Source organism: Anoplolepis gracilipes, chromosome 2, assembly GCF_047496725.1.
Source record: "Anoplolepis gracilipes chromosome 2, ASM4749672v1, whole genome shotgun sequence".
NCBI classification, from domain to species: Eukaryota; Metazoa; Arthropoda; class Insecta; order Hymenoptera; family Formicidae; genus Anoplolepis; species Anoplolepis gracilipes.
This window is the reverse complement of record NC_132971.1, coordinates 7,920,464-7,976,190: the sequence shown is the minus strand read 5'-3', so window position 1 is coordinate 7,976,190 and position 55,727 is coordinate 7,920,464. Positions and strand designations below refer to the sequence as shown.

Genomic DNA, 55,727 nt, shown 5'->3' with positions numbered 1-55,727 from the left:
GTTTTAAGTTTTAAATATATATAGATAATATTATAACATTTCATAAGATATTTATTATATACTTATATATATTCTCTAATTTACTTATAATAAGATATTTTTAATCTTTTTTATATGAAACACATCATTAAACATATAGAAACTTCTTCTATTTGATAACAAGATTACATAAAAACCTTGTAATGTTTTAAATAAAGCTGATATAATTATTAACTAAATTATCTAGAAAGTGTTTTATTAACAACTTTTTATTATAAAAATATTATTTAACATTCGTATATAAAAACAATTGCTGCAAATATAAAGAAGGAATATTTTATTGTTGTAGCAATAGATAAATAGGTACATATTCATTGAAATGATTTCAACATAAACGTATATTTTTGAAAAAAATTAATACATTTATATCTTAACAATATATCGGAAATTATATAGTTTGTAATTAAAATAAGAATCAATTTAATCTATCAATATATATATTAATGTTTCTTTTCCCCTGGTTCTCAGAAGCTGTGAATATATCGAGATTCATGGCCAAATTAACTGGCATTAAAAGACATCGCCCATTTGATCACATATATTTTTATGAAATTTCACCAGAAGATATACTTTTATTATTTTGTTAGTATTTATTCTAGTTTTGTTTGATTTACTTTTCATATAACTTATTTTATTATAATAAATATATACAATATAATATTAATATCCAGATTAGTCAGTCATCGAAAAGGAGTAACAAGTATTATCATACTTTTTATCATACTTTAAAGAAGTAAGTCTCGAAAAAACTATCGAGCCTAAAAAACAGGTCAACGACCAGGAAAGTCATTCTTACGCTGTATGTTTTAGACATTCGGTAGTTCTTTTGATAAAGAGATTTAATTTTTATTGCATGGGCTAAAACTAAGTATGATTCCAAATTAGGAAAGCAACACCAGGGTTAATTAATTTTACGATCTGCAGTAACATGAAAAGAAATACAAATATAGCTAATATAATGTATATGTATGTGTTTGTAATTATTATCTCGTGTATTATTACACAAATTTGAAAGTTATAAGTCAGAATAATGAAAATAAGCATATAAATGAGAAAAAGTAAGTGTATATAGATTAAGACAGAATTGTAGATTTTACCGCCCGCACGTACGTTAAATTAAAAATTAAAATTTGAAATTTTATCGTCGAATGCATCTAAATTGAATTAATAAATAATAAAATTTGTCAAGCCCGAGCCACAAGATTCATTCATTTATTCCGATAATTTTGTATACTTTTTAAGCGTGACTTTTTATTCCTAATTCTTTTGATAGTCTACAAATACATAATATAAAAGCTACAATAATTAAATTGTTAGATGGAAAGAATTTGAAATGAAAGGGTGAAAATTTAAGAAAAGGATAGTACGGATCTTAAGCGTGCCTGTGAAGGAGAAAGAGGAGAGATGAGAAATTCTCCTGTGTCTGTGTGTGTGAGCTAACAATAAGCGACTGATAATTCTCAAATAAATGCCAATCAGTTTCAGATCACACTTGCTAAACTTTTGAGGAGAGGTAGGTAATAATAATAAGAAAAGTCACAGCTTTAAGAATGTTAATATAGACAATCTGAATATGCATATGTTAAAACGAGAAACAAAAATAAATGGGTAAAAATAAGTGACAGGAAATAAGAGCGACTGAGAAAAGCAGAAAAATGTAATAAATAATTCCATAAATGAACGAACGGGTTAACGATTTAAAAAAAATGAAACATTCTGCGGAAATCTAAGAATTGTTAAAATTTGAACAAAATGATCGAAGAAAGAAAGAAAATAAAGATTTAATAAATTGAATTCTATTTTGTTGGCAAAATGGGAGCGGAAGAAAAATTGCAATTGCTGGGGATAACCGAATGTTGACTCTATTTTTATCTATTAATTTAAAAAAATTTTTAATTATCCATAAAGAGCTTGTTGATGGACGTCCCTCAGAGAATTGGAAAAAGTTACATTTATAAAACATGAATTAAGTTTAAAATCATTTTTACTGTAAAACACGACTTTTAGAATAATCATATTTATTATTACAAATGGATGACAAAGAAGGATCTTTGAGGTTATATATTTTAAGTTAGACCGAAAAAGACTAGATGCTCAGAAATACAGTGTGATAATTATGATAAGAAATTTTCGATTGACCTATTTGTAATGTCTCAACTGCAAGCGTGTTCACGTGGAATGTTATTCCGTTATTCATTGCGGGTTCCCTCCAGTAGATACATAGCAAAAAGAATTAGCTTTTAATTAATGGAGAGTTCGACATAATCAGAAGAAATTATCATTTTGTTAGGTTATTCTGATGTTTATTTCGCTGGATTTTTATCGTGAACCGATGTTGCATAAAGGTGGTCTGTCAGGCGAACACGTATAGTATCAAATATTGTCGATTTCCTTTGTGATCATTTCTTTATATCCAGATTATTGTTCCGATTCTTAATAAAAATTCGTATTTCTGAAAATGTTACTTTTATTTAAAAATTTTACATCCCAGCCTGTGAATATTTACCTTACATTTTTTCTAAATTCACGAAACATATATGCTAAATATGAACAGTAGATAGTATAATTAAAACGACCTAACTAGCCAGTAAACTCTTTATTTAGTAGTACGACGTTTCGACCATTTGGTTGTGGTCCTTTTCAAGTGTCAAGGTGAGGCGAAGATGTATAACAATGTGTTTTACACATGGAAGTAGTTAGATATTACGCGATTAAAAATACTAATAAGACGAACCAACAAGTGACGAAATCCGTCTTGTCAAAACAAAAGTTCAGTTTCAAGTTTCAAAACTTGAAAAGGAAAGGAAGAAAATAAAGAATTATTTAATTGAATTTACTACTTTGTTGGCAAAATGCGAGCGCAAGTAAAATGGCAACTGCTTGGATCAGCAAATGTTGCTTTTTAATTATCCATGAGAAGCTTAATGATGGACATCTATCAGAGAATTGAAAAAAGTTATATTTACAATACATGAATTTTAAGTTTAAAATCTGTACTATGAGACTCGAATTTTGGAATAACCGTATTTGTTATTACAATTGGACAACGAGGAAGGATTTTCGAAGCTATATATTTTAAGTCAGAGCAAAGAAGACTGGATGCTTAGAAGTTCGCGGTAAGATAATCATAGTAATGAATATTCCACTAACATATTCGTATTATCACAACTCAACTGTAAGCGTATTCTCGCGGAATGCTATTTTACAAGTCGTTAGTCATTGCTGGTTCTCTCCAGTGGATACATAGCAGAAAGAAATATTTTTTAACCAATGGAGAGTTCGCCATAGTGAGAAAAAACTTTCAATTTATTGTATTAGGTTATTTTGCTGTTTTGATGTTTATTTCGCTGGAATTTTATCATGAACGGATGTTGCATGAAGGTGGTCTGGCAGAGACAAACACGTATAGTGTTATTGTTGACTTCTTTTGTGACCATTTTATATCCAGATTATTCTTTTGGTTCATAATAAAAATTCATATTTGTGAAAATGTTATCTTTTATTTAGAAATTTTACATCTCCGGTAACAACCCTTTAAATATTTATTATTATTTATTTATATATTTATTTATTTATTTTATTTTTCGTTATTTCTTAATATTTACTTTCTTAATTTTAGTTTATATTCACCGTTTCTAAGAGTTAAAACAACACAATTAACAAGTAAATCTTACATTAATTCACATTTTTGTGTTAACTTTTTACATATTATTTGTGTTATTTGTTTACATATTTGCTTTCTGTTAAATTAACATTAAAATTAGAATGGATAAATTAGGACACGAGAAATGTGTTAAATTTAACACAAAATTTTCTACTGTGTATAAGTGCAATAATACTTGATAAGATATCTTATCATTTTTAAATTAAGCTTATATAAATGTTAGGTATTTACAGTCTATTTTTATATTTAAGATCATTTTAAGTCGTTTTTTAAGATTCTGTTCAGGTAGCCGAATGAAATTTTAAGACCTTACTTAAGATAATAAAATATAAGAACGGACTATAAACACAGCTTTTTCGATGTTATTGTTTTTCTCAAAATGTGTAATGTGTTGGCGTAATGTGTTGGCAAAAGTTGATCTGATAGCATTATCTGAAATGTTTTTACTTGAAAAAAATTTAGTCAGTTTGTTTTTGCAAATTCATTTAACGTTTGCACGTGGAACTGATCATATTGTAAAAGATGAAGAAAATATATCTTGCTGCTGCAGCAGGTATGTTTTATGGAATAATTAGACAAATAAATAAACTTTTGCATGTAACTGGCTTGATTCTCATTAATATATAATTAAACTTAAAATAAATTAGAAATTATTTTCTTAGAAACATACAATATTATTTAAACTCTCTTTATATTTAATTTGTGAAATGTTTTTTTATATTTCTTTCATGTTTTATTTTTTGGAGCGTACTACTTTTTTTTAGTATTATGTAATCTCTTTAACTTTGTATACTCTTTCTTCGTATACTCAATAGTGTTAAATGCTTATAATACATAAAACAATTATATTTAAATTGCTTTTTAAATTAATTTTAAATGTAGTATATTTTTAGAAGTATCAAATTATAGTAATGCCCTTCTAAAAAATGTGTGAAACCTCGAACTCGAATACATCGAAGTGTTGAGGCCTCTTTTCCACGATGTTAATTGGATATCTTGTTCGTGTGCGTTGCGACTTGTGTCATTCGTGTCGCTTGCGGCTGTCCACTTGTTATGTAAATTTTGACAGTTTGTTTAATTACAATAGTTTACGTAATGTAAAGATAAATTAACGTAGATAAAGAATAGACTAGAAAAAAAGGAGAAAGAAGGAGTATGTTAAACAAAAAAAAGAAGGAAAAAAGAGAGACAAGTAAAGAAAGGTACATATATCATAAATATATATATATTACATACGATGTACCTATATAACACGAATGAAGCAAATCATAGTGCATAACAAAAACAGTTAATTAACATTGGGGAAAAAAGCTTTAACGCTTTAATATGTTCGCGTTCGAAGTTTTATGCCATTTTTTATAAAAAGAAAAATTAGATTAGAAATTATTATATAAATATGTATATATATAAAATTATTATTATTTATATATTTATATAATGATAATTTATAATCTATTGTATGATATATATATATATATATATATATATATATATATATATACAGGATGTTCGGTAATTCATAAAGAATTTCTCGTAACAGTGGGCTGTCTCCTCTCGCTGTACTCATAGCGACCGAATGATAGCAGGCTCTTTTCTTCGCAGAGCGCTAATATATTGGCGCGAATTGGTTAATATTTTTCAATTAATTTCACAATAATAATTCCGAAATTCGCAAAACAATACAGAACTTTTGCTCAATTTAACTCGTTCTATCTGTATACGTGAGATATTTTTTTGAAATTATGAATTTTGACTACTTTGACCGCTCATATCTCTGAAACCAATTGTCGGCTCAACTTAAAAATTAATTGTGATTGATTTCTCATTATAAAGTATCATTTGGCAAACAAGACAATTCCAAATTCGCGGGACTCAAAATAGGCAATTTTTGTGGAAGCTCAATTTTTATTTCTTTGTTTTGGCCGCCATTTCGAGTCTTGCATTTCCGAATTTGCCACACGGCATTTAAAAGTAGAAGGTTTAACGAAAATTTTCAGCACTTGAAAAATTATTTATCTGAAGAAATATATTGTGCAGAGGGGTGGCCTTTCTCACAAAGAACGCCTCATATATATATACAGGGTGTCCCTAAAATACCGGTAAATATTTTAATGGCAGGTTCTTTAGAACATTTTAGGACGAAAAGTTTAATACAAAAATGTCGAGGCTACAATAGTTTTCAAACTGGAAGCAATTATATTTCACGAATGATGGCTGAGATTTCGCGCTCTCAGGTGTCACAAAATAACAAGTGACAAAAGTGCTCCTATAAATAGCACTCTTTTCATGATATTATGAAAATTATGTTAGCACTATATAACTCGCTCTATCTGTATACGAGAGATATTTTACGAATTACCGGACACCCTATATATATATATATATATATATATATATACTTGGTAAACTTGGGTAAGATGGCCATAGCTTTTTAAAATGCAAAAAATATACTTTTGTTTTTGTTAATTTTTAATTATGTTTGACATATTATCTTTACTAAAGATTAAATTACGTAATATTATCGAAATTAAAAAGAAAATACTTTATAGAAATTTTATATTATCAAAAGAGTTCAACATAAGCATTGGCCATCTTACCCAACTAAGGAAAATATTATCATAGTGACGAAAAGATGGCCATAATATTTATAAAAAAAATAGTGAAAACAAAAATAAAAATTATAGGTCATATAACAATTTACATATCTTTATAATAGGTCTAACGTCGACTACGATAGCTTAACTGTGATTTATTCGACGTTATTACAGTTTTTAGTGGACAATAGAAAAACTTTGCAGGTAGTCAAAAGTAAAAATATGATATAAGATTCACAATATCGTTATTTCGAATAATGTATGCATATAAACTACTGCAAATATCGATTATCTTTGATAATGACTCAAAAAGTGCACTATGTAGCGATTATTAAAAAAATTATAGCCTATGGTCATCTTTTCCGTACGGCCATCATATCCTAGTTTACCCTATCTTAGAGCATACATATGGAAGAGGAATACCATTGTTTTCCATGAACTAAAAGTATGTCCAAGATATATGCGAGAAAGACAAACAAATTCCTATTTTTCTCTGTGCGTATGTGTTAAAATTGACAAACGCTAATAGTTTAACAGTTTCTCCAAACTTCAAACTGTTCCTTGACATCTTTCAACATTATTATAATCGTATTATTATTATTTTTATGTGTAACATTATTATAATTTATAAAAAATGTCATAAAATGCAATAAATCAAGTTTATATTTTGCATAAGTTAATATAAATATACATAACGTTTTGCATCTATTTTTGTTATACAGTTTTTATTATATGATTTATTATATTACATTTAAATTATATTTTACATCAAGTTAAAGAAATACATATTTAAAAAAAAATTTTTTTCTTGCAAATTATACATATAAAAAAATAATATATTAAATAATATATTAACCCAAAAAATATCATCTTCATATATTTAAAAATTTTAATTTTAATATAATATTAAAATTATTAAATTATTAAATTGTAATAAAAACTGTTACAAAAATATAAATTTTATGTGACAACTCACAAACCCGATACATATCAGTTCTAAAATTTAATTATTTTACTAGGAAATCTAGGTATGCTAACAATTGGCCAACATTTTGGTTGGGCATCACCATCTTTGCCTGTATTGATACAAGGAAAAAATGAAACATATCCTATGCGTTTGACCCTGGAAGAAGCATCTTGGGTATCATCTTTACTTATAATAGGTCTAATGGCGGGTGCTATTATTTGTACCTTTTTAGTGAATGTTATTGGCAGAAAAAACACCATGTTATTCGCGGCTGTACCTTCAATTGTTGGTTGGTTGATGATTGCCTTTGCAACATCATTTTGGGTAATTAAATAACTTCTATATTTGCTACAATATATTTATATAAAAACAAAATGATGCATCAAATATGTTTAAATTATATTTTGATATTAAGAATTCAAATTCACTCTCTGTTTGTTCATTTTACTTATTATAAATCCAGATTTTCTATCTCAAGAATTTGACTAGAATGTTTGCATTGTATATTTTATGCATATAATCTACTCTTTTGCACTGTTTTCAAAGATTTTCTTTGAAAACAGTGCAATTTAAATTTAAATTTTATGTTACGGAGCAATTTATAAACAAACGTTTAATTTTAAAATAACTTTAAATATCTATTAAAAATAATATGTATATGTTTCTTCTGTGATTTGCATGGAAAGACCACATCAAATACTTACATTTATTTTATAAAAATATTATTATCTAATTGTCATCTAATCATCATCTGACGATTGTTGAAATAATATTTTTTATAAAATCTATTTTTTAAATAGATAGCCTCAATTCAGTTTTATGAACATGAAATATATTAAAAACCAAATCCGTACAAGTTGTTACATATTGTAAAAAACTACAAAATAATAATACTCAAAGAATCTCAATATGTTATGTCAGCTGTATTTTACAATTAAAATGAAAAAAAATATATTTCTCTACATATTTTTTTATTTTTGTTACTGTAATAATAATAATAATCAAAAACAATAAATAAATCTTGTATTATCAGAAGATTTAGCTTTTTCTTTCTAAAATTTTCAATTACTATTAAAAAATATTTTATAAAAAAATTATTAAAATCATATTTCAAAATATTTAAAATATAAATAATTATATAAATAATTATGTAAGCGCTAAATTTCATTAAAACTATATACCATTTCTGAATAATATTATGTTTATCATTAAAGTAATACAAAGATATCAAAGTAAAATAAATTAAAATTAGTTTTTAGAGAGGAGAGGGAAGGGGAATGAAAGCATACATAAGCAATTTTTAACTATATAGAAACTAATATGTTTATGTTTAATAAAAGTGTTACCATTATCTTATTGAATTTTGAAAACATTAAAATGAGCTACAATTTGACACAATACATCTATTAATGTTCTTATTTTTTCTGTGTTTTTCAGGAGTTGTATATATCGAGGTTTTTGAACGGATTATCTATAGGTATCGCTCATACGGCGATAGTAATATATACTGGTGAAATTTCACCAGTGAAAATTCGTGGTATTTTGACATCCATGTTAACAGTCACTTCAAAATTTGGCACTACACTTGAGTACGTGATAGGTCCATTTCTATCAGTTAGAAATCTTGCTTTTGTGTCCTTGGCGGCGCTTTGCTTACTTTTCATTACTTTCATCTGGGTACCGGAATCCCCGTATCAATTGATGCGCCGTAATGCCAGACAGAAGGCCATAACTTCTCTCATTCAGTTGAGAGGCAAAAATGATGTTTATAAAGAAGCAGATGATATTGAACGGTCTGTGCAATTTGACTTGACAAATAATACTGGTTTTCGAGAACTTTTATGTGTCCCTGGAAATCGCAGGTAAGATATCAAATTTTGTTTTGTCATATAATTGAATGAACGACATTCAATATAATCAATATAATCTTCAAAAATATAATAATTTTCAATATTATTTTATTTTCTATATTCAGCTATATGTATATGATATAAACGGAGTATGAATTATATTTTTGTTTTAAAAATTTTGTTAATGAAGTTCTTTACAAATCTTCTTTATAATTATAGTATACGTCAATATTAAAAAAATATTTTTTTATAAATATTAATATAATATTATAAATGTAATATTGGTGGGATTTAATGAATCATATAAATTTAATATGTATATATATTATAATATTTAAAAAAATGTTACAAAATTTATAAATGTATGCATTGTATAAACATAAATATTAGAAAAGTATATTGTAAATAAAATATTTTATATACATGAATCTGCAAAGTAAATATTTATTAAGACATTTTCTTAGCTATGTGTGATACTTATATATAATATATATTTATAAATTTTGTAACACTTCTGTGAATAAATTATAATTCTCTGCATAAAGAATGCAAAGTCATTATAGTTAAAGACCCTCAAGTAAAAGTTTGGCCTTGAACGACTAACGGTTGATTAGTCATGACATACAACGGCAGAATCAATTAGTACTGAACTACGAAAATTTTAGCGTAAAATATAAATTAGATATAAATTATTTTAGTAAAAGTAGATTAAAATTTTATATTTTGTGACGAGTATATAAAATAAATTAGTTACACATATTTAAATTATTTTCTATAAATATTTATAAATAATTTCAAAATTTTATGTTAATATAATTTGTAACATTTATTATAAAAAACAAAATGTAAGAATAAAAAAAATTATTCTACAAAAAATTTAAATTATGAGTTAAAAAAGAAATGTTAAAGTTAATAATGGTTATTATAATAACTATATAATAATAATCATAATAATAATAATAATAATAATAATTATTATTATTATTATTACTATTATTATTATTATTATCATTATTATTATTACTATTATTATTATTATTAGTTATTATTAATTATTATTATTATTAAATTTTAATATAATAATTATATTATAGTTTTTTATATATTATTACTTATTTTTCTTATATGTCATACAAATTATCTTATTTGCCATAATACGTATAGAAAGAAGATACATACATATCTTTCTTTTCTCTAATTACGTGCCTTGTTTTCAAACTTTGCCATCATGTTACGTCATTGTGTCTAGACTCCTACTTGAGGATTTAGACAAATTATAGTAACTTCTGATAACTTTGAAACTATTATCCTATTGTAGAAGTATTGAAAAAGTGTAAATTTAATTTTACAGAGCCTTAATTACAGTCATATCTGTAATAATTATTCACCAAATGAGCGGTATTGCGGCCGTAGAACAATACGTTGAGTTACTTTTTGATCAGACAAATAGTAAGTTAGATGGGAAGTATTTAACCATGATACTGGGAGCGGTACAAATGAGTAGCACAATCATTTGTATGTTTATTATCGATCGCATTGGGAGGAAATTGCTGCTGATCATCTCCACAATCGGCTCTGCCTGTTCAACCGCCATGATCGCGATATATTTCCAATTGCAGCATGATGTGAACACTAGCAATGTAACATGGTTGCCTGCTGTTGGTGTAATCATGTACGTAATCATGTTCTCTGTAGGTCTATCTCCGATACCGATGGTTCTGGAGAGTGAACTATTTCCTACAAACGTAAAAGCTCTCGGTAGTATGGTAAATAATATCACAGTTTGTACCTTTATGTTCGGTGTGACGAAAATGTATCTGGTTGTAGCCGATAATTTCGGCATACAAACCGTTCTGGATATTTACGGCGTGCAGTTTTGCTGGTGCTTTATTCATGTTTTTCTACGTACCTGAAACCAAAGGCAAAACTTTGCAGCAGATACAGAAAGAACTGCATGGCTCATTAAGTGTAAAAAAATGATTTAGAAGGCAATGTTACGTCCAGGCCCGTGGAAAGAATGGGTCAGAGGAAGGCCGTAACAGAAACTGTTCCGATCTCAAATGTTTTACCGACGAGTGACTTGGTCGAGCGAGCTGAAGGTTAGCATAGTAGGCAAACGACGGGGTATCGTTATTACATTGTTTATGCGAACGCTCGCTCGGTGGTCCTTTTTTTGTCAGAGAATCTAATTTCTTTTACACAGGACTGAACCAAGTGTGATCCTTCGCGGAGAGAGAGAAAGAGTTAAATAAATTTGGTAATCATTTAATATTTCAATTACATTTATTTATTTAAATCCTAACATTATACATATGATTCTTTCATATAATTTTTCTAATAGCGACCTTAGATTTAAATATATGTGTGTGTGTGTGTGTGTTTATGTGTATTAATCACAGATGTTACATTAGTACGGAGGTCATCACCCAGAATAATGAGGGGGAGAGTGAGAGTCTAAAATTTTATGTTCTGGGTGGAAAGTTACATCTTTTGCTTGTGTTGTTATAAAAGACTGTGTGCGTGTGTTACGGGTTTGATTTTATCTAATTAAGCTCGACTTACTATTTTGAGCGAAGTCTTGTGTTCGGTAGTCTCGTGGTGTTCCTTCCATTCCTGTGTTGTGCTGCAGCTGAGCGTCGAGGGTTGTGCTCGTGGATCATGCACTAAATTTGCATTAACAAATAGAAGGAGAGCCCGAACGAAAGTCAAGTTTCTACGGGAAGGTACTGATTGAGCGCTACTAACTGACACTACCAACATCGAATTTCTGAGTGATTGACTCTAAGGACTCTAAGAACTTGAAGAGGTTTTAAGAATAATGATCATAAGCGTTCTCGCAACTCTGCCCTTTTATATAATTTTCCTGAGACGTGTTGGGCAGGACCACGTATTGAGATTGGTCCGAAGGTATGTTTTCTCCGCCTTGTTTTGATTGTTGCTGAGCTCGTGAAAATTAGGTAATTTTAGAATTTACTCAGTGTTTATTATTTGGTTACAGAAGAGATTGATAATTTGTCATTGGTCCCTTCTGTACTCGTTTGGAAATCACGTCTAAATATTTAAGTTATGGTGTATATGGCAAGAACGGTTTATTTATCGCGCGACTTTTTTTTATTACTAATTGGGCGATTATCATGTAATCCTACGTAGTGACGAACATCGAACTGTAATGTATTTTTATCATCGAGCCCCTCTGTATTCATTGGGAAATCGTGTTAAAATGTTTAAAATGTTGTGTGACAAGAACGATTCGTTTGTCGAGTGACTTCTCGTTTATCGCTTATCAATTAATCTGCGTGAGAAGAAGAAACGTGGAGTCGACAGAATGTAACACAATATTTTCGCGTTGGTTTTTTTACAACAAATTTATGAATTTTTTCTAATCATAAATCGAGCTTTTATTCAAGCTAAAATTGCAATTATTTTGTTTTAAATAACAAACTTTATATTTTATTACTTTTGTTAAGTAAAAAAAATATAAAGATTGCAAAAGTATTGCAATACAATTAATGCATACAGTTAACATATGTTCTTTACTATAATATTTACGATTAAAAAACACTGCAATACTTAAGTTACTTATATATTTATATAAATATGTATTCTCTCTGTCTCTCTCGCTCTCTCTTTCTCTCTCAATCAATCAATTTAGTCTACCAATGTTTAATCGATTAATGTTTCTTTTTTCCTGCTTCTCAAGAGCTGTGGGTACATATCTAGATACATGGCCAAATTAACTGATATTAAAAGACATCGCTTATTTGATCGTACATATTTGATTGAAATTTTACCAGCAAATATATTTTTATTATTTTATTGTTAATTATATGTTGTTGCTAATTATATTAGTTTAGTTGGGTGTTATTATTGATCGACCAAACTGGTTTAATAAGCTTTATTGAGTGTTTAATAGATTTAACAATCGACGACGTTTCGACCTTTGGTTTAGGTTCTTTTCAAGTCTAAAATTGATTAACAAAAATGATATTACATTATTTTAGTTAGTTACTATGATGTCACCATGGAAGTTTTCTTATATATGTTAACGTTAAATTAAATCTATGTACCTCTCACGACATAACATTTTAAAAAGTTAAAAACACTTTTATGCTACATCACACCTCCACGTAAGCATAAAAACTAAAGTTGTGTATAAAATATCGGAAAACAAATACAAGTATCAGGTCAAATTCGTTGAAATTTTTTAATAATATTATTGTAAATCGGATTCAAATTTTCGGTGTCTTTTTGTAAATTAATTGAATTGTCATACATCTTGATAAAAAACATCTCCGCAATTTCTCTCTTTTTAGTATGTTTTTCGCTATGCAATATTGTGGCTGTTGTCCAATTGAAATCATGTGTAAATTCAGTCCTATGCTTACTAACGACCGAATGGTTGCTAGTATGCATTTTTATATTATTAGTATGTTCTTTAATGCGTGTGTTTAGATGTCTTTTTGTCTGTCCTATGTATGTAGCACAATTCTTGCAGTCAGTTTTATAAACGATCTCTGTTAAATTTGTTAAATTTGTCTTTGCCACATTTAATTAATTTGTTAAGTTTTTTCGGTATCGTATACACAACTCTTAAGCCTTCATCCCTGAATATTTTTCTTATTTTCTCGCTTAGGTTTTCAACATACGGCATTAATACGCACGTAGAGATGTCGTGTCGCCTAGTATTGTTATCTGCGTTAGATTTATTTTTTTGTTATTTAAGACTACAAATTCTTTTATGCACGTATCGGTCAATGATGTGAGTGGGATAACAATGATTCGTTAAAATTTCTTTTACCTTATTAATATTATTTACTTGAAACCGTTTATCCGACAGCAGAATCGCGTGATCAATCAGGCTATTAATTGTGTTCATTTTATATTTAAATGGGTGGCTGGAGTAATAATTAAGTTATCTGCCTGAACAAATCGGTTTTTGAAACCAGTTTGTAATCAGCTTTCCATTGCACCTTATGACTGTAGTATTTAAAAAACTTAGACTATATTAGTTTAGATTTTTTGTTTGATTTACTTTTTATATCACTTATTTTATTATAATAAATATATAAATTACAATGTTAGTATTAAAATCTATAGAAAAATGGTTGTCAAAAAGGAGTAACATATATTAGCATACTCTTTCTCATACCTTTAAGATGTACGTCTCGAATGAACTATCAGGCCGGAAAAAGAGTAAACATCTAGGAAAGTCACTCTTACACGGCGGTATTTTTTTGCCATTCGTCTGGTGGTCCTTTTTGATAAAAGAATTTAATTCTTATTGAAATAGAGGGATAGAGCCAAGTGCGATTTTAGATTAAGGAAGCAACAGCAAAGTTAATTAATTAAACAAATTATTAGATTAAACATTATAATTCATTAAAAATTTAAGATGAAAAGAATGCATAAACTATTATTAAAATATCAAAGATATATAATTAACTTTACGATCGGTAGTAACATAAAAAGAAATACAAATACATTAATGTAATGTATATTGATTTGTGTTTGTAATTAATATCGTGAGTGTTACACAATTTGGAGATTATCAGTTAGAATAATAAAAATTATAACATTAAAATTATCTTAAGTTCTGACTGGTTATTTCAATATATAATTAGTAAAATAAGAAAAATTAAATAAAAACAAAACGTATAAACGAGACTTGGGTGTATAGACTAAAGACGATTGAAAGTAGAGAATTCGCCGCTTGCATGTACATACAATAGGTTAAAAATTAAAATTTGAAAAATGTTATCGCTGAATAATGCGTCTAGATTAAATTAACAAATAGTAAAATTCGTCAAACCTGATTCACAAGATTTAATTATTCCGACAATTTTGTATACTTCGTAAGCATAATTTATTTATTCTTAATTTTTCTGATACTCCACAAGTATATAATAAAAAAGATAAAGTAATGAAATTGTTAATTGGAAAGAACATTAGATGAAAGAGAAACAATTAAAGAAAAGAATACTACGATTCTCAAGCGTGCCTATTAATCCGGGAAGAAAAAGAAAGATAAAAGATTCTCTTGAATCCGAGCTAACAATAAGGGTGACTGGTAACTCATTGTCAGATCAATGAGAATCAGTTTGATATCACACTTGCTAAATCCTTGAGGAGAGGTGGAAAATAGTAACAAGAAAATGTTACAGCTTTATTGGTGTTAATAAATAATCTGAATAGATGTCAGAACGGGGAATAAAAGATAAATGGGTAAAAATAAGTGACAGGAAATAAGAGCGACTGACAATGAAAAAAGACAGAGAAATGTAATGAATAATTCCATAAATAAATGAGCGGCTAAACGATTTTACAAGAATGGAACATTCTGCGAAAATCTATGAATTGTTTAAATTTAAACAAAATGATCAAGGAAAGGAAGGAAATAAAGAATTCTTTAATTGAATTTACTATTTTGTTGGCAAAATGCGAGCGCAAGTAAAATGGCAACTGCTTGGATCAGCAAATGTTGCTTTTTAATTATCCATGAGGAGCTTAATGATGGACATCTATCAGAGAATTGAAAAAAGTTATATTCCCAATACATGAATTTTAAGTTTAAAATCTGTACTATGAGACTCGAATTTTGGAATAACCGTATTTGTTATTACAATTTGACAACGAGGAAGGATTTTCGAAGCTATATATTTTAAGTCAGAGCAAAGAAGACTGGATGCTTAGAAGTTCGCGGTAAGATAATCATAGTAATGAATATTCCACTAACATATTCGTATTATCACAACTCAACTGTAAGCGTATTCCCGCGGAATGCTATTTTATAAGTCGTTAGTCATTGCTGGTTCTCTCTAGTGGATACATAGCAGAAAGAAATATTTTTTAACCAATGGAGAGTTCGCCATAATGAGAAAAAACTTTCAATTTATTGTATTAGGTTCTTTTGCTGTTTTTTCCAATGTTTATTTCGCTGGAATTTTATCATGAACGGATGTTGCATGAAGGTGATCTGTCAGAGACAAACACGTATAGTGTTAAATATTATCGACTTCTTTTGTGACTATTTTATATCCAGATTATTCTTCTGGTTCATAATAAAAATTCATATTTGTGAAAATGTTATCTTTTATTTAGAAATTTTACATCTCCGGTAACAACCCTGTAAATATTTATTATTATTTATTTATATATTTATTTATTTATTTTATTTTTCGTTATTTCTTAATATTTACTTTCTTAATATTAGTTAATATTCACCGTTTCTAAGAGTTAAAACAACACAATTAACAAATAAATCTTACATTAATTCACATTTTTGTGTTAACTTTTTACATATTATTTGTGTTATTTGTTTACATATTTGCTTTCTGTTAAATTAACATTAAAATTAGAGTGGATAAATTAGGACACGAGAAATGTGTTAAATTTAACACAAAATTTTCTACTGTGTATAAGTGCAATAAGTGCAATAATACTTGATAAGATATCTTATTATTTTTAAATTAAGGTTATATAAATGTTAGGTATTTATAGTTCATTTTTATATTTAAGATCATTTTAAGTCGTTTTTTAAGATTCCGTTCAGGTAGCCGAATAAAATTTTAAAACTTACTTAAGATAATAAAATATAAGAACGGACTATAAACACAGCTTTTTCAACATTATTATTTTTTTTTAAATGTGTAATGTGTTGGCGTAATGTGTTGGCAAAAATTGATCTGATAGCATTATCTGAAATGTTTTTACTTGAACAAAATTTAGTCAGTTTGTTTTTGTAAATTCATTTAACGTTTACACGTGAAACTAGTAATCATATTGTAAAGATGAAGAAAATATATCTTGCTGCTGTAGCAGGTATGTTTTATGGAATAATTAGACAAATAAATAAACTATTGCATGTAACTGGCTTGATTCTCATTATTAATATATAATTAAACTTAAAATAAATTAGAAATTATTTTTTTAGAAACGTACAATATTATTTAAACTCTTTTTATATTTAATTTGTGAAATGTTTTTTATATTTTTTTCATCTTTTATTTCTTGGAGCGTACTAATTTTTATTAGTATTATGTTATCACTTTAACTTTGTATACTCTTTCTTCGTATACTCAATAGTGTTAAAAGCTTATAATACATAAAACAATTATATTTATATTGCCTTTTAAATTAATTTTAAATGTATATTTTTAGAAATATCAAATTATAGTAATGCCCTTCTAGAAAGTGTGTGAAACCTCGAACTCGAATACATCAAAGTGTTGAGGCCTTTTTTCCACGATGTTAATTGGATATCTCGTTTGTGTGCGCTGCGACTTGTAACATTCGTGTTGCTTGCGGCTATCAACTTGTTATGTAAATTTTGACGGTTTGTCTAATTACAATAGTTTACGTAATATAAAGATAAATTAACGTAGATGAAGAATAGAAAAAAAGGAGAAAGAAGGAATAGGTTAAACAAAAAAAAGAAGAAAAATAGAGATACAAGTAAAGAAAGGTACATATATCATAAATATATATATATATATATATATATATATATATATATATATATATATTACATATGATGTACTTATATAACACAAATGAAGTAAATCACAGTGCATAACAAAAACAGTTAATTAACATTGGGGAAAAAAGCTTTAACGCTTTAATATATTCGCGTTCAAAGTTTCATGCCATTTTTTATAAAGAGAAAAATTAGATTAGAAATTATTATATAAATATGTATGTAAACAATTATTATATATATATATATATATATATATATATATATATATATATATACAGGATGTCCGGTAAGACGTAAAGAATTTCTTGTAACAGTGGGCTGTCTTCTCTCGCTGTACTCCTAGCGACCGAATGATAGCAGGTTCTTTTCTTCGCTGAGCGCTAATATATTGGCGCGAATTGGTTAATATTTTTAAATTAATTTCTCAATAATTATTCCGAAATTTGCAAAACAATACAGAACTTTTGCTCAGTTTAACCCGTTTTATCTGTATACGAGAGATATGTTATTAAAATTATGAATTTTGACTACTTTGACCGCTCATATCTCTAAAACCAATTGTCGACTCAACTTAAAAATTAATTGTGATTGATTTTTCATTATAAAGTATCATTTGGCAAACAAGACAATTCCAAATTCGCGGGACTCAAAATAGGCAATTTTTGTGGAAGCTCATATATATATATATATACTCAAGTTTACTTTTTATATATATATATAGGGTAAACTTGAGTAAGATGGCCATAGTTTTTTAAAATGCAAAAAACATATTTTTATTTTTGTTAATTTTTATTTATGTTTGACATATTATATCTTCACTGAAGATTAAATTACGTAATATTATCGAAATTAAAAGGAAAATATTTTATAGAAATTTTATATTATCAAAATAGTTCAACATAAGCATTGGCCATCTTACTCAACTAAGGAAAAGATTACCATAGTGACGAAAAGATGGCCATAATATTTATAAAAAAAAATAGTGAAAACGAATATAAAAATTATAGATCATATAACAATTTACATATTTTTATAATAGGTCTAACGTCGATTACGATAGCTTAACTGTGATTTATTCGACGTTATAACAGTTTTTAGTGGACAAATGTAAAACTATGCAGGTAGTCAAAAGTAAAAATGTGATATAAGATTCACAATATCGTTATTTCGAATAATGTATGCATATAAACTACTGTAAATATCGATTATCTTTGATAATGACTCAAAAAGCGCACTATGTTACGGTTATTGAAAAAATTATAGCCTATGGCCATCTTTTCCGTATGGCCATCATATCCTAGTTTACCCTATCTTAGAGCATACATATGGAAGAGGAATACCATTGTTTTCCATGAACTAAAAGTATGTCCAAGATATATGCAAGAAAGACAAACAGATTCCTATTTTTCTCTGTGCGTATGTGTTAAAATTGACAAACGCTAATAGTTTAACAGTTTCTCCAAACTTCAAATTGTTCCTTGACATCTTTCAACATTATTATAATCGTATTATTATTATTTTTATGTGTAACATTATTATAATTTATAAAATATGCAATAAAATGCAATAAATCGAGTTCATATTTTGCATAAGTAAATATAAATATACATAATATTTTTCATCTATTATGTTATACAGTTTTTATTATATGATTTATTATATTATATTTAAATTATATTTTACGTCAAGTTAAAAAAATACATATTTAAAAGAAAATTTTATTCTTGCAAATTATACATATACAAAAATAATATATTGGTATATTATTCAAGCTCTCTATAAATTAATAATACTTAAGAAAAAACAAGGCTATAAGAGCTTATTGACATTATTAACTATACATAAAAAAATAAAAAATAGTAAAAATAGAAGTAAAGGACAAACTGAAAGGACAACAGATTGGTAAAAACAAACATAATTATATTAAATGTAAATCAAGTAACATGTAAAATTAACATGAAAAATTAAGTAACATGATAAATTATAATTAGTGTGCGGACGTTTCGACTCTCTTTTTGAGTCGTCTCCAGCGCAATATTAGCAATAAATAAAATTATAAATAAACAGAAAGTGACACAAGAAGTGACATATGTAACTCGGAAATTAAGGATATTACTTGTTCGGTCGGATCTTAACTTATTTAATCGATGTACGTAGAGTTAATTACAGAAACATATTTTCGAGAACAGCCAAAGAAGCCGGTGGATAGTAAGCGGCGTTGGTAATTTCATAATTCGATTAACAGAATGTTAAACAGTTTTTTAAACTTTGAAGTTAATGGGCTTAAAGCCAAAAACTGTGACTGTTAACTGTCTGTAAAGACAACACGCGAGCAATGTAGGTTCAAAAAAGGTTGTCAAATATTAAAACATGTCAAATATTAAAATTGGTTAAATAAACAAGTATAAAAGCTTACATCGCTAAGCGAGACATCTCCGCATAACAGCCCGTCGCCATCAGATCCACACAGGGAATTGTTGTATATTATTTTATAATTATTTATGTATTGACTATTTTTCACAGCGTTCGGAAAACGAATGACGAAAATAACAGTTGTTGTGTATTATGTTTTTTTGTTTTTTTTCTGTTTTTATCTCCATGCATGACCCTCAAATCGGTGGAAGCTTGTTTATTACTTCAGTATATATATCTGGAAAACATTCTGTATTTTTTTGTAAATTAATGCCGTTTTTTTTGTCGTTTAATGTGTAGCATTTCTGAAATCAATATTTTGTTATAATACGTTTCTCTATCTAATATTCTCACTTCATCCCACTTAAAATCATGATTTTCATTTAACTTATGTTCCGTGATAACCGACTTATTTGCTGTATTTTTATTTATATGTTTTTTGTGTTCATTGATAGTACTTAGTTTCCTACTAGTTTGTCCGACGTAGGATGCATCACAGTCATTGCAATCAATCTTGTACACCACGTTCGTATTAGAATAGGTCGGGATAACATCTTTATGTCTCTTTACAATAGTATTTAATTTGTTGATGCTATAATAAGACAATGTTGTATCTGTATCATTCAGTACATTCACTAATTTGTTTGTTAATGAGAGGATGAACGGTACCTTGAAGTAAGATTTTGGATCATTATTGTTATTCGTGTTATTAACCACTTTTTGGACCATGTAGCAAATATTTAAGCCTATGTGTAACGTTGGTAAATATAAATTTTAAAGGATATCCGTTCATGAGTAAAATATTAACAATCAACATGATGTTATCGCAATGGTAAATAGGGTGTGAAAGTAAAAAGGCTCTATCAACCAAGTTAAAGATTGTAGTCTTTTTTTGGGAGTCTGGATGTTGTGAGAAGTAATGTAAATATCTCCCCGAGTATATCGGTTTATGAAACCAATTAAAACGAAGCTTGTTGTTCTTGGATATAATCGAGACTTCCAAAAAGTTGAGAATGTTATTAGTCTCTACCTCTAATGTGAACTGTAATTTCAGGTGCAATGAGTTAAATTTATTAAGTACGTTCAAAATACAGTTATTCGGTGATGCGGTAATTATATCGTCTACATATCTAAAGTAGAAAGTAGGGGGTGAACTTTAAAATACTTAGAGCTCTTTTTTCATCTAAAGTAGAAAGGGGGGGGGTGAACTTTAAAATACTTAGAGCTCTTTTTTCAATATCCTGCATCACTATATCAGCTATTATTGGTAAGAGGGGTGAACCCATCGGTGTACCATATATTTATTGGAAACACATACCGTTAAAGGTGAAATATGTAGAGTCTAATATGAATTTTACACTGGATAAAAATTCTATTTCTGGAATATCTGTGTGATCTTTGATATAGATCCACCTGTCCGACAAACTCTCCATAGCCAGCTCAGTAGGGATATTTGTGAACAGTGATACCACATCAAGAGATATCAACTTATAATCGTTGGTTAATTGGATATTACCTAATTTTTTGACTAGTTCGAAACTATTCTCCACGAAATTATGCGCTACAGGAAAGCTATTTTTCATTATTTTGTGTAGGAACACTGCTAGGTTATATAGAGGGCTATTTATTGATGAAACAATGAGTCTAAAAGCAATGTTGTTTATGTACCTTTGATAAGCCGTATGCTCGGGGAAGTGAGTCCTCACTAAACGATAGAGAACGATACGTGGCCGGTGTAATGAATCTCTTTTCCACCTAGTAAGTAGTTCCCGTAAACGTGAAATTATTTTGTTTGTTGGATCTCTAGTAACCTTAGTATATGTTCCATCATCATTTAACATTGCATTCATTTTTTTAAAATACTCAGTTTTTTCTAGAGCAACAGTGATGTTCCCCTTATCTGCCCTTGTGATAATGAGGTTATTGTTTTCTGCGAGGAATTTCCTTGTAATGTTGTTAAGTCTAATTAATGCAAGGTGTGTCTTCGTGAGTGAGTATTGGTAGGATGGTAAAGCATGAATAATATTATTAGATCTACTCCTAACGGTAATGCGTTTATCAACCGGCAATTTTTTAAGGCTGTTTTCGTAATTGATTATAAATTCTGTTGTCAATCTGGTAATATTTGTCATTGGTAAGCTGAAATTGCCCCCTAACTGTAGGATGTATTTAATGTTTTTTGGTATGTGTGTTGATGACAAATTCACGAACCATTTTCCATTAATTTCCGAATAGTCAAAAACAAATCTATCAAACAAAGATGGTTTGACGTTAACGATAATATTGTTGGTATTCTGTTTAGATGTGTGTTGGTCAGGTAAAGCGGTATTCCGGATAGGTGGTGTCGTCCTCATATTTAGTTCGAAAGATGATTGGTGTGGGATGAAGTAATGAATTGGTTTTATGTTAAGATTGTTGATTATTTTTTCGACAATAGATTTGAGCTTCCGGTCAAAACGTCTAGTTGTATTGTGGTGGAAAGAGCGTAACGAGTGCTCTTGTTTGTCGAAAAATTTTATACATATGTGTTCTGGAATGCTACTTAAAATTCGTTGTGTGGTACTGTAAATGTGATTGTGATTATATTTTATAGTCCTATATGCGTCATTAATTTCCAATTGTTGGAGTTTTTTTAAAAAATCAATCCTAATGGTTCTAAAGTTATGCATGGAATTACAGTCTTTGAAATTATTCACATGTTTCACTAATAATGTTTCTATATGGGCGGGAAAAACTCGTTGGCCCTGACAATTCCGTAAGAATTTTAACCTCAGTTTGGTGGTAATAATATTTTTGCGAATCTTTATCCATAGCTTAAGTAATTTCACTGATTCGATTCCAAATTGAAATTTAATATACGTGAAAAACGAAGGTTTCCGGTAACGCATCTTTCTCAGCCCAACATGTAATAAATTGGTATATTATTCAAGCTCTCTATAAATTAATTATATCTTCTATTTCTATTCTTCTAATAAATCAATTAAATCTTCTATTTTTACTATTTTTTATTTTTTTATGTATAGTTAATAATGTCGATAAGCTCTCATAGCCTTGTTTTTTCTTAAGTATTATTAAAAATAATATATTAAATATATATTAAATAAAACTTAAAGAAAATTGTCTATATATTTAAAAATTTCAATTTTAATATAATATTAAAATTATTAAATTGTAATAAAAACTGTTACAAAAATATAAATTTTATGTGACAACTCCCAAACCCGATACATATCAGTTCTAAAATTTAATTATTTTACTAGGAAATCTAGGTATGCTAACAATTGGCCAACATTTTGGTTGGGCATCACCATCTTTGCCTGTATTGATACAAGGAAAAAATGAAACATATCCTATGCGTTTGACTCTGGAAGAAGCATCTTGGGTATCATCTTTACTTATAATAGGTGCATTGGTGGGTACTATTATTTGTGCCATTTTAGTGAATGTTATTGGCAGAAAAAACACCATGTTATTTGCGGCTGTACCTTCAATTATTTGTTGGTTGATGATTGCCTTTGCAACATCATCATGGGTAATTATATAACTTCTATATTTATGCTACAATATATTTATGTAAAAACAAAATGATATATCAAATATGTTCAAATCATATTTTAATATTAAGAATTCAAATTTATTCTCTGTTTGTTCATTTTACTTGTCATAAATTCAGAATTTCTATCTCAAGAATTTGACTAGCATGTTTGCATTGTATATTTTATGTATATAATATAGTTTTTTAAAGATTTTCTTTGAAAACAGTGCAATTTAAAATTAAATTTTATGTTACAATTTATAAACAAACTTTTAATTTCCAAATAACTTTTAATATCTACGGAAAATTATATGTATATGTTTTCTCTGTGATTTGCATGCGACGAGAACATGAAATACTTACATTTATTTTATAAAAATATTATTATTTGATTGTCATCTAATTATTATCTGACGATTGTTGAAATAATATTTTTTTTTAAATCTATTTTATAAACAGCCTCAATTCAGTTTTATGAACATGAAATATATTAAAAACAAAATTCGTAAAAGTTGTTACATACTGTAAAAAACTACAAAATAATAATACTCAAAAAATCTCAATATATTTTGTCAACTGTATCTTACAATTAAAATGAAAAAAAAATATTTCTTTACATATTTTTTTTTGTTATTTATGTCACTGTAATAAAAATAATAATCAAAAACAATAAATAAATCTTGGATTATCAGAAGATTTAGCTTTCTCTTTCGAAAATTTTCAATTACTATTAAAAAATATTTCATAAAAAAATTATTAAAATCACATTTCAAAATATTTACAATATGAATAATTACGTAAGCGCTAAATTACATTAAAACTATATAAGATTTCTGAATAATATTATGTTTATCATTAAAACAATTAAAAGATATTAAAGTAAAATAAATTAAAATTAGTTTTTAGAGGGGGGAGGAAAATGAAAGCATAAATAAGCAATTTTTAACTATATAGAAACCAATATGTTTATGTTTAATAAAAGTGTTACCATTATCTTTTTGAATTCTGAAAACATTAAAATGAGCTACAATTTGACACAATACATCTATTAATGTTCTTATTTTTTCTGTGTTTTTCAGGAGTTGTATATATCGAGATTTTTGGGCGGATTATCTGCAGGTATTGCTCATTCGGCGATAATAATATATATTGGTGAAATTTCACCAGCGAATATTCGTGGTATTTTGACAGCCATGTTAACAGTCACTTCAAAATTTGGCACTGCAATTGAGTACGTGATAGGTCCATTTCTATCAGTTAGAAATCTTGCTTTTGTGTCCTTGGCGGCGCCTTGTTTGCTTTTGATTACTTCCATCTGGGTACCGGAATCCCCGTATCAATTGATGCGCCGTAATGCCAGACAGAAGGCTATAACTTCTCTCATTCAGTTGAGAGGCAAAAGTGATGTTTATAAAGAAGCAGATGATATTGAACGGTCTGTACAATTTGATTTGACAAATAATACTGGTTTTCGAGAACTTTTACGTGTGCCTGGAAATCGCAGGTAAAATATCAAATTTTGTTTTGTCATATAATTGAATGAACGACATTTAATTAAATAAATATAATCTTCAAAAATATAATTATTTTCTTTATTATTTTATTTTCTATATTTAGCTATATGTATATGATATAAACGGGGTGTGATTTATAATTTGTTTTAAAAATTTTGTTAATGAAGTTTTTTACAAATGAATTTTTATAATTATAGTATACGTTAATATTAAAAAAATGTTTTCTTTATAAATATTAATATAATATTATAAATGTAATATTGGTGGGATTTAATGAATCATATAAAATTAATATGTATATATATTATAATATTTAAAGAAATGTTGCAAAATTTATAAATGTATGCATTGTATAAACATAAATTTAAGAAAAGTATATTCTAATTAAAATATTTTATATACTTTTATATATTTTATATTATATAAATCTGCAAACTAAATATTTATTAAGACTTTTTCTTAGCTATGTGAAATTTATATATAACATATATTTATAAATTTTGTAACACTTCTGTGAATAAATTATAATTCTTTGCATAAAGAAGGCAAAGAATTATAGTTAAAGACCCTTAAGTAAGAGTCTGGCCTTGAACGACTAACGGTTGATTAGTCATGACATACAATTGCGGAATCAATTAGTATTGAAGTACGAAAATTTTAGCGTAAAATATAAATTAGATATAAATTATTTTAGTAAAAGTAGATTAAAATTTTATATTTTGTGACGAGTATATAAAATAAATTAGTTACACATATTTAAATTAATTTTCTATAAATATTTATAAATAATTTTAAAATTTTATGTTAATATAATTTGTAACATTTACTATAACGACATAATGTAAAAATAAAAAAAATTATTTTTCAAAAAATTTAAATTTTGAGTTAAAAAAGAAAGGTTAAAGTTAATAATGATTATTATAATAACTATATAATAATAATAATTATTATATTATTACTATTATTATTATTACTATTTATTATTATTAATTATTATTGTTATTAAATTATTTTATTATTAAATCAAAATAGAATAATTATATTATAATTTTTTATATATTATTACTTACCTTTCTTATATGTCATACAAATTATCTTATATACCATAGTACGTATAGAAAGAAGATACATACATATCTCTCTTCTCTCTAATTACGTACCTTGTTTTCAAACTTTGTTACCATGTTACGTCACTATGTCTAGACTCTTACTTGAGGATCTCTAATTATAGTAACTTCTGATAACTTTGAAACTATTATCCTATTGTAGAAGTATTTAAAATGTGTAAATTTGATTTTACAGAGCCTTAATAACAGTAATATCTCTAATGATTATTCACCAAATGAGCGGTATTTCGGCCGTGGAACAATACGCTGAGTTAATTTTTGATCAGACAAATAGTAAGTTAGATGGGAAGTATTTAACCATGATACTGGGAGCGGTACAAATGATTAGCACAATTATTTGTATGTTTATTATCGATCGCAACGGCAGGAAATTGCCGCTGATCATCTCCACAATCGGCTCTGCCTGTTCAACCGCCATGATCGCGATATATTTCCAATTACAGCATGATGATGTGAACACTAGCAATGTAACCTGGTTGCCTGCTGTCGGTGTAATCATGTACATAATCATGTTCTCTATAGGTCTATCTCCGTTACCGTTGGTCATGGAAAGTGAACTATTTTCTACAAACGTAAAAGCTCTCGGTAGTATGATAAATCTTATCACAGCTTGTACCATTATATTCGGTGTGACAAAAATGTATCTGGTTGTAGCCGATAATTTTGGCATACAAACACCGTTCTGGATATTTACGGCGTGCACTTTCGCTGGTGCTTTATTCGCGTTTTTCTACGTACCTGAAACCAAAGGCAAGACTTTGCAGCAGATACAGAAAGAACTGCATGACTCGTCAGGTGTGAAAAAAAGATTTAGTAGGCAATATTTCCGCGTCGGTTTTTTTACAACAAATTCATAAACTTTTTTCTAATCGTAATTTTTATTCAAGCTGAAATTGCAATTATTTTGTTTTAAATAACAAACTTTATATTTTATTACTTCTGTTAAGTAAAAAAATATAAAGATTGCAAAAGTATTGCAATACAGTTAATGCATACAGTTAACATATGTTCTTATATTATAATATTTACGATGAAGAACACTGCAATACTTAAGTTACTTATATATATTTATATAAATATGTATTCTCTCTCTCTTTTTCTCTTTCTCTCTCTCGCTCTCTCTTTCTCTCTCTCTCTCTCTCTCTCTTTCTCTTTCTCTTTCTCTTTCTTTCTCATTATAATTCATTAAAAATTTAAGATGAAAAGAATGCATAAACTATTATTAAAATATAAAAGATATATAATTAACTTTACGATTGGTAGTAACATAAAAAGAAATACAAATACATTAATGTAATGTATATTGATTTGTGTTTGTAATTAATATCGTGAGTGTTACACAAATTTGGAGGTTATCAGTTAGAATAATAAAAATTATAACATTAAAATTATCTTAAGTTCTGACTGGTTATTTCAATATATAATTATTAAAATAAGAAAAATTAAATGAAAACAAAACGTATAAACGAGACTTAGGTGTATAGACTAAAGACGATTGAAAGTAGAGAATTCGCCGCCCGCATGTACATACAATAGGTTAAAAATTAAAATTTGAAAAATGTTATCGCTGAATAATGCGTCTAGATTAAATTAACAAATAGTAAAATTCGTCAAATCTGATTCACAAGATTTATTTAATTATTCCGACAATTTTGTATACTTTGTAAGCATAATTTATTTATTCTTAATTTTTCTGATACTCTACAAGTATATAATAAAAAAAATAAAGTAATGAAATTGTTAATCGGAAAGAACTTTAGACGAAAGAGAAACAATTAAAGAAAAGAATACTACAGTTCTCAAGTGTGCCTATTAATATGGGAAGAAAGGGAAAGATAAAAGATTCTCTTGAATCCGAGCTAACAATAAGGGTGACTGGTAACTCAAATAAATGAGAATCAGTTTCATATCATACTTGCTAAACCCTTGAGGAGAGGTGGGAAATAGTAACGAGAAAATGTTACAGCTATATCGGTGTTAATACCTGAATAGATGTTAAAACGGGGAATAAAAAATAAATGGGTAAAAATAACAGGAAATAAGAGCAATGACAGAGGAATGTAATGAATAATTCCATAAATGACGGCTTAACGATTTTACAAGAATGGAACATTCTGCGAAAATCTATGAATTGTTTAAATTTAAACAAAACGATCAAAGAGAAAAAGAAATAAAAATATATTTATTTGAATTTACTACTTTGTTGGCAAATTGCGAGCGCAAGTAAAATGGCAACTGTTTGGATCAGCGAATGTTGCTTTTTAATTATTTATGAGGAGTTTAATAATGGACATCTATCAGAGAATTGAAAGAAGTTATATTCACAGTACATGAATTTTAAATTTAACACCATTTGTACTATGAGACACAAATTTTGGAATAACCGTATTTATTATTACAATTGGACGACGAGGAAGCATTTTGGAAGCTATATATATTAAGTCAGAGCGGAGAAAACTGAGTGCTTAGAAGTTTGCGGTGCGATAATCGTGATAATGAATATTCGACTAACATATTCGTATTATCACAACTCAACTGTAAGTGTATTCTCGCGGAATGCTATTTTACAAGTCGTTAGTCATTGCTGGTTCTCTCCAGTGGATACATAGCAGAAAGAAATATTTTTTAACCAATGGAGAGTTCGCCATAATGAGAAAAAAATTTCAATTTATTGTATTAGGTTCTTTTGCTGTTTTTTCCAATGTTTATTTCGCTGGAATTTTATCATGAACGGATGTTGCATGAAGGTGATCTGTCAGAGACAAACACGTATAGTGTTAAATATTGTCGACTTCTTTTGTGACTATTTTATATCCAGATTATTCTTCTGGTTCTTAATAAAAATTCGTATTTGTGAAAATGTTATCTTTTATTTAGAAATTTTACATCTTCGGTAGCAACCCTGTAAATATTTATTATTATTTATTTATATATTTATTTATTTTATTTCTAATAATATGATTTTTTCACATCTTAAAACCAACAAAAATAAATCAATGTTGTATTCAAATAACAGATGAGAGTATCACCTTTTAAACGGTATAATATGTATGTTTCTTAAACTGTTATTAACGTAAAATAATGTCTGTGTCATTTTTCGTGATAAAATTTTAAGTCATATTGTTGTATATATATCGGTCTAAATTTTATTCGCTGTATACATTTTTGCAGCTGCCTCTTATTTATAAATTTTTCTAGTTGTTAGATGACGATGTTATATGGCAATGTTGACAATATAAAATAAAAAAAAAAAAATTATAATTTTGACTTTATATAGCACCAAACTAACTGTTCACAAAGAAATAAATTAAATATTTTTACATTTAAATTTCTTTTTTAGAAGCAATAAATATACTCTTACAACAATATAATGTTTAGATAGCAGTTTTTAGTATTTTTATTATTTTGCACATCAAAAAAATATAAATAATATAAAAACTATTGCTTGTGTCTTGAACATCACACTGAATTACGCAATCCAGGTTATTAATAAAACCATCGACGAAATAATAATATCTCAACGATGATCTCTCATTTCTAAACGATGAAGAATTATTGTTCAGTGCTTGAGAGAAAAACCCTTATATTCTCACTACACACACGCGCAAACGCGTACACGCGCCACGCACCACGCACACAAACACACACACACACACGCACAAACAAGTCCCTTTTTATAGTATAATCAGTTCAGTATAGAAGGTGTCCAGTCAGATTATGGGTTTCGTTCTTTCAGTGTAATATTTGTGTTATAATAATAAATATTATAATAATGTTATAATAATAATAAATTTAAGTTACTTTAAAATTAAAGTTAAAGTAAATATCATTTTAAATAAGTTCAATTGCTCAGATATTAAATGGTGCATGTTCAAAAAACAAAAGTTTGAAAAATAACTTTTGCATTTGTATTATAATAAGGGTCTATATAAATAATTTAATTATGTAATGTGATTGAACTTGAAAATAGATAACTCAGTGATGTTATAATAGTTGAAAATAGATCGCATTGCTTGTATCGCAAATCTGCTAATAACTCAAAATTGAGTAAACTTTTGGTGGACTTGACATCTGAGGAATATACAGAATGTCCCATTTTAATTACTCCAGTGAAATATCTCGAAAAGTTAGCGTTGCCGGAAAAAAAGTTTCAGACAAAAGTTGTATGATTTCGAAGAGGACATAAGATGGTACCAATGGTTTGACCTTGCACAGTCGTTTGAAGATCACGTAAAGATCATCTTTAATTTCTTAAATGGAACCTACTATTTTTCATTATATATTCTTGTAACTTATCTCCAAAGCTTTCCAAAACACTATAATACAATATTTTTTTATTAAATACTTTTCGACTTATAAGGCTTCAAAGTTGCAATATTTTGACATACAATACAAGATATCTCGTAAAATATTCATTTTTCGATTATCTTACCCTAATACTTTTATGCACAGAATAATGAGACAAATCAATTGGCGTACTTAAAACGCATAATTATGTTAAAGTAAAAATGTGTAACTGCTAGTTACAAATTCAGATTTTTTCTTAAAGATAACTATGTATTTTCTTTACACCAATTGATTCGTCTCATTAATCTGTGCATAAAAGTATTAAGATAAGATAATCGAAAAATGAATATTTTACGAGATATCTTGTATTTTATGTCAAAATATTGCAACTTTGAAGCCTTATAACTCGAAAAGTACTTCACGAAAAAACATTTGATTATAGTGTTTTGGAAAGCTCTCGAGATAAGCTACAAGAATATGTAATAATATATAGGGTATACCATTTAAAAAAATCGACGTGACCTTCACATAACCTTCAAATGAAAATTCAAGATCAAATCAATGATACCATCTTATGGCCCCCTCGAAATCCTAAAACTTTTGTTTCAAACTTTTTTTCCGGCAACGCTTATTTTTCGAGATATTTCACTAGAGTAATTAAAATGGGACACCCTGTATGTTAAAGATTAAATTAGCTTTATTATTTATAGCATTGGTTTTATAGTTTATATTAATTAACACATATAAGTGCAATAAATGCAATAACCCTAGATAAAATATCTTATTATTTTTAAATTAAGATTATATAAATGTTAAGTATTTATAGTCTATTTGTATACATATTTAAAATCGTTTTAAGTTGTTTTTTAAAATTCCGTTCAGGTAACCGAATGGAATTTTAAGATCTTATCTAAGATAATAAAATATAAGAACAGACTATAAATACAACTTTTTCGTTATTATTATGTTTTTTTTAAAATGTGTAAGGTAAATGTCCCAATTATTGACAGTGTCCCAATTTGTGACAATCGTGTTTCTTTTTTTCAATAAGTCAATTAATATAGATTAATGTTTATTCTAAAAAATGTGTTGGTATTCAAAATTATATATATTATTTATTATAACAAATTTTAAATAAAATTAAAGCACTTGCTCACTAATATCTTATGAGGCGACAACTATATCGATGGTTTCTTCCGTCGATTGATTCTAGCTATTATGAAATTAAAAGTAAATAAACAATAAATATTAAAAGTTAAATATATATTAAGGAACATTGTGAGTAAGCTGAAAACGTCACTAAATACATATTTTTTTAAGTATGCATGTGTCACTAATCGGTACTAAAAATATTTGTCTTTATTACTGACAATCGAAATAAATATGATGTAAAACGATAAAAACGTTTCTATTCTTAAAGAAAAAATGTAATTTATAAATATTAATCTTTATTAAATTAAGGAATAGCATCAATATCATAACTTATCTTTCCAAAATTTAGAAAATTAATACAAATACGAGTTCCTAATCTATAAATTCTTATATTTAAGTCAGTAATAGGGTCACTCATGATTCTATACCAATTTGTGACAGTCGATAGACTTCTTAACCTATTAATTGTCACATACAAATGTTTGTCACATGCAAGACACTTGATTCCTTTGTGATTCTTTAATTTGTTATAGAATTAAGTAAACATACAGAATTTAAAAAATTAATTTTAAAAATTAAAATGAAGAATATATATAAAGAAAATATTTATCCTAAATGATAAAAAGAAAAACTGAAAGTATTTATGTATCAGTAAAGAGACGTATCTTATATTTCTACGACGTGTCAGTAATAGGGACATTTATATGCCTATCACCTATCAATAATACAGACGTAACATATGTCATAAATTGGGACAATTTCAAATTCATGTGTCACTAAATGCTACAAAAACAATATTTACAAAAATATAATAGTAAACTTTGAGAAAAGGGGACTTACTTCCTATGACCTTGACCTCGACATATATTGTCAAGGTCATTGTCCTGAGTAACGTTTAAAAGGTTTTAGCCGTTACTCGTTGTTTGTTAGAAAGTTATAAATAAAAACTGTTTTATTTCGAAATGCCATAATTCTTATATGTGTTGCTTTATCTTGATATATATTTTCAATATTTTCATAAAATACACACACACACACACACACATCCACGGAAGGGTGCAAGGGGAGCCTTCGGCCACCCCTTCCTCACCCAACTCGTCCACCTCTCTTCGTATGTACGTTACAAGACAAGGCAAAGTTCACATAGGTTTGCAACTTTCCACGCAAAACGAGGTGGACGGAACAAGGGCGAGAAGGGGCCGAAGACCCTCCTTGCGTGTGTGTATGTGTATGCGTGCGCACGCGCGCGTGTGTGTTTATTTGTCCTGTAGAAGATAGAAGTTCCGAAACTTTATTCCCATTAATTCGGAAACACATTGCACTTGGTTCTATTATTTACAGTGACTGTGACGTGCATACGATAACATCAAAAATGAAAATTATATACAACAAAAAACAAATCATTCTGAAAATTTTGTTGATCCCGAAACTGGAGTTCACACTCAAAATATAGAAAGATTGTGGGGAGAAATGCGCGCCAAAATTCCACGTTTTAGTACAAAAAAAATTCACTACGAACATTATATTTCTGAATTTTTATTTAAAAGACAATATTCTTTTGATAAACAAATTGACGTTTTTTTTTGATATTATGAAACAATTCTATCTAATAAATAATAATTAAGTTTTGTTATATTGTTTATATTATGTTTAAATAAATAAATTTCTATGTATAATTCATAAAATTTTTTTTGTATAACTTTTTAATAAATAAAGATCGACGGTTAAAACTTTTTAAAGGTTACTCAGGGCAGTGACCTTAACAACATATGTCAAGGTCAAGGTCATAGGGTCCCCTTTTCTTAAGGTTTATCAAATTAATTTTATATACTTATTGTGACGCATATGTCGATAATTTATTAGTTTATTTTCATGACGAGGCAACTTTGTCACTAATTGGGACATTTACCTTAATGTGTTAGGGTAATGTATTGGTAAAATGTGTAAAGTTGATCTGATAGCATTACCTGAAATATTTTTACTTGAACAAAATTCAGTCAGTTTGTTTTTGCAAATTCATATAACGTTTGCACGTGAAACTGATCATATTGTACAAGATGAAGAAAATATATCTTGCTGCTGCAGCAGGTATGTTTTTGGAATAATTAAACAAATAAATAAACTTTTGCATGTAAACGGCTTGATTCTCATTATTAATATATAATTCAACTTAAAATAAATTAAAAATTATTTTTTTAGAAACATACAATATTATTTAAATTCTCTTTATATATAATTTAGGAAATGTTTTTTATATTTTTTTCATGTTTTATTTTTTGAAGCGTACTACTTTTTTTTAGTATTATGTAATCTCTTTAACTTTATATACTCTTTCTTCGTATACTCAATAATGTTAATTGTTTATGATACATAAAACAATTATATTTATATTGTCTTTTATATTGTCTCAATTTTATCTTAATTTTGAATGTTAATATATTTTTACAAGTATGAAAATATAGTCCCTTTCTAAAAACTGTGAACCTCAAACTCGAATACATCGAAGTGATAAAGCCTCTTTTTCACGATGTTAATTGAATATCTCGTTCGTGTGCGCTGCGACTTGTGTCATTCGTGTCGTTTGCGGCTGTCAACTTGTTATGCAAATTTTGATAGCTTGTCTAATTACAATAGTTTACGTAATTTAAAGATAATAAATTAAAGGAAATAAAAAATAGAGAAGAAAATAAAAGAAAAAAGGAGTAGGTTAAAGAAAATAAAAAAAAGAAAAAGAGAGATGAGTAAAGAAAAGTACATGTATCATAAATGTATATATTATATGTATATGATGTACCTATATAACACGAATGAAGCAAATCACAGTGCATAACAAAAACATTTAATTATCATTAAGCAAAAAAAGCTTTAACGCTTTAATATATTCGCGTTCAAAGTTTCATGCCATTTTTTATAAGGAGAAAAATTAGATAAGAAATTATTTTATAAATATGTAAATAATTATTATTATTTATATATTTATATAATAATAATTTATAATCTATTTTATGACATATATATATATATATATATATATATATATATATATATATATATATATATACATACAGAATATCCGGTAATTCGTAAAGAATTTCTCGTAATAGTGGGCTGTTTCCTCTCGCTGTGCTCCTAGCGACCGCGTGATAGTAGGCTTTTTTCGCAGAGCGCTAATATATTGACGCGAATTGGTCAATATTTTAAAATTAATTTCTCAATAATTATTCCGCAATTCGCAAAACAATACACAACATTTTTGCTCAGTTTAACTCGCTCTATCTGTATACGAGAAATATTTTACGAATTACCGGACACCCCCTATATATGTATATATATAGGGTAAACTTAGGTAAGATGGCCATAGTTTTTTAAAATGCAAAAAACATACTTTTATTTTTGTTATTTTTTAATAATGTTTGCCATATTATCTTCACTGAAGATTAAATTACGTAATATTATCGAAATTAAAAGGAAAATATTTAATAGAAATTTTATATTATTAAAATAGTACAACATAAGCATTGGCCATCTTACCCAACTTTTAAGGAAAAGATGACCATAGTGACAAAAAGATGGCCATAATATTTATAAAAAAATAGTGAAAACAAAAATAAAAATTATAGGTCATATATAACAATTTACATATCTTTATAATAGGTCTAACGTCGATTACGATAGCTTAACTGTAATTTATTCGAAGTTATAACAGTTTTTAGTGGACAAATGAAAAACTTTGCAGGTAGTCAAAAGTAAAAATATGATTCACAATATTGTTATTTTGAATAATGTATGCACATAAACTACTGTAAATATCGATTATCTTTGATAATGACTCAAAAAGCGCACTATGTTACGGTTATTGAAAAAATTATAGCCTATGGCCATCTTTTCCGTATGGCCGTCATACGGTAGTTTACCATTTCTTAGAGCATACACATAGAAAAGGAATACCATTGTTTTCCATGAACTAAAAATATGTCCAAGATATATGCGAAAAAGAAAAACATAGATTTCTATTTTTCTCTGTACGCATGTGTTAAAATTGACAAACGCTAATAGTTTAACAGCTTCTCCAAATTTCAAACTGTTCCTTGACATCTTTCAAATTATAAATTATTTTACTAGGAAATCTAAATATGCTAACAATTGGCCAACATTTTGGTTGGGCATCACCATCTTTGCCTACATTGATACAAGGAAAAAATGAAACATATCCTATGCGTTTGACCCTGGAAGAAGCATCTTGGGTATCATCTTTACTTATAATAGGTGCATTGATGGGTTGTATTATTAATGCCTTTATAGTGAATGTTATTGGCAGAAAAAACACCATGTTATTTGCGGCTGTACCTTCAATTATTTGTTGGTTGATGATTGCCTTTGCAACATCATCATGGGTAATTATATAACTTCTATATTTATGCTACAATATATTTGTGTAAAAACAAAATGATATATCAAATACGTTCAAATCATATTTTAATATTAAGAATTCAAATTTATTCTCTGTTTGTTCATTTTACTTGTCATAAATTCAGAATTTCTACCTCAAGAATTTTTTTCTAGCATGTTTGCATTGTATATTTTATGTATATAATCTAGTTTCTTAAAGATTTTGTTTGAAAACAGTGCAATTTAAAATTAAATTTTATGTTACAATTTATAAACAAACTTTTAATTTCCAAATAACTTTTAATATCTACGGAAGATTATATGTATATGTTTTTTCTGTGCTTTGCATGCGAAGAACACATCAAATACTTACATTTATTTTATAAAAATATTATTTGATTGTCAATCTGACGATTGTTAAAATAATATTTTTTATAAAATCTATTTTATAAACAGCCTCAATTCAGTTTTATGAACATGAAATATATTAAAAACCAAATTCGTACAAGTTGTCACATACTGTATAAAACTACAAATCATAATACTCAAAGAATCTCAATATATTTTGTCAACTGTATCTTACAATTAAAATGAAAAAAAAAAATTTCTCTACATATTTTTCTTTGTTATATATGTCACTGTAATAAAAATAATAATCAAAAACAATAAATAAATCTTAAATTATCAGAAGATTTAGCTTTCTTTTTCTAAAATTTTTAATAACTATTAAAAAAAATTTTATTAAAAATTATTAAAATCATACGAATTATACGATTCGTTGTTTCTATTTTGTCTATTTCAATTTATGCTGTCTCGTGCCCTTGCTCTCTACAGCAGTTATTGTATCATTTATTAAAATCACATTTCAAAATATTTACAATATGAATAATTACGTAAGCCCTAAATTACATTAAAACTATATAAGATTTCTGAATAATATTATGTTTATTATTAAAATAATATAAAGATATCAAAGTAAAATAAATTAAAATTAGTTTTTAGAGGGGGGAGGAAAATGAAAGCATAAATAAGCAATTTTTAACTATATAGAAACCAATATGTTTATGTCTAATAAAAGTGTTACCATTATCTTTTTGAATTCTGAAAACATTAAAATGAGCTACAATTTGACACATAACATCTATTAATGTTCTTATTTTTTCTGTGTTTTTCAGGAGTTGTATATATCGAGATTTTTGGGCGGATTATCTGTAGGTATTGCTCATTCAGCGATAATAATATATATTGGTGAAATTTCACCAGCGAATATTCGTGGTATTTTGACAGCCATGTTAACAGTCACTTCAAAATTTGGCACTGCACTTGAATACGTGATAGGTCCATTTCTATCAGTTAGACATCTTGCTTTTGTGTCCTTGGCGGCGCCTTGCTTGCTTTTGATCACTTTCATCTGGGTACCGGAATCCCCGTATCAATTGATGCGCCATAATGCCAGACAGAAGGCCATAACTTCTCTCATTCAGTTGAGAGGCAAAAGTGATGTTTATAAAGAAGCAGTTGATATTGAACGGTCTGTGCATTTTGACTTGACAAATAATACTGGTTTTCGAGAACTTTTATGTGTGCCTGGAAATCGCAGGTAAGATATCAAATTTTGTTTTGTCATAATATGAATGACATTCAATATAATCAATATTATTTTTAAAAATATAATTATTTTTTATATTATACTACATATATAATTATTTTTTATATTTAGCTATATGTATATGGCGATATAAACGGAGTGTGATTTATATATATTTTTTTAAATTTTGTTAATGAAATTTTTTACAAATATATTTTTTATAATTATAGCATACGTTAATATTAAAAAATTGTTTTCTTTATAAATATTAATATAATATTATAAATGTAATATTGGTGCGATTTAATGAATCATATAAAATTAATATGTATATATATATATATATATAATATTTAAAGAAATGTTACAAAATTTATAAATGTATGCATTGTATAAACATAAATATTAGAAAAGTATATTTTGAATAAAATATTTTATATACAAGAATCTGCAAACTAAATATTTATGAAGACTTTTTCTTAACTATGTGAAATTTATATATAATATATATTTATAAATTTTGTAACACTTCTGTGAATAAATTATAATTCTCTGCATAAAGAATGCAAAGTCATTATAGTTAAAAACCCTTAAATAAGAGTATGGCCTTGAACGACTAACGGTTGTCATGACATACAACGGCAGAATCAATTAGTACTGAACTACGAAAATTTTAGCGTAAAATATAAATTAGATATAAATTATTTTAGTAAAAGTAGATAAAAATTTTATGTTTTGTGACGAGTATATAAAATAAATTAGTTACACATATTTAAATTAATTTTCTATAAATATTTATAAATAATTTTAAAATTTTATGTTAATATAATTCGTAACATTTACTATAAACACCATAATGTAAAAATAAAAGAAATTATTATACAAAAAATTTAAATTTTGAATTAAAAAAGAAAGGTTAAAGTTAATAATGATTATTATAACTATATAATAATAATAATTATTATTATTATTATTACTATTTATTATTATTAATTATTATTATTATTAAATTATTTTATTATTAAATTAAAATATAATAATTATATTATAATTTTGTATATTACTTACCTTTCTTATATGTCATACAAATTATCTTATATACCATAGTACGTATAGAAAGAAGATACATACATATCTCTCTTCTCTCTAATTACGTACCTTGTTTTCAAACTTTGTTACCATGTTACGTCACTATGTCTAGACTCTTACTTGAAAATCTCTAATTATAGTAACTTCTGATAACTTTGAAACTATTATCCTATTGTAGAAGTATTTAAAATGTGTAAATTTGATTTTACAGAGCCTTAATAACAGTAATATCTCTAATGATTATTCACCAAATGAGCGGTATTTTGGCCGTGGAACAATACGCTGAGTTAATTTTTGATCAGACAAATAGTAAGTTAGATGGGAAGTATTTAACCATGATACTGGGAGCGGTACAAATGATTAGCACAATTATTTGTATGTTTATTATCGATCGCAACGGCAGGAAATTGCCGCTGATCATCTCCACAATCGGCTCTGCCTGTTCAACCGCCATGATCGCGATATATTTCCAATTGCAGCATGATGATGTGAACACTAGCAATGTAACATGGTTGCCTGCTATTGGTGTAATCATGTACATAATCATGTTCTCTGTAGGTCTATCTCCGTTACCGTTGGTCATGGAAAGTGAACTATTTTCTATAAACGTAAAAGCTCTCGGTAGTATGATAAATCTTATCACAGCTTGTACCATTATATTCGGTGTGACAAAAATGTATCTGGTTGTAGCCGAAAATTTCGGCATACAAACACCGTTCTGGATATTTACGGCGTGCACTTTCGCTGGTGCTTTATTCGCGTTTTTCTACGTACCTGAAACCAAAGGCAAGACTTTGCAGCAGATACAGAAAGAACTGCATGACTCGTCAGGTGTGAAAAAAAGATTTAGTAGGCAATATTTCCGCGTTGGTTTTTTTACAACAAATTCATGAACTTTTTTCTAATCGTAATTTTTATTCAAGCTGAAATTGCAACTATTTTGTTTTAAATAACAAACTTTATATTTTATTACTTCTGTTAAGTAAAAAAATATAAAGATTGCAAAAGTATTGCAATACAATTAATGCATACGGTTAACATATGTTCTTATATTATAATATTTACGATAAAGAACACTGCAATACTTAAGTTACTTATATATATTTATATAAATATGTATTCTCTCTCTCTTTTTCTCTTTCTCTCTCTCCCTCTCTTTTTCTCTCTCTCTCTCTCTCTCTCTCTCTCTCTCTCTCTCTCTTTCTCTTTCTTTCTCATTATGATACATTAAAAATTTAAGATGAAAAGAATGCATAAACTATTATTAAAATATAAGAGATATATAATTAACTTTACGATTGGTAGTAACATAAAAAGAAATACAAATACATTAATGTAATGTATATTGATTTGTGTTTGTAATTAATATCGTGAGTGTTACACAAATTTGAAGGTTATCAATCAGAATAATAAAAATTATAACATTAAAATTATCTTATGTTCTGACTAGTTATTTCAATATATAATTAGTAAGATAAGAAAAATAAAATAAAATCAAAACGTATAAAAAAAAAAAATTAGGTCTATAGACTAAAGATGGTTGAAAATAGAGAATTTGCTGCTCGCATGTACATACAATAGATTCAAAATTAAAATTTGAAAAATTTTATTGCTGAATAATGCGTCTAGATTAAAATAATAAATAGTAAAATTCGTCAAATTTAATTCAGAAAATTTATTTAATTACTCCGACAATTTTGTATATTTCGCAAACATGATTTTTTTATTCTTAATTTTTCTGATATTCCACAAATATATAATAAAAAAGATAAAGTAATGAACTTATTAATCGGAAAAAATTTTAGACGAAAGAGAAACAATTAAAGAAAAGAATACTACGGTTCTCAAGCGTGCCTATTAATCCGGGAGGAAAGGGAAAGATAAAAGATTCTCTTGAATCCGAGCTAACAATAAGGGTGACTGGTAACTCAAATAAATGAAAATCAGTTTCATATCATACTTGCTAAACCCTTGAGGAGAGGTGGGAAATAGAAACGAGAAAATGTTACAGCTATTTCGGTGTTAATATCTGAATAGATGTTAGAACGGGGAATAAAAAATAAATGGGTAAAAATAACAGGAAATAAGAGCAATGACAGAGGAATGTAATGAATAATTCCATAAATGAGCGGCTTAACGATTTTACAAGAATGGAACATTCTGCGAAAATCTATGAATTGTTTAAATTTAAACAAAACGATCAAAGAGAAAAAGAAATAAAAATATATTTATTTGAATTTACTACTTTGTTGGCAAATTGCGAGCGCAAGTAAAATGGCAACTGCTTGGATCAGCGAATGTTGCTTTTTAATTATTATGAGGAGTTTGATAATGGACATCTATCAGAGAATTGAAAGAAGTTATATTCACAATACATGAATTTTAAGTTTAACACCATTTGTACTATGAGACACAAATTTTGGAATAACCGTATTTATTATTACAATTGGACGACGAGGAAGCATTTTCGAAGCTATATATATTAAGTCAGAGCGGAGAAAACTGAGTGCTTAGAAGTTTGCGGTGCGATAATCGTGATAATGAATATTCGACTAACATATTCGTATTATCACAACTCAACTATAAGCGTATTCCCGCGGAATGATATTTTATAAGTCGTTAGTCATTGCTGGTTCTCTCCAGTGGATACATAGCAGAAAGAATTATCTTTTAACCAATGGAGAGTTCGCCATAGTGAGAAAAAACCTTTGCTTTATTGTATTAGGTTCTTTTGCTGTTTTTTCCAATGTTTATTTCGCTGGAATTTTATCATGAACGGATGTTGCATGAAGGTGATCTGTCAGAGACAAACACGTATAGTGTTAAATATTGTCGACTTCTTTTGTGACTATTTTATATCCTGATTATTATTTTGGTTCTTAATAAAAATTCATATTTGTGAAAATGTTATCTTTTATTTAGAAATTTTACATCTCCGGTAGCAACCCTGTGAATATTTATTATTATTTATTTATATATTTATTTATTTTATTTTTCGTCATTTCTAATAATATGATTTTTTCACATCTTAAAACCAACAAAAATAAATCAATGTTGTATTTAAATGACAGATGAGAGTATCACCTTTTAAACGGTATAATATGTATGTTTCTTAAACTGTTATTAACGTAAAATGATGTTTGTGTCATTTTTCGTGATAAAATTTTAAGTCATATTGTTGTATATGTATCGGTCTAAATTTTATTCGCAGTATACATTTTTGCAGCTGCCTTTTATTTATAAATTTTTCTAGTTGTTAGATGACGATGTTATATGGCAATGTTGACAATATAAAATGAAAAAAAAAAATTATAATTTTGACTTTATATAGCACCAAACTAACTGTTCACAAAGAAATAAATTAAATATTTTTACATTTAAATTTCTTTTTTAGAAGCAATAAATATACTCTTACAACAATATAATGTTTAGATAGCAGTTTTTAGTATTTTTATTATTTTGCACATCAAAAAAATATAAATAATATAAAAACTATTGCCTGTGTCTTGAACATCACACTGAATTACGCAACCCAGGTTATTAATAAAACCATCGACGAAATAATAATATCTCAACGATGATCTCTCATTTCTAAACGATAAAGAATTATTGTTCAGTGCTTGACAGAAAAAACCTTATATTCTCACTCGCGCCACGCGCCACGCACACAAACACACACACACACACACACACACAAATCCCTTTTTATGGTATAATCAATTCAGTATAAAAGGTGTCCAGTCAGTTTATGGGTTTCGTTCTTTCAGTGTAATATTCGTGTTATAATAATAAATATTATAATAATGTTATAATAATAATAATTAAAATTGAAGTAAATATCATTTTAAATAAGTTCAATTGCTCAGATATTAAATGGTGCATGTTCAAAAAACAAAAGTTTGAAAAATAACTTTTGCATTTGTATTATAATAAGGGTCTATATAAATAATTTAATTATGTAATGTGATTGAACTTGAAAATAGATAACTCAGTGATGTTATAATAGTTGAAAATAGATCGCATTGCTTGTATCGCAAATCTGCTAATAACTCAAAATTGAGTAAACTTTTGGTGGACATGACATCTGAGGAATATACAGGGTGTCCCATTTTAATTTCTCCAGTGAAATAGTCGAAAAGTTAGCGTTGCCGAAAAAAAAGTTTCAGACAAAAGTTGTATGATTTCGAAGAGGACATAAGATGGTACCAATGGTTTGACCTTGCACAGTCGTTTGAAGGTCACGTAAAGGTCATATTTAATTTCTCAAATGGAATCTACTATTTTTCATTATATATTCTTGCAACTTACCTCCAAAGCTTTCCAAAACATTATAATAAAATATTTTTTTATTAAATACTTTTCGACTTATAAGGCTTCAAAGTTGCAATATTTTGACATACAATACAAGATATCTCGTAAAATATTCATTTTTCGATTATCTTACCCTAATATTTTTATGCACAGAATAATGAGACAAATCAATTGACGTACTTAAAACGCATAATTATGTTAAAGTAAAAATGTGTAACTGCTAGTTACAAATTCAGATTTTTTCTTAAAGATAACTATGTATTTTCTTTACACCAATTGATTCGTCTCATTAATCTGTGCATAAAAGTATTAAGATAAGATAATCGAAAAATGAATATTTTACGAGATATCTTGTATTTTATGTCAAAATATTGCAACTTTGAAGCCTTATAACTCGAAAAGTACTTCACGAAATAACATTTGATTTAGTGTTTTGAAAATTTATCGAGATAAGCTACAAGAATATGTAATAATATATAGGGTATTCCATTTAAAAAAATCGACGTGAACATCACATAACCTTCAAATGAAAATTCAAGATCAAATCAATGGTACCATCTTATGGCCCCCTCGAAATACTAAAACTTTTGTCTAAAACTTTTTTCCGGCAATGCTTACTTTTCGAGATATTTCACTAGAGTAATTAAAATGGGACACCCTGTATGTTAAAGATTAAATTAGCTTTATTATTTATAGCATTGGTTTTATAGTTTATATTAAGTAACACATATAAGTGCAATAAATGCAATAACCCTAGGTAAAATATCTTATTATTTTTAAATTAAGATTATATAAATGTTAAGTATTTATAGTCTATTTGTATATTTAAAATCGTTTTAAGTTGTTTTTTAAAATTCCGTTCAAGTAGCTGAATGGAATTTTAAGATTTTACCTAAGATAATAAAATATAAGAACGGACTATAAATACAGCTTTTTCGATATTATTATGTTTTTTTCAAAATGTGTAAGGTAAATGTCCCAATTATTGACAGTGTCCCAATTTGTGACAATCGTGTTTTTTTTTTCAATAAGTCAATTAATATAGATTAATTTTTTATTCTAAAAAATGTGTTGGTATTCAAAATTATATGTATTATTTATTATAACAAATTTTAAATAAAATTAAACATATTTGTAAACGCTAAAATATTATGATTATAAGCATACCGCTAACGATGGCAAATCAAGCACTTGCTCACTAATATCTTATGAGGCGACGACTATACCGATGGTTTCTTCCGTTGATTGATTCTAGCTATTATTAAATAAAAGTAAATAAACAATAAATATTAAAAGTTAAGTATATATTAACATTGTGAGTAAGCTGAAAACGTCATTAAATACATATTTTTTAATTATGCATGTGTCACTAATCGGTACTAAGAATATTTGTTTGTCTTTATTACTGACAATCGAAATAAATATGATGTAAAACGATAAAAACGTTTCTATTCTTAAAGAAAACATGTAATTTATAAATATTAATCTTTATTAAATTAAGGAATAGCATCAATATCATAACTTATCTTTCCAGAATTTAGAAAATTAATACAAATACGAGTTCCTAATCTATAAATTCTTATATTTAAGTCAGTAATAAGGTCACTCATGATTCTATACCAATTTGTGATAATCGATAGACTTCTTAACCTATTAATTGTCACATACAAATGTTTGGCACATGCAAGATACTTGATTCTTTTGTGATTCTTTAATTTATTATAGAATTAAGTATACATACAGAATTTAAAAAATTATTTTAAAAATTAAAATGAAGATTATATATAAAGAACATATTTATCCTAAATGATAAAAAGAAAAACTGAAAGTATTTATGTATAAGTAAAGAGACGTATCTTATATTTCTACGACGTGTCAGTAATAGGGACATTTATATGCCTATCACCTATCAATAATACAGACGTAACATATGTCTTAAATTGGGACAATTTCAAATTCATGTGTCACTAAATGGTACAAAAACAATATTTACAAAAATATAATACTAAGCTTTAAGAAAAGCGGATTTTCTTTCTATGACTTTGACCTTGACATATGTTGTCAAGGTCACTGTCCTGAGTAACCTCCGAAAAGTTTTAACTGTCAGTCCTTGTTTATTAAAAAGTTATTGACAAAAAAATTTGAAAAATGTAATCTAATTTTTCGTTCTTCTTGAAGTTAATTACTTTGACATATATTGTCAAGGTCATTGTCCTGAGTAACGTTTAAAAAGTTTTAGCCGTTGCTCGTTGTTTGTTAGAAAGTTATAAATAAAAACTGTTTTATTTCGAAATGCAATAATTATTGTATGTGTTGCTTTATCTTGATATATATTTTCAATATTTTCATAAAATACACACACACACACACACACCTAACCTAACCCAAGGGCCTTCGGCCCCCCTTTCCTCGACCAACCCGTCCACCTCGCTTCGCATGTACGTTACAAGACAAAATAAAGTTCACATGGGTTTGCAACTTTCCACGCAAAACGAGGTAGACGGAACGAGTGCGGGAGGGGGACCGAAGACCCTCTTTGCGTGTGTGTATGTGTGTGCGTGCGCACGCGCGCGTGTGTGTGCATTTGTCCTGTAGAAGATAGAAGTTCCGAAACTTTATTATCATTAATTCGGAAACACATTGCACTTGGTTCTATTATTTACAGTGACTGTTGACGTGCATACGATAACATCAAAAATGAAAATTATATACAACATAAAATAAATCATTCAGAAAATTTTGTTGATCCCGAAACTAAAGTTCACACTCAAAATATAGAAAGATTGTGGGGAGAAATGCGCGCCAATATTCCACGTTTTGGTACAAAAAAAGATCACTACGAACATTATATTTCTGAATTTTAATTTAAAAGACTATATTCTTTTGATAAATGAATTGATGTATTTTTTGATATTATGAAACAATTCTATCCAATAAATAATAATTAAGTTTTGTTATATTGTTTATATTATGTTTAAATAAATAAATTTCTATGTATAATTCATAGAATTTTTTTGTGTATAACTTTTTAATAAATAAAGATCGACGGTTAAAACTTTTTAAAAGTTTCTCAGAGCAGTGACCTTAACAACATATGTCAAGGTCAAGATCATAGGAGATGGGTCCCCCCTTTTCTCAAGGTTTATCAAATTAATTTTATATACTTATTGTGACGCATATGTTGATAATTTAGTAGTTTATTTTTACGACGAGGCAACTTTGTCACTAATTGAGACATTTACCTTAATGTGTTAGCGTAATGTATTGGTAAAATGTGTAAAGTTGATCTGATAGCATTACCTGAAATATTTTTCCTTGAACAAAATTCAGTCAGTTTGTTTTTGTAATTTCATATAACGTTTGCATGTGAAACTGATCATGTTGTAAAAGATGAAGAAAATATATTTTGCTGCTGCAGCTGGTATGTTTTTGGAATAATCAAACAAATAAATAAACTTTTGCATGTAAACGGCTTGACTCTTATTATTAATATATAATTAAACTTAAAATAAATTAAAAATTATTTTTTTTAGAAACATACAATATTATTTAAATTCTCTTTACATTTAATTTGGGCAATGCTTTTTATATTTTTTTCATATTTTATTTTTTGGAGCGTACTACTATTTTTTTAGTATTATGTAATCTCTTTAACTTTATATATCCTTTTTTCGTATACTCAATAATGTTAAATGTTTATGTTACATAAAACAATTATATTTATATTGTCTTTTATATTGTCTCAATTTTATCTTAATTTTGAATGTAATATATTTTTAGAAGTATAAAAATACAGTTCCTTTCTAAAAACTGTGAAACCTCGGACTCGAATACATCGAAGTGTTAAAGCCTCTTTTCCATGATGTTAATTGGATATCTCGTTCGTGTGCGGTGCGATTTGTGTCATTTGTGTCGCTTGCGGCTGTCAACTTGTTATGCAAATTTTGACAGTTTGTCTAATTACAATAGTTTACGTAATTTAAAGATAAATTAAAGAAGATGAAAAATAGAGAAGAAAATTAAAAAAAAAGGAGTAGGTTAAAGAAAATTAAGAAAAAAGAGAGATGAGTAAAGAAAAGTACATGTATCATAAATGTATATATTATATGTATACGATGTACTTATATAACACGAATGAAGCAAATCACAGTGCATAACAAAAACATTTAATTATCATTAGGCAAAAAAAGCTTTAACGCTTTAATAAATTTGCGTTCAAAGTTTCATGCCATTTCTTATAAAGAGAAAAATTAGATTAGAAATTATTATATAAATATGTAAATAATTATTATTTATATATTTATATAATAATAATTTATAATCTATTTTATGACATATATATAGACATACAGGATATCCGGTAATTCGTAAAGAATCTCTCGTAACAATGGACTGTCTCTTCTCGCTGTGCTCCTAGCGACCGCGTGATAGTAGGCTTCTTTTCACAAAACGCTAATATATTGACGCGAATTGGTCAATATTTTAAAATTAATTTCTCAATAATTATTCCGCAATTCGCAAAACAATACATAACATTTTTGCTTAGTTTAACCCGCTCTATCTGTATACGAGAAATATTTTACGAATTATCGGACACCCTGTATATATGTATATATATAGGGTAAACTTGAGTAAGATGGCCATAGTTTTTTAAAATGCAAAAAACGTACTTTTATTTTTGTTATTTTTTAATAATGTTTGTCATATTATCTTCACTGAAGATTAAATTACGTAATATTATCGAAGTTAAAAGGAAAATATTTAATAGAAATTTTATATTATTAAAATAGTACAACATAAGCATTGGCCATCCTACCCAACTTTTAAGGAAAAGATGACCATAGTAACGAAAAGACGGCTATAATATTTATAAAAAAATAGTGAAAACAAAAATAAAAATTATAGGTCATATATAACAATTTACATATCTTTATAATAGGTCTAACGTCGATTACGATAGCTTAACTGTAATTTATTCGAAGTTATAACAGTTTTTAGTGGACAAATGAAAAACTTTGCAGGTAGTCAAAAGTAAAAATATGATATAAGATTCACAATATTGTTATTTTGAATAATGTATGCACATAAACTACTGTAAATATCGATTATCTTTGATAATGACTCAAAAAGCACTCTATGTTACGGTTATTGAAAAAATTATAGCCTATGGCCATCTTTTCCGTATGGCCATCATATCCTAGTTTACCTTAGAGCATACATATGGAAGAGGAATACCATTGTTTTCCATGAACTAAAAGTATGTCCAAGATATATGCGAGAAAGACAAACAGATTCCTATTTTTCTCTGTGCGTATGTGTTAAAATTGACAAACGCTAATAGTTTAACAGTTTCTCCAAACTTCAAACTGTTTCTTGACATCTTTCAACATTATTATAATCGTATTATTATTATTTTTATGTGTAACATTATTATAATTTATAAAAAATGTCATAAAATGCAATAAATCAAGTTTATATTTTGCATAAGTTAATATAAATATACATAACGTTTTGCATCTATTTTTGTTATACAGTTTTTATTATATGATTTATTATATTACATTTAAATTATATTTTACGTCAAGTTAAAGAAATACATATTTAAAAAAAAATTTTTTTCTTGCAAATTATACATATAAAAAAATAATATATTAAATAATATATTAACCCAAAAATATCATCTTTCTATATTTAAAAATTTGAATTTTAATATAATATTAAAATTATTAAATTATTAAATTGTAATAAAAACTGTTACAAAAATATAAATTTTATGTGACAACTCACAAACCCGATACATATCAGTTCTAAAATTTAATTATTTTACTAGGAAATCTAGGTATGCTAACAATTGGCCAACATTTTGGTTGGGCATCACCATCTTTGCCTGTATTGATACAAGGAAAAAATGAAACATATCCTATGCGTTTGACCCTGGAAGAAGCATCTTGGGTATCATCTTTACTTATAATAGGTGCATTGATGGGTTGTATTATTAATGTCTTTATAGTGAATGTTATTGGCAGAAAAAACACTATGTTATTTGCGGCTGTACCTTCAATTATTTGTTGGTTGATGATTGCCTTTGCAACATCATCATGGGTAATTATATAACTTCTATATTTATGCTACAATATATTTATGTAAAAACAAAATGATACATCAAATACGTTCAAATCATATTTTAATATTAAGAATTCATATTTACTCTCTGTTTGTTCATTTTACTTGTCATAAATTCAGAATTTCTATCTCAAGAATTTGATTAGCATGTTTGCATTGTATATTTTATGCATATAATCTACTTTTTTAAAGATTTTTTTTGAAAACAGTGCAATTTAAATTTAAATTTTATGTTACTGGTTAGGTTAGGGCAATTTATATACAAACTTTTAATTTTAAAATAACATTTAATATCTACAGAAAATTATATGTATATGTTTTTTTTGTGATTTGCATGCGAAGAGCACATTAAATACTTACATTTATTTTATAAAAATATTATTTGATTGTCAATCTGACGATTGTTGAAATGATATTTTTTATAAAATCTATTTTATAAACAGCCTCAATTCAGTTTTATGAACATGAAACATATTAAATATCAAATTCGTACAAGTTATGTTTATCATTAAAGTAATACAAAGATATTAAAGTAAAATAAATTAAAATTAGTTTTTAGAGGGGGGAGGGGAATGAAAGCATACATAACTAATTTTTAACTATATATAGTGTTACGTCCAGACTCGAAAAGAAAAAAAAGAATAGAAAGAGATAATGAAAGGACAGAACTTACCCTTGTCGAAACGCCTAAAACCTTAACGCTCTCGACTCGAACGAACTGTACAAGGCCGGACCTGGTCAAAGACCTCGAGGGTCTCTTTTACTAGGTCAGTAGGCCGTTCGTTCGGTGGTTCCTTTTTGGTAAAGGAAGTTAATCCCTGTTACGCGGGACGGGACCTTGTGCGATCTGGGAGTCAGGGAATGTGTTAAAAAGGATTAATGAATTTGATTAGAATTTTTAATATTTTAAATTTTTAGTCATTTATTAATTAAAAATCAAATATATATATATATATATATATATATATATGTATAAGATTCAAAAAATTGGCATTTTAATTAAATTAATTAATCTTATTAATTACTTAAGTGTGTGTGTGCGTGTGTGTTCGCGGATGTTACATTAGTTCGGAGAGACGTCAGTCAGGTAAATTGGAAATGGAAAAATAAAAGGACTTGTTACCTGACTGGTATTTATACAATAGTATTTAAATTCTAAGGGAAGGGACAGGAAAAGAATTATGCTTCTTTGAAGGTAATCGTGGAAGGAGGGAATTTCTTCCAGAGAGCCTCTATCGGAACGGCGAGGGGATATCTAAGACCTCGGGGAGGAACCATGGGATAAAGGATCCCGACGGGTTGGTTGCAAGGATGGAGTTCAATGTTGTCAAATCAACAGGACCAGGCCCGATTGTATATGAGCCTTTTGGGAGGGGATGTCGGATCTTTGGGAGATTATTTATTAAATATTGGATAGGATCTTGAGACAGAAAACAAAAAGGTTGTTGGTGTTTAGAATTTTCAGCGTGACTCGCGTTTTCTTTCTCGAGGTCTACGACGACCTCGGCAATGTCACGAAGGGCCTCCCAAATTTCATCCGATTCCTCTTGAGAATCAGGTGAATTGCGGGGGGAAGATGGGAGTGAATCACTCAGGACGATGGTAGAGGCTGGTGAGGGTGGACGCGGAGGGGGTTCGGAAGTAGAGCGAGTTTTGTTAGAAGGCCCCGGTAAATCGAGAGACGATGGGGAGGGTTGCTCGTGCGAGGCTGATACTATTAAATGTGAAAGGGGAGGGGGGTCGATGGGGGTGCGAGGAGAAGGGTCAGGTGAGAGGGGTGGTTTTAGCTCTCTTGAATGAGGAAGGGAGGAACTCTGCGTGTGTGTGTGATGACTGTTCGCGGAAAATTTGACCCTTTAATTCTATCTTAAGATTAGAAATATTGTTCTTAAAATTATAATTTGCTGTCGCCTGAGCCAAAACTCTTCGGGCACGTCGGTTCTTACGGTTGCGGAGACGTTTCGCTTTAGCCTTTAAGCGTTTCGGATGAACGGGCTTCACTATGAATCCACACAAATGTTTCAGAAAACTTATCGTTTATTTTCGGCGAGATAGTTCTAATTAGTACAATTTATAATGTTCTTAATATAATTTAAGTCAGGAAATTATATTATTTAAAATACATAATATAGAGAGGAAAGAGGAGGGAGAAGGAGAAAGAAGTGGAGAGAAAAGAAGGAAAGAAAGGAAATAAATAAAATAAAAAAAAAGGAATAGCACAAAAGGAAAGAGGTAATGAATAAATTGTAATAAATAATTAAAGGACCAGAGGAAAAATGGGATTTAGGAGAAATTTGCTTCCGTAGAAAATTGAAGGAATTTGCAGGTTCTGCCTAATTATATTTTGTACCAGTACACGAGATACCGGTTCCGCAAAATACACAGGTACTTGCAGAGAAAATAGAAAGAATTTGCAAGTTCGACCTAGTTATATTTTGTACCAGTACACGAGATACCGGTGCCGCAAAATACACAGGTACTTGCAAGAAAATTGAAAGACTACGTGAAAATGAAGAAGATGGGAAATAAACATAAACAACGAAAAGGGGAGTTAATTATAATGACAAAGGTAAAATGAGAAGTATCTGGTCAAACAGTAATAATAAAATGAAGAACAACAAAAATAAAGAACTGTCTCACTATAATTACTATAACCGAATTTTAAATGGGGGAGGTGAAATCAACAGAATAGGTTATTTGGTCGGTACTCACTACTTATTGCGTACGCTGTTGGTTTTAAAAGGACCTCGGCAGTGGATTTAGCGGCGTCGGGTTGAATTTCACAGGTGCCCCTGATTAGCGACAGAATTTTTCGTGTTGAATGGCACAATCACTTACAATGTTCAACACTCTTTATTGTTTTAAACTTTTAATTCGCACGCAACCACTTACAATGTTTGACGTCTTTTATTGTTTAAATTTTTAATTTGCACTACACAGAGAGTCTGTGTTAAATATTAGGCGAACCACTCGTCGTGGAGTCGGAAATATTAATATTCGAACTTGTTAACACCCGAAGAATTAAACGTTGAGATCGAGGATCGATTCCGTGTCTCGAAGCCGAGGTAGAAGAAAATAGTTTGTACCGTACGAGTAATAGTGATGGAGATGATGATGAATATACTGATACTGATTCTGATACCGAAAAGAACTGAAAAACTTATGTCGTGGCGCATTGCTTCCGCATTATATACTAGGATTCGTACTTCCTCTTCATTGGGCAATTGGACGAATTAGAATTTTAATTAACGCCCCATTATGCTTAGGGGGTGTTTTCTTCGACTTCGAGTCTCAAACATTTCTTCTCTATTGGTTCAAGAGATTTTTCCATTTGGCCAATGAGGAGTTTGGTACCGTCAGAGTCGCTTATCGCTATTTAGAAATTTATAATAAACAGCTGTCACTTTAGGTGGTCCGTCAGGCGAGCTCTCTTATCAAATGCTTCTTAAGTTTTCGTCGCCGTTTCAAATTTATGATTGTAGTTCTAAACAACTGCCTCGAGTTACGGCGACTCTGTTTTATTTAAAATTCTTTTAAAATTTAGAGAGCCGTTCGAATGTTTATTCTTTATTTGATTTCTAAGACTTCTTGAGTTGTCTTATTTATAATTGGTCTCGCCTTACGGAGGTTTATTAAAATTTTTATTATCCACGTAACGTGATATTCGTGGAGTGCGACTAAAGTGACAGCTCTCACGGTTTGATATTTCCCGTAGAAAGTTCTTAGAATCATTATCTCTGATTGTTTATACATTCCTCTCGAAAAGAAAGAATCGTGAAGTCTACTGGACGTAACAATAGAAACCAATAAGTTTATGTCTAATAAAAGTGTTACCATTATCTTTTTGAATTCTAAAAACATTAAAATGAGCTACAATTTGACACAATACATCTATTAATGTTCTTATTTTTTCTGTGTTTCTCAGGAGTTGTATATAGCAAGATTTTTGGGCGGATTATCTGTAGGTATTGCTCATCCGGCGATAGTAATATATATTGGTGAAATTTCACCAGCGAATATTCGTGGTATTTTGACATCCATGTTAACAGTCGCTTCAAAATTTGGCACTACACTTGAATACGTGATAGGTCCATTTCTATCAGGTAGAAATCTTGCCTATGTGTCATTGGCGGCGCCTTGCTTGTTTTTGATCACTTTCATCTGGGTACCGGAATCCCCGTATCAATTGATGCGCCATAATGCCAGACAGAAGGCCATAACTTCTCTCATTCAATTGAGAGGCAAAAATGATGTTTATAAAGAAGCAGATGATATTGAACGATTTGTGCAATTTGACTTGACAAATAATACTGGTTTTCGAGAACTTTTATGTGTGCCTGGAAATCGCAGGTAAGATATCAAATTTTGTTTTGTCATAATGTGAAAGACATTCAATATAATCAATATTATCTTTAAAACTATAATTATTTTCTATATTATACTACATATATAATTATTTTCTATATTCAGCTATATGTATATGATATAAACGGCGTGTAATTTATATATTTTTTTTTTTAATTTTGTTAATGAAGTTTTTACAAATGTATTTTTTATAATTATAGCATACGTTAAAATTAAGAAATTGTTTTCTTTATAAATATTAATATAATATTATAAATGTAATATTGGTGGGATTTAATGAATTATATAAAATTAATATGTATATATATTATAATATTTAAAGAAATTACAAAATTTATAAATGTATGCATTGAATAAACATAAATATAAAAATATATTCTGAATAAAATACAAGAATTTAATATACAAGAATCTGCAAACTAAATATTTATTAAGACTTTTTCTTAGCTATGTGAAATTTATATATAACATATATTTATAAATTTTGTAACACTTCTGTGAATAAATTATAATTCTTTGCATAAAGAATGCAAAGTCATTATAGTTAAAGACCCTCAAGTAAGAGTCTGGCCTTGAACAACTAACGGTTGATTAGTCATGACATACAATGGCGGAATCAATTAGTACTAAAGTACAAAAATTTTAGCGTAAAATATAAATTAGATATAAATTATTTTAATAAAAGTAGATTAAAATTTTATATTTTGTGACGAGTATATAAAATAAATTAGTTACACATATTTAAATTAATTTTCTATAAATATTTATAAATAATTTTGAAATTTTATGTTAACATAATTCGTAACATTTACTATAAACAACATAATGTAAAAGTAAAAGAAATTATTGTACAAAAAATTTAAATTTTGAGTTAAAAAAAAAAAGGTTAAAGTTAATAATGATTATTATAATCTAATAACTATATAATAATAATTATTATTATTATTATTACTATTATTATTATTACTATTTATTATTATTAATTATTATTATTATTAAATTATTTTATTATTAAATTTAAATATAATAATTATATTATAATTTTGTATATATTATTACTTACCTTTCTTATATGTCATACAAATTATCTTATATATTATAATACGTATAGATAAAAGATACATACATTTTTCTCTTCTCTCTAATTACGTGCCTTGTTTTCAAACTTTGCCACCATGTTACGTCACTGTGTCTAGACTCCTACTTGAGGATCTCTAATTATAGTAACTTCTGATAACTTTGAAACTATTATCTTATTGTAGAAGTATTTAAAAAGTGTAAATTTGATTTTACAGAGCCTTAATAATAGTAATATCTCTAATAATTATTCACCAAATGAGCGGTATTTCGGCCGTGGAACAATACGCTGAGTTAATTTTTGATCAGACAAATAGTAAGTTAGATGGGAAGTATTTAACCATGATACTGGGAGCGGTACAAATGATTAGCACAATCATTTGTATGTTTATTATCGATCGCAACGGCAGGAAATTGCCGCTGATCATCTCCACAATCGGCTCTGCCTGTTCAACCGCCATGGTCGCGATATATTTCCAATTGCAGCATGATGATGTGAACACTAGCAATGTAACATGGTTGCCTGCTATTGGTGTAATCATGTACATAATCATGTTCTCTGTAGGTCTATCTCCGTTAGCGTTGGTCATGGAAAGTGAACTATTTCCTACAAACGTAAAAGCTCTCGGTAGTATGTTAAATTTTATCATAGCTTGTATTATTATGTTCGGTGTGATAAAAATGTATCTGGTTGCAGCCGATAATTTCGGCATACAAACACCGTTCTGGATATTTACGGCGTGCAGTTTCGCTGGTGCTTTATTCGTGTTTTTCTACGTACCTGAAACCAAAGGCAAGACTTTGCAGCAGATACAGAAAGAATTGCATGACTCGTCAGATGTGAAAAAAAGATTTAGCGGGCAATATTTCCGCGTTGGTTTTTTTACAACAAATTCATGAACTTTTTTCTAATCGTAAATCGATCTTTTATTCAAGCTGAAATTGCAATTATTTTGTTTTAAATAACGAACTTTATATTCTATTACTTTTGTTAAGTAAAAAAAATATAAAGGTTGCAAAAGTATTGCAATACAGTTAATGCATACAGTTAACATATGTTCTTATACTGTAATATTTACGATAAAGAACATTGCAATACTTAAGTTACTTATATATTTATATAAATATGTATTCTTTCTTTCTCTCTCTCTCTCTCTCTCTCTCTCTC

General features: G+C 27.8%; 2 protein-coding genes and 1 pseudogene across 2 annotated transcripts; all 3 read left to right on the top strand.

Moving 5' to 3' along the window:
* Window positions 1-4,016: 4,016 nt before the first annotated feature.
* Window positions 4,017-11,391, top strand: LOC140676087 (facilitated trehalose transporter Tret1-like; annotated as a pseudogene).
* A 5,483-nt stretch (window positions 11,392-16,874) lies between these two features.
* On the top strand, window positions 16,875-27,219 carry LOC140676086 (facilitated trehalose transporter Tret1-like). Its single transcript, XM_072910762.1, has 4 exons — window positions 16,875-16,932; window positions 23,263-23,534; window positions 24,617-25,041; window positions 26,354-27,219. The coding sequence occupies exons 1-4, from the start codon at window positions 16,902-16,904 to the stop codon at window positions 27,033-27,035; spliced, it is 1,410 nt and encodes a 469-aa protein (XP_072766863.1). The 5' UTR covers window positions 16,875-16,901; the 3' UTR covers window positions 27,036-27,219.
* A 6,392-nt stretch (window positions 27,220-33,611) lies between these two features.
* On the top strand, window positions 33,612-55,494 carry LOC140676454 (facilitated trehalose transporter Tret1-like). Its single transcript, XM_072911524.1, has 7 exons — window positions 33,612-33,705; window positions 35,740-36,011; window positions 37,182-37,606; window positions 38,895-38,992; window positions 48,825-49,096; window positions 53,043-53,467; window positions 54,778-55,494. Exons 1-7 carry the CDS (start codon window positions 33,675-33,677, stop codon window positions 55,457-55,459), a joined length of 2,205 nt encoding a protein of 734 aa, XP_072767625.1. The 5' UTR covers window positions 33,612-33,674; the 3' UTR covers window positions 55,460-55,494.
* The last annotated feature ends 233 nt before the right edge of the window (window positions 55,495-55,727 follow it).

Bases quoted from the DNA above. Each gene is read 5' to 3' on its own strand.
- LOC140676086 (XM_072910762.1), top strand. From the start codon at position 16,902: ATGAAGAAAATATATCTTGCTGCTGTAGCAG. The intron at 16,933-23,262 runs GTATGTTTTATG...TTATTTTACTAG, and splicing joins ATATCTTGCTGCTGTAGCAG to GAAATCTAGGTATGCTAACA. The intron at 23,535-24,616 runs GTAATTATATAA...TGTGTTTTTCAG, and splicing joins CCTTTGCAACATCATCATGG to GAGTTGTATATATCGAGATT.
- LOC140676454 (XM_072911524.1), top strand. From the start codon at position 33,675: ATGAAGAAAATATATCTTGCTGCTGCAGCAG. The intron at 38,993-48,824 runs GTAAGTTAGATG...TTATTTTACTAG, and splicing joins AATTTTTGATCAGACAAATA to GAAATCTAGGTATGCTAACA. The intron at 53,468-54,777 runs GTAAGATATCAA...TTGATTTTACAG, and splicing joins TGTGTGCCTGGAAATCGCAG to AGCCTTAATAATAGTAATAT.